At 35.5% G+C, this 61,908-nt stretch overlaps 1 protein-coding gene and 1 long non-coding RNA gene across 2 annotated transcripts; both read left to right on the forward strand.

Annotated features, from left to right (window-relative positions):
* Positions 1–34,294: 34,294 nt before the first annotated feature.
* On the forward strand, positions 34,295–48,821 carry LOC128204924 (lysozyme C, milk isozyme-like). The gene is made up of 5 exons (XM_052906325.1): positions 34,295–34,331; positions 45,339–45,419; positions 46,212–46,376; positions 46,614–46,692; positions 48,725–48,821. The coding sequence occupies exons 1-5, from the start codon at positions 34,295–34,297 to the stop codon at positions 48,819–48,821; spliced, it is 459 nt and encodes a 152-aa protein (XP_052762285.1).
* Positions 48,822–59,304: 10,483 nt separating this feature from the next.
* On the forward strand, positions 59,305–60,416 carry LOC128205570 (uncharacterized). Its single transcript, XR_008256282.1, has 2 exons — positions 59,305–59,413; positions 60,335–60,416. It is a non-coding gene; the product is annotated as an uncharacterized LOC128205570 (long non-coding RNA).
* The last annotated feature ends 1,492 nt before the right edge of the window (positions 60,417–61,908 follow it).

Raw genomic sequence — 61,908 nt, forward strand, 5'->3', positions numbered from 1 at the left:
TAACAAAAAAATAGAGTGAACTATAAATATTAAATAAATATGAGATTTTTTTTCATATTTAATCTTAAAGAGAATAGTATGAACTACAACAGTTAACATATGTGAACTACATTAACTGAAGATTTACCAAGTCAAGGCAAAGAACATACTAGATAGCATAAATAACAACAAAATAGAGTGAACTATAAATATTAAATAAATATGAGGTTTTTTTCATAATTAATCTTAAAGAGAATAGTATGAACTACAACAGTTAACATATGTGAACTACATTTAAACGCGTTATTACGTTAGCTAAGCTTTTCCTTAATCAGTAGCGAATGATAAATAAGTAGCAATATTATTCATTATTTTATCGTTACTACTGGACATCAATTTGTTAAATTTGGTCATATGTCGCCAGTAAATATAATTCTTTGGTATCTATTTTGTACGTAAATCTAAATAATGAGGATACACTAACAAAAAAACGATATTCATTTTCTACAACATTCAAACGACATTTATTTCATTGACTATCTTCTCGGTTGATATTACTAAAGATTCCTTCTCAAATATTGAGGTTGTTTGCTGAACATCCAAATTTAGAAAGAAATATTCTTAACTTATTCACGTCTATTAAAATCAAATAAATAACCCTCAATTTCAAAATAATGTTTAGAGTTTACATAATTCTGTAGTTTGTCTGAATTTCTAATATTTGTATACCATTGTTGTAAGTATCATATAATATTTTAGCAACAGCTTCTATCTGTATATTAGTTACATTATCACATTCAAATAAATAAGCGAATCCAAGCTTATTCAACCACTGTTTCAGATTAATTGTCCAACTGATTATATAATCGCCATTAACATATTTCATTTTAAATACCCAACACGTATGAGACTCAGGATACCGTTTGACCTTAAACCTGTGCTTGATAATTCGTATTTTCCTAAACAAACTTAGTGTGAATCTTGCCAATTCAACATTAATTGTAGCATTACATGTTTGCTGTCTTACACATACAATTTGTATTAGTAAATTTTGGTAATGCTCTCTCAATATCTCAAGTTTTTAAAAAAGCGACTGATACGCTGTTTTACAATACTTACGTCTGAACTAAGTATGTATTCCATACATAGACTTTTACATTAGTTTCTCTAAATTTTCCACTGGATGATGACTTACTTGAATTGAAATATAAAAGTAGTACAAGTAACATATGATATCTTTATAGATTTGATTTATATGTCTTGTATTCATTTTTTTTTTTCAATTGCCATATAAACACGTATAAAAATATCTTTGGGGCAAACTTGCCTCGGTTGTGTATTTACCCCCGGGGTAATTTTCCTCTAGGAGAGAATGTTGGTCATATAAACGGAGTTATAGTCTTATAACTAATATATAACTTTCGACAATAGAGGAGCATTTAATCGAGTTTGCTTCTTCGCAATACTTCAATAAAAATGCTCTTTTACTAAATATGAGATTATTATTCAAATGCCACGAGGGTAGAAGATATGAAACAACAAAAATGACTTTAAATTATTAATATGATGTTTGCATTTTTGTGAGGGCCAATAACAATGAAAGATTTGTCAAATTTTACGTAGATCGATCCTGTCTAATGCACCCACAAATAGATTCATAGAGTATATTTTCGTCAATCTATGTTTTCAATCTACGCTAACTTGTGGAACTAATGTCAGCAGTAAAAGCTAGCATATACTTTGCGTTTACATTTTATGTGGGCCAATGAAAATCGAGGATTTTTCAAATATTATGTTCATAATTTTTACGAAGATCGTTTCTGAAGTATGCACCATGCAAACACAAATAATAAGAGACCAATTTTGACGATCTACACAGACAATATAGCGGTCTAAGATACGCCAACATTGATCTCAAACATATATTTAGAGGGGATAGGTATGTGCTGTTCAGGCTCCGATTTCTCATTTATAATAAGTATTATTCAATTACCTACTCACTCTTCCACTTTACACGCCTAGCATGGTTCAATGTCATTTTGACTTTTCGTTTAACGTTCTTTTAGAGCAAGAACTGTTACTTAAGTAATACCTTAACTTTTATGGTGTACTCGATTGTTCTTGTTTTTCTTGTTTTTTTTTCATATTTAATGGCCAAATAATGGAACTTAAAGCAAATATTAATTAAGTTCAGTATTAAGAAGAACAAAACTATAAAAATAGAAAATAACCAGAATCTATGTCCTTTCTTTTAACAAACTGTACTAGAAACTCCAATTTTTATTATAAAATTTAGATTTCGTTACAAAAATTGAACAAAAACTTGCAAAAGTAGTTCGCCAAAAATCATCTATCATTTGATTTTCAGAAAATGATATGGCTCTTGAGGTAAAATGATAAATAAATATCTTAAGAGAAAAATATGTGAATACGTCATACTTATCAAAGAAATTTATGATTTTTCGGAAAAATAATGTTTATCCTTTGACGTTATCATAATATATCATTCAATGTTGAACTCACCCATATCCTTCATGTTAATCAGCGTTTGTACAACGGATATATACATACATGTCATACATGTTCATAGTTATAAAGGGTCAGACATCGAATGTTATTATTTCTTGTGCGATTTGAACAAAATGTCTGTTTCAATAATAAAACATCTTGAAACGTTTAAAGAATATCTCAAATGTAAATATCTATTTAAAAAAAATACAGAAAAGGCTCTTTTTTTAGCGAAATACGTTAGTAACGCTGATGAAAATTTAACTATGTTCGAAGTGGATAATCTTTTTGAATAAGTATCTGCCAATTGCTGTTTGGTGTTTATTCATAAAAAACACACACAAATCTCAACAAAGTTTTAAAACAATCGTTACCAATTTTAAAAGCGTAAACGAGTCCCTTTAAGTAATGAACTGTTCATTTCAGGGTATAAGCTATAAATGATAAAAGGCATATGCCACGAAATAACTTATTTTTCTTGAGTTAACTGCCAGACTTATCTTCCTTCTACACCTTCAGGCTGGTTATAACAGGGTCCCTCCGCCCTCGTTAATCATTAAGATGTTACATGATAAGTTCTTAATATAAAACTTGTTTAGTTTTATCTTCCATAAATGAGGCACTAGATATTCGTTAAACAAAAAAATAGAGGTTATTTCTTAGAATAATTATATAGCTGAAATCCCACTAAGTTTCTTAAGTGGTGGCAGAGATAACGTATGCTTTTGGAGATCATTACTCAAGCGATCGGGAATTTAATATATGTTGCAAAGTTCTCCTAGTTAAATTGCGTATAACCTTCAAGAATAAACAATACCACGCTCCAATATCACAAAAGACTTAAGCCGTTTCTCAATCTCAACCCAGTTAACCACATTCCAACCACATAACACTATTCAAAGTTTTAAATGTGACTTTTTTAAAAGCGCATTCTCTCATAGATAATGCTGCTACAACTATTTGGTAAATATTGCATCGAAAATAATTTGATTGTCAAATTTTACCTTAGTCCAATTTATTTATGGACTCATACTTAAGTATATTTTTTATTCTAGACGTGAAGAAAGTTTTTCCTGCAAATCGTGTAGAAAAAAATGCCATTGCTATTTCTTTCAAATGTAATAATTGGGTCACTTATACATTTAGTTTATAATGCAATAAAATTACAGGTAGAAACCTATTAGTCGTAAACTCAAAAATAAACATTGTTCAGAGGCACACGGTAATAAAGGGTCCAAACGACAATGACATAAAGACACAACCAAACAAACACCACAACACCAACACCAGACCACAAACACCACACACAGACAACCCACGCACTGAAACCAACTAAAATATAACATGTGAAACTTTATCAGATTGTCTTAAATATAAGTGTTTGATACTTTACCATTCTACATAAACTTTATAAAGGCCGTATATTAACATCGCAATCATTGCCGTTATCCACTATAATGAACTAAAGAAGAGTTATACTCGTGGCCAATATTTTTCATATTCTGTTCATATTTTCAATATATTTTATTTCGTACTCATAACATTACATTACTCTTTGGAAATCAATGCCGAACCTTCCCATTTATAGTATTACATGTACTAACTTTATTAATTATTCATGAGTAAAAACGCATTAATTATGTTACCCAGCCGACCGTTACTATTAAATGAGGTACCTAACATCAGAAAGTGAAAGGTTGTTAAATGTTACAAATTATCTTTAATATAACTATTTTTGACGAATGGTGTGTGAATTATTGTAACGCAGGATATTTAAGCAAATGCAGCAAGTGCTTCATTGTTGCCCCTCAAATAACAATTGTACGGGGAACGTTAGATTTACAGTTTTGAGTCTTAAGTCTAAAGCTTAGACTCAAACCGTTAGTACGTGTTAGCCCAGTAGTCTGGTCGTTAATTACATGAATATAACTTAAAAATATGTATGACTTTTTGATTTGTTTTATACGTCCTTTCCTTTAGGTTGATGATTGTTCCAATGAGTTGTATATCTTCAATTTTGAACGTATTGATGAACTATAATTCGGGCAGGTGTATCGTTGGGTGCTCGTTAAACCAGCATAAACCCCAACGAGTTTTTATCTAGTTTGCTTTGAATGTGCAATCACAGTTACCCAAACATGCACCTATTACGATATTTTTTATGCTTGATGTTAAACATTTAAATCACTCTAGTTTAGAAATGAACATTATATAAATCATACAAATTTAGAGTCACTGTTTATCAATATTGCAAGAATGTCACTATCGAATGTAAACAAAACTTACATTAATGTATGTCATAATCTTGGTCTTCCCAAAAGCAGAACAGCCTTGTAATTCCGTTTATTACATTTTTAGAAATGTAGTTTGCCAGATTATCACTGATTTTTATTCATTTGGAGATATAGTAATGGTAGGCGTGTGTGTGTGGTTGTGTGTGTGTGCATCAGGGCAATCTTTTCCGGAGCTTCAAACTTCACATACAGATATATCTAATTGAGCAGAAGTGCACAAGAACTATAACTATGGTGCAGTATTTTTTATTTGTTATGGCTATTTGTTAATTCTTGTACGGAGCATAACTTGAAGTCTTTAAGGTACAGTTTTCAAACTTTATATACAGATAGATCTCAGTAAGGAGAAGTGCAGTGCACAGGAACCATAACTCGTGAGCTGTATTTTTTGTTATGGCCTTTGGTTATTTTTCGTACTTGTTTGTGACTTTGAAAGTCTTGACGGTATTGCCTATAAACATCAAGATAAAATACAGATGTATTTCATTAAGGAGAAGTGCAGTACGCAGGAACCATAACTCTGTGGCAGTATTTTAGTTATTGCCAGAAATATTACTTTAAAAGCCTTTGATGTATGGACTTGAGACTTCATTTACAGATAGATCTCATTTAGGATAAGTGCAGTTCACTAGAACCATAACTAGCTCTGGATGCAGTATATTTGAGTTATTGCACTCTATTTATTTTTCAATGTTATCCTTTGTCAGGAAATGATACTGATCTTAATTTGAAGGGGGATATGGCTGTCTCTGACTGCTTTTATATACCTATTATTGTATATTAGTCGATGCACACATGATTTTGCTGTGTAACTTCATCACTGAAAAATCATAATGTTACTCACAATTTGTCTTTTTTAAATGGTGACCAATAATGTCTGATTTTGTTCGTATGTTTTATTCAAGCACTGTATAAATTGTCGTGCAATTTGAAAACCATTTAAGAAACAAACTGACACCTGGCAAAAATAGACAGTCATATGCCTTTGTGGTAAGTAAGGCCTTTCACCTGTATTAAACTGTTCCCTTATATGAAAACATAGCGATGTTAGTCTCGGCGTTGCTCTTGCTCATTAAGAGTGTATGTTACAGCATTTTTACAAGTTCTTGATAATATGTAAAGGATTACTGCTTTTAAAACTACCACCATCACGTCCTACAGCACTTTTAGTGCTTTGATTTTATTAAAGATTTTATTAATTGTTATAAATATGTCTGAAGGCCAAAATCGCGCGATGTGATTTATATATAACCTCCTACATAAATGACATTTTCCGATCGGTACAGAGCGGTTACATGCTTAACACGAATGATCCATACACCCCGTGTTAAATTAAATCCCCCCCCCCCAAAAAAAAAGGATGAAAAGACGTTCCATTTTTTCAAGAAAAAAATTCAATACCCTAGAAAATTACTATCAGACAGAAATCCACCACCGAATGGTGAAGACCTGGCACAGTGTGGGGTCGTCTTAGTAATACATTTGGTAGTAAATGCGATATCATCGTTACACAGTTAGTAGCAGAGAAGTTGTGGAGAATTTTGAAGGGCGACCTGAGGTTTTCTAGATTAGAGCCATTTCCTAGGTATTGCCGCAGCCACAAGGGAAACAAATCGTACTGATGATTTGTTTTTCATTAAGGAGTTATTTCTTGTTGATCTTTATTGGAATTGGTGATTCATTGTCTAGTAAACTGTACTATCGATGCGAGCCGGGACCAATCACACATTCGTATACCTAATCGAGCTATTAACGTTACAAGTAATTTCCGAGACTGACTCGCTTGTCTAGTAAAAAAAAACCGTTGAAAGCGAAGACTTCGATCACATATTTTACCATTGTTTTGCTCAAGGTATGTGTTTTTGACAAATGATTCTAGCTTTTTAACCAACAATGTGTTGAGACTTCTTTAAGGAATGTTTTATTTTAAATTAGATTTTTTAATTAAATTCAGATGCTTTTTATGCTAAAATCTGATAAAATCCTCTTCCTTATATTTGCTTTGCTCTCAAAACAACTACACGTGCTAACAAGTACACAAAAGTTTTGCTTGCTTTTATATTCTTAAATCACATTTCCATATCCTTTAAACATACTTTTGCACTGTCAATGTTCCTTATTCTACTAATATTATTTATGTATGCAACCACTGCCCGCATGCAAACCGTATGTCTTACATAGTTGATCATAATAATTACCTTAACGACCGTGCATGTAGGCGTTTTATGTTAGCTTAAACCATCTAGTTTAAGCTCAACAGCTTTGCCGTCCGGTTTATTGGCTATTGTGTAGGCTGTCTACCACAAAGCCTTGTCAACAATTGTTAGTTGCATTGCCTTGTCAAAAAAGGCATTGACATGTTTGTAGATATACCAAGAAAGATTCTTAGAAAAATATTTGATAAAGATAAATATCAGAAAAGCAAATTTGTTCTTCAGGTTATGAAACACGCAAAAAATAACTGTTACGGCCTTTCTTCAAAAGTTGTTTTCTAAATTTCCAAACTAAGTGTTCCTTGTTTGCGTAAGTATGACAGTTTGAATAATCGAAAATATTTTAAGAGCTTGTTCTTATAGTTGTAGTTAGAACGCTTTGTACATTCAATGCTTATTGACAATTTTTACTCACTCAGAAATGGCAGAGAAAGGAGCAAGGTAGCGACGGAATACATCATCCTGAAATTATATTTCTCAGCTGCTCATTGTTTACATCAATACATGATGCAAGAAATTGGCCTAATAACGCTGTACGATTTCAATCCCCGATAATGATATTAATCATGCAGTTTATTCCTTAAATAGTTTTACAATAGAAATCAAACAAGGCGGATATTCTTTCCAAAAAACAGCATGTCCGAATAAGGAACATGTTTCAGGGATTAATCACGTTCAAGCTCAATTTCATAGTGTATGGCTAGAAATGAAAATACCAACTTATTTCAATGTTATATGCAATGATGCAAATCACCTTCTTTTTCAGCCAGAATACTGTATATGTTCCCTTTATTACAACAAAACGGTTTGGTCTTTAAAGAATGCTTCTTTGGTCATTGCATTCTGATTTCTGTTGAGAAAAGCAAACATACCACATGTAATAAATGTATGTATGTTATACTTTCGGGTGATTATTTCGAGTATTAAATCAGCAAACAAATGCCATTTAAAAGATTCAAAAGATGTATTCGACCACCAAGCATTCCCATTACACCTTAAATATCTTACCTACCTACCAATGCTTATTAACGTTTCGCCATGAAACCTTTAATATCTTGCCTACCTACAATGCTGATGAACGTATCTCCATGAAACCTTTAATAACTTGCCTACAAACCAATGCTGATGAACGTACCTCCATGAAACCTTTAATATCCTGCCTACATACCAATGCTGATGAACGTATCTCCATGAAACCTTTAATATCCTGCCCACATACCAATGCTGATGAACGCATCCACATTAAACTTTTAATATCTTACCTACCTACCAAATGTAATTTGCATTAAACCTTTAATATCTTGCCTGCCTAGCAATGCTGATGAACGTTACGAATGAAGTACCATTTGCATCGGTGATTTCTTTAAAGATGATTTATTTTATTTTTATTTGCAGTGCAATTTTAATTTTAATTCAAGACTGAAATCTTAACGTCATTGCACTGTCTTAATAATGACCAGTGTATATGAGATAAACAATTCAAAATAATGATCATTTTTTCACAACTCCATGTGTTACGAACATTAAAATAGTAAACATATCCCATTTTACTAAACAAAATCTAACATATTGGTCAATATTTTATCTACATAAACCTCAATGTACATAAAATTATGACCAAAATGTTTATTTTGTTTTAGTTAATTGGCATATTCAATACTAAAATGGCATATTTAAGTATGGAATATGCCTTGTAACGGAACGTAATGAAGATAGTATACCAAATAAATACGTTGACTAGCCGATCTCATCACCCGAAATTGTCCAATTGACCTACACATGTGTTTATTGTGGGAACCTATGCATGTTATGTACCCAATAGCAACATTTTTGACTCGAATTAGTCTAAGATTTCGTTGGAGAGGACCATTTTGTAGATTTAGTCATATTCTAGAGCAAATGAGGTAGATCTAGATCGCCCGTTTCAAAAGTGCAAAATCAAGGGTGCAAGCACGAAAAAACATTTTTTTATACATATAATTTGTGTTTTACAAAATATATTCAAAGTGAAGTAGTGAGCTTAGCTTCATCCTGTTAATTTTGGGCTATAATTATTGTTATTAATTATAGAACATTACATTATCTTTCATAGCATAAAAAACGTCAAACGTGTTATATATCGCGACGTGTTGTGTTTTAACCGCTGTCAATCATTAAAAATGTATTCGTGACATAAGAAGAATATTACATTCGTGGTCATTCAATATGAGGTTTATTTTACTCTTTCATTTGAATTGATAAAAACTAGACAAGGTTTGTTTCCATCGCTTTTAGAACACTCTTTTAATAAAGTCGGTATTGAATAACCTCTCATGTAATATAATTCATAAGCAGCATGTTAAAGTTATAAATAACATGATTTGCATGTTAAGCAAATCGTTATCCATTTGCAGACGAGCGTGTGGAATGTTCAATTTAAAAGAAAGAAGTAATTAAAGAGAAAGATGATATTTATTTATTTGTACATAGTACATCGTCAATACACAATATAACAATACACGAGTATATAACTGGTACAGCTACAACTGTCTGTAATTCCAAACCAAGATTCTTCGACAGAAATGGGAAAAATATAATGAAACAAACAAGAAAATCATGCTCCATAAATATTTTGATGTTATCCATAATTGCTATCACTCACTGCATTTGTTAAAGCATGGTCTTTTATTCTCAAAGCATCTTACGTACTTACAGGATAAAGAACAGAACAGAACATACATTTTATTAATATGTGTACATCATATTCTTAACAACACATGTTTAAAATAATTGAACACATGGTGAAAAGACATGTAATACAATACTAAGTCAATGAGAATACAGTTTTATTGACATATTTAAATAAGGCAAGGATGAACAAAAAACAAAAACATAAACATCAATCATAGTTTTCATTTCCTTTTACGGCAAAAGAAAAAAAACGAGTAGAAAGACAATTATATTTCGTTTCTTGAGCGTCGCTCGTACTTTTGGGGCTTATTCGGTGAATGTGTTACGATCTTGCTCTGAAACATTCAATTATCCTCTATATAAATACGGCATAACTCGTAATACCTATCAATCTTAAACGTTTATGTTTTTTATAGTATATTCTTTATGGAAAACTATATGTATGTTTTAACGCTGAATATGTATCAACAGTTTCATACATGTGGTGACTCAATCAAATGTATATTTTATCACTGTTGATACATTTATTGGTCGGATGTGTCCAGGTATACACAATATGAAAGTAGGCCTATTGCAAGTGTGCCATAACTCACCCACCTAACCCTCAACCACATTGGATTGTTATTCACTTGTTAGACAGTATGCTATATTAATAACACAGTTCAATTCATACAAGTTGTTTGTTTTACCAGCGAACATTCCAAAAAACAACAACACTCCACTGATTGGCTCCTCTGCCTTATTGCCAGTACAGTTTATAGTTAAACGTTATGTCGAATTATAACAAAACAAGATCAATGCATTATGTCTTAAGTAAATATACATGTAAGCACAAGTTCCACGTCTTATCTTTCTTAAACAATATGTATTATAATGAATTTATATTATCGCTTATTTTGTCCTTATATATGAATACATTTCATTGTATGATTACCATTGCAATGTCTTTCATTCGTCCTCATTTGTAATTGCATGCAAACAGGACGTAAAAATAAACGTGTTTTCAGGTGAGTTGAGCAAATCAAAAATCTTCATCGGCATTAATAATGTTGTTTTTTTTTCATTGTTCGAGTGACGAAAGTAGTTGAACCGTTAGCCTTTTGAATCAATGGTTTGAAAATATCTATACAAAAATCATACATCAAGATCGATTTCAATGGGCGTGTCAAAATAACCACACACACACACACGCACACGCACACGCTCACACACACACACCCTTTAGCAAGTCATGATGGTTTCATCCAACTCTTCGCAACATCATTCTTGATGTTTTCAGTGATTCGAATTTCTTAAAACTGTAAAAAAACATTCCTCCATATCCAAAATTGTACCCGGAATCTGTACCCGGCGAAGCGTAGTGTCCGTTTAGGTTGATGAGCGTACACTCGTCGTACCACCAACCGCCTCTTCTTTTGTTACCGCACGTGCTGCCCTTTGCTGTAAAATTCGTTCCATTTTGAAACCTTGAGAAATAGAGACTGTCATCCCCTGCAATGTTACAATATATAAACAGTGTGAAGAATGTCAGGTCTGATACTGCCTACTTTCCCCCGTTTGGTAAATCATTTTATATTTATTTTTTATATTTTATATAAAGTGGAATATAAACCGATAGTAGGATTTCGTACCAATATACATTCGTTATGATATGACGGTTGGAGAAACACCGAGAATCAACAACCATTTAAAACGACAGAAAAGGACACTAATTGTGCAATATATGATGATGCTTGATCTGTCCTTGTTGATGCATTAATTCTTACAATCAATTGATAGAAATGAACGCCTGCTTTGGTGTTATATGATCTGAAATATATTTAAAGACATTTAACCTAAAAATAATTATTTTTGTATTCAGATTTATCAAAGGGGTCCGGTCCACTGATCAACACTTTGTACTAATGACTGTGTTGATTCCCATTCCGTTAAAATAACCAGTAGTCAGTATCCTTACATGCAATAAATAACGTGCGTATTACTAACATATGTCAATATACACATGCTACATATTGCAGTAAGTGTGGCAAGAATGTACAAACCGTTATAATACTAAAACCAACCCTCGTGATTGCAATCGTACACGTAAATTCATGCCTCGATCTCATTATGTAGAAAAAATAATAAGTCAATTAGTGGTTGCAGTAGCTTTAACTTATTGATACAGTTTACCAGAAAGTAGATCTCTTAACGAACATTTTTAACGTGCGATATATTACTACGGTATTTTGATATACGCATGCTAAATATTGCTCGGTTAGTGTGACAAGATGGTACAAACTGTAATAATACTAAGCCCACCATTGTGATTGGAATCGTTCACATAAACTCATGCTTCAAGCTCATTGTGTATAATATGAATACCCCCAGATGGTCATTAAAGCAGCTTTTACTCATTTTTTACAAATAAGCTAATACAAGATTACACATAAGTTTAACATACCAGCAGTTCCCGTGCCATTCCCTCCTACGTGCAGTTTGTAACCCGGTGCATCTCCTAACCGGAAGTCCGGCCACTCTTCGTAAGCCTCGCTTCCGTCGGCGGCACTCACCTCCATGCGTAGGGTAGAGTTTCCCTGATCCGCAAGCTCTTTAATGTATCGTAACCCTTTAATAGAACCATAACAGTAATAAAAGTTAGAGGAAAAGTGGGAACGATTTAAAGGGAATATGACGAAATGTAAATTAGTCCAAATATTTCTGATTATTTGTATGATTATAATTTATGAGCAAATGGCATTGGATACGAAACTAGTACATGGAATGGTTTTATACACGAAGCGTTTGCTATAATTGCTTAATAGTATTCTAGTGTTTGTTGTTATTTTCGTCATTTACCAAGCCAGAATTCAGCTAATGTATTTCCAAACCCTTCAGTGTAAGCCTTGAGATCTAAGTAAAACTCCTCCGATCCGTCATACCGGTTTTGGAATACCTAGAGATAAATGATGGCTTTTATTACAAAAATATGAATATCGAGTATATTACAGCAATGTCTAATAAATCTACTTTGTGAAAATATTGATATACATTATGCTTTTACGGATTAATATTAGAGAGATATTGTTAGATAGGATTTGGCATTCAGCATGTGCGTGTATCATACACTCCAGAAAAGTTATAAAATATCTTACAAGGTCTATTCGTTAACCGAAATTCTAAAATTATTAAAAGACAAAAGGAACGACTCAAACACAAATAATTATATCAAAATTAATGGAAACAAGAAAATCGCAAAAATACGACATAAAATAGTTCATTTTCCAACCAAAATTCTGTTTCAAACTGTAATATGCCACTTTATTTCATAATGCTAAATTTTCGTCCTCTCGACAATTCATCTCAGCTCCACTCAATGGCACTGTTTCCCAGTTCCATGTATTCAGTGATTACAACATAACATAATTCAAATAGCATTATCGGACGCGATCTGGCCTCACCAAAAATCTCACTCCTCTTTATAAGTCCATTACCAAATCTAAACTCCCTAACACACAAAATGAATGAGTATATATGCATGTGTACTTTGAATATAGGCCAATCGTGGCATCTCAACTACCAAAGCCCACTCTCACTTGTAATTAACATGACAGCTTATTCATAATTGTGCGTTTGTACGCAATCAGCTGTCAACCACATACTCTTCAGATTGTTATTACTACAAATCTATAATGATTATGTGACCCTAAGTATACATAAGTGAACAATAACATATGAATCGAATATACCCTACAATAATTAATAAGTGTTGAGCATGAAAAAATAAATGATAAATCTTTGTTCGTTCATCTATACAAAGTATACATTTAATAACAAGCTAATTATTTCATAAAAGTAGCGTTAACGTTCTCGTTACACTAAATAACTGTTTAAGCTTAATATTCACAAACTATCGTTCCACGTACAAAACCCTATCGGATTGCATAGCACTTAACTAACCGTCCATCCTCCGTTGCTTGACGTCATGTCGCAGTACACACTGATAGCCGTCTGGGATTTCCACAAAGTGACTCGATACACCCCGTCAGGTGAGGATGGGTGTAGCCGTTGAACATCCAGACAGTCTGTCACTGGAATTCAAATAGTCATAAACGCTGATTTGCGTGTCAAAATCCAAGAACAGATTGAGATTAAACGTTGACCAAGCATTTAAACTAAACAAAATCGTGTATCCATAACCGTCGTAAACGTCATAACAATGAATTAACAGTAATTGATTGTTTCCCTTGTTGCAGTATAAGGGGCAATACATGAAACAACTGCAAGAAAAAAGTGTCAAAAATTAACATAAAATTGATATTGTTGTGTACAACGCATTGGACCATTATTACTGATATAACACATCGCTTAGGACACATGTATGTTTCGAAGGTTTTGTGTATTTTTCCAATTTAAGAATTTACTTGGTCTGTCTACGACGTTAATCCCAATCAATTTGAAAATAGCGTCGGTAGTATTATGTATCTGTACTTATCACATGACTTTACATGTTAAATATACACACGGATGTGTATTATCAACGGGTCAACCCAGCTGAGACAGCGACAAAATATAATTTAATCATTTAAAGTGATGTATAAACGGCCCTATACTAGCTCGTTTTGACAACTCTAGGCTTGTTATGTGGAAACAATGTATATACCGATTTGGAAACTATCTGATGTTTAGTCCTTTTAAATTAGGGATGCAAACGAATGGCAAAATTGATATTCGAATATTCGATATTTTTTTCGAACGAATATTCGATTACGAAAATACATCTTTTAAAAGTTGTAGTAAACTATAATAGTATTCGCTAAAGTAATAGCCGGGGCATTTTAGCACTAATTTGTCGTAACCACTACGCGCGGGGCCGATCCTGATTTTCACCAAATGGGCCTTTGAAATTCCTCATTTCAGAAAGACAAAAAGTAATACATTATGAACAAAGAAAAAAAACAAAATATTTTCACTTATATTCATGTGCCTTCATATTTGTAAACAACGTGAACTCTGGTCAAATGGCGTTATACGCCAATGGAGGGTCTTTCCGTAGGACGAGCAGGCTCGTTCTGGGATTGACCTCTACTAAATAAAACTATGGAAAAAACAAACCAACTCGGGAACTAGTTTATTCCTTAACTGGCAAAGGCATTTACCGAAAATAATTGATATTTTGAGTCACTTGTCTTATGGCCAGTTATTGTAAATTAGGGAGACTTTTTATAGTACCCGACGATATGTCCCTAAATGACATAACACGCGTGTTAAGTGTATTGTCATCACATTCACACCTCTGGCAGTATAGGCCAATCGTTGTAAAAACAAGACAAACGACTTTTAAACACAACAACCGGGTTGTAGGCAAAAGGTTTATTGTTATATTTATTCAACAACAAAATATCGAATATTCAAATACCGATTTTGACATTCGAATACTAAACGTTTGATCGAATATTCGAATATTCGAATAATCGTTTGCATCCCTATCTTAAATACATATAAAACATTTCTATACTGCTTTTTTGCCTGACGTCCCTCTAAGTCAATCCAATCAGACTTTTTAAAATGACTTGTAAAAAAGTATTTTCAGTACTGTCGGCAGTTTTCATATCAATATTATTGACCAAGTATTGAAGTCGGTAAATTTGCCCAATAGGCCACGGCAAAAGTCATATTTCAATGTTTCATCTCATTGTACGTTTATACGTTTGGATTGTTGCTCTAAAAGATAAAACACTATTTATTTTGATAGGAATTGACAATGAACACTATTCACACCATTCACTTGAATTGTCGGCATTAAAATTAATATGAAATAAGGCACTGCCTTGGACGGGCTCTAAGTATGTTACCAACTACAGAAGTTGCTAATGCTGTACATTTTGTCCTAGGGAAACAAGTGTAAAAGGCAAAAATGATTTTATAGGACATACCACGACTATGACTATGACCAATTAGAGCATTTAGGCGCATCACAAGTAAGGTAAAGGCAATACAAAAGAAAAACAGGTACTCCGGTTTCCCCCACATCACAAGACCACACTCTCGCGCAACATCGTGCCAACGAGAGTGACTTAGTATAAGTTTTCATAGCTTTCTTCACAATCGTTGTAATATATATAACGTTTAATAAACTAAAAGAAATTGAATATTTTAATGGTTAAGAAAACTCATAAATCCAAACACAATAAATATACTAGTAATTTACCCAATACTGAATATCATACCAGCACGTAATAGTACAAAATAATGATTGCTATTTTAAACATAACAAGATAAATAAAACAGATTGAGTTTACTTAAAATTAAGTATCACAGACTCTACAATTATCTGACAATCAACTTTTAACTATTTTAATATGTAAAACAGCATTGTGTATATTTTAGATTAAAGCTTCTGCAAATTACCCGGAAAAAATGTATTGACCCCCTCAGCAGTTTGAAATGAATATTAATCTCCTGTATTTGACGTTGTTGGCACCATACAATCATTGAATATAACAATGTATGCAAAAAGTGTGAACATATTTAATTATTTAAAGTATGAGACTTTAAACTGAATGATATACATGAACAACAATACATCTATAACATTTGAAAAAATGAGCACATAGATTAATCCATGAAACATTAGGTTTTTTTTATATTAATATATATATATATATATATCCTGTAAAATCCTGTAAAATTGTAATATATTCACTGTTTAGCAGTTTGAAGGGACAATACACTAGATTGTCACCAAAAAGTTTTTTTTCAGTAACGAATCTCAGGACAATTATTTAATAAAATATTTACTCTTTGATATCATCATTGTAATTTACCAAAATCTGAAAGAAAAAAATCAAGTCGGAGACGGGATTTGAACTGGAGTCGCCAAAATTGCAGTCCAGTGTTGTATCCACTGTGCTACGAGGGTTTACGTTATAAGTCTGGAATATTTAAGATATATACCTAACTTGGTAATAACACGTGATAACATCGACAAGCCAATAACGCACAAGAATGACTTCTACTAGGTAGATATACCTAGTAATCTTTTTTAATGGAAAATTACGAAAAAACTGCGAACGATAAATTAGTTGTAAACTATGTGGTACTTCAGTTAGTTGGTTTCAATGCATTGTACACATCGATACCAAGTTAATGTCATTTTTCGACAATTTGTTTTTTCGCTATTTCATCATACGGTGTATGGCCCCTTTAACAGTTGACATCATAATCAGAACAAGAATGCACTATGATTATGATAACATTAGCTCATTCAGTTTAATACTATATCCTTTGAGATAGCAATGCAAGATGAAAGTTTGTGTCCATATACACTTAATTGTTCAGAAATTACTAGGCTAACTCATGTTAGCATTATATACAGCGCTTTCACATTATTTTATACGACTCTCTCAAAAATGAACATTCAATAACTTGATTTTTTTGTCCCAAGATACAAAATTAACATATTTTTATAAAAAATAGAAATATAATGGAATCAGGACCTGGTTTATCAGCTAAAGAAGATATGGTACAAAAACATGACAAGGATATTCTACAATACTGACTTATAACGTTTGTGCCCGATTTTTAAAAACTTGTTTTCAATAATTTATAATGAATAAGCATAACTGCAGACTGAAGATTTGTGAAGTAAAGGAAATAAAGATCTCCTTACAAACACTTTCAATAAAACAACACTAGTGTTTAAATGATTTTTTTTCATAAAATTTAACCAATTTCACTGGTGAATACGGTACTGAAGTGATCAATCCCTGATGCCACTCTAGTATCCTGGATTAAACGTTACTTGTGAATACGGAACTGAAGTGATCAATCCCTGATGCCACTCTAGTATCCTGGATAAAACGTTACTTGTGAATACGGTACTGAAGTGATCAATCCCTGATGCCACTCTAGTATCCTGGATTAAACGTTACTTGTGAATAATGTACTGAAGTGATCAATCCCTGATGCCACTCTGGTATCCTGGATTAAATGTTACTGGTGAATACGGTACTGAAGTGATCAATCCCTGATGCCACTCTAGTATCCTGGATTAAATGTTACTGGTGAATACGGTACTGAAGTGATCAATCCCAGATGCCACTCTGGTATCCTGGATTAAATGTTACTGGTGAATACGGTACTGAAGTGATCAATCCCTGATGCCACTCTGGTATCCTGGATTAAATGTTACTGGTGAATACGGTACTGAAGTGATCAATCCCTGATGCCACTCTGGTATCCTGGATAAAACGTTACTTGTGAAAACGGTACTGAAGTGATCAATCCCTGATGCCACTCTAGTATCCTGGATTAAACGTTACTTGTGAATACGGTACTGAAGTGATCAATCCCTGATGCCACTCTAGTATCCTGGATTAAACGTTACTTGTGAATACGGTACTGAAGTGATCAATCCCTGATGCCACTCTAGTATCCTGGATTAAACGTTACTGGTGAATACGGTACTTAAGTGATCAATCCCTGATGCCACTCTAGTATCCTGGATTAAATGTTACTGGTGAATACGGTACTGAAGTGATCAATCCCTGATGCGACTCTGGTATCCTGGATAAAACGTTACTTGTGAATACGGTACTGAAGTGATCAATCCCAGATGCCTCTCTGGTATCCTGGATTAAACGTTACTTGTGAATACGGTACTGAAGTGATCAATCCCTGATGCCTCTCTGATATCCTAGATAAAACATTACTGGTGAATACGGTACTGAAGTGTTCATTCCCAGATGCCACTCTGGTATCCTGGATAAAACGTTACTTGTGAATACGGTACTGAAGTGATCAATCCCAGATGCCTCTCTGGTATCCTGGATTAAACGTTACTTGTGAATACGGTACTGAAGTGATCAATCCCTGATGCCTCTCTGATATCCTAGATAAAACATTACTGGTGAATACGGTACTGAAGTGTTCATTCCCAGATGCCACTCTGGTATCCTGGATAAAACGTTACTTGTGAATACGGTACTGAAGTGATCAATCCCAGATGCCACTCTGGTATCCTGGATAAAACGTTACTTGTGAATACGGTACTGAAGTGATCAATCCCTGATGCCACTCTGGTATCCTGGATTAAACGTTACTTGTGAATACGGTACTGAAGTCATCAATCCCTGACGCCACTCTGGTATCCTGGATTAAACGTTACTTGTGAAAACGGTACTGAAGTGATCAATCCCAGATGCCACTCTGGTATCCTGGATAAAACGTTACTTGTGAAAACGGTACTGAAGTGATCAATCCCAGATGCCTCTCTGATATCCTAAATAAAACATTACTGGTGAATACGGTACTGAAGTGTTCATTCCCAGATGCCACTCTGGTATCCTGGATAAAACGTTACTGGTGAATACGGTACTGAAGTGATGGATCCCGATCTGAAACAGATTAACACCAAAATGAAGTAATACACAAGGGTCAATTTGTTCACATTGGCACAGATGAAGAGGCTTTCACACTGGTGAATACGGTACTGAAGTGATTAATCCCTGATGCCACTTTGGTATCCTGGATAAAACGTTACTTGTGAATACGGTACTGAAGTGATCAATCCAAGATGCCAATCTGGTATCCTGCATTAAACGTTACTGGTGAATACGGTACTGAAGTGATGGATCCCGATCTGAAACAGATTAACACCAAAATGAAGTAATACACAAGGGTCAATTTGTTCAAATTGAAACAGATGAAGAGGCTTTCACACTAACAATTTAAGTCACCTTTGTTGAAAATATGTAAATATGGCCTAATGCCACAGTTATTTTTACTACATGTTTATTATATACACTAACCTGGCTTTTCACTTCATAACAGTCTTTGCATATACTATTTTTGCAAAAACAGACTTCAGGTTCAATTTCAGGCGATATGAAACACACTGAAAGTTTGGTAATGCTATGTTAAACACTTAAAGAATGAGACAAGTATTAGCCCCTGTGGTATTTTCATAAAAAGCAGGAATAGCCATTTCCATCAAATGGTAAGCCGCAAACCTTTCAAGAGCCATTATTTCCTTATGCATTGAAATAATCTGACCAAGTAAAGTTTTCATTGTAGCTTTCAATGGTATCTATAAAACAGCACCACAAAAATGGCCTGCCTACTCTTTAAGTTTTTTTTCTAAGCAAAATAAGATTTTTCAACTTTTATCACCTTAGTGTTTTATATAAAAAAAAACATAAAGCCAAACTGAAATGCTCCAACTTGTCAAATTTATGCTTATCTGGTCCACTTCTATACATAGGTAACAGAACTGTTCAGTTTAAAAAAATGATTTAGTGTTTATAGACAGTCTTAACACCACTATATGCCAAACTATGCCACAATATGTCATGACAACAGCTAGTGTTTTCATATGTGAGGTGGCTACATGATGTAGAAAATGCAGATATAGCATTATTATGCCCAATTTTAATAAAAAAATACTTTATGTATATGTTTTGAAGGCTAGAATTTAAGAGTACATCACTTTACCATTGTCTATAAGTTGCTTTATTATAACTGATTTGCTATAAATATTACTCTAACTTTTGAATCATTTACATACAAACAAGTACTACAGAACTGACTAACATCTTCATTCTTCTGAAATATTGGATTCAGAGCTGCATCTCTTGGATTCAGATTGCAGGACTACTGTCTGGGGAGAAAAGCAGCAACTTACTGCAGCTTACTCGCATATCATAATCTGCAAGCAAGACACAAAAGCAATGTTTCACACAGAAAAAAACTATCTGCTTCTACTGTTAAAGTATGAAAAATGCCTGTAAACACTCATTCGAGGCATACACAATCTTTTAGGTAGTCGTAAATGGGATAAATATGCAGAAAAGTTTATTAATTAAAAAAAAAACAGGACAAAATGTATGAAATCGATAGTCTTTAGGACATTTTACAATCAGATTTTAACAACTCAAAGGTTAATCTCAAATCATTGAGTACCCAGATGCATTTTGAAAGCGTTGAAACCAGACATGCTTAGAATTCCTTCTTACTTGGAGACGATATTCCTTTCTCGGAAATCCTTGCAGAGAACCGGTATGGAATTTCATCACAAGACCACGTTTTGACCAGCATTGGTTCTTATCCTTGGAAATACCTCCATGGCTTCAGCAACCAGGCTGTCTGGCAGAAAATTGTGGTCTTGAGCCATATATAGAAGATAATTGTTGAATATCAGTGTAAGGTTGAGGATAATCATTAAATGTCCCTGAACGATTGAAACATAAGGCTACTCATTTATTTGTTACGCTTAGTGTTATTTAAAGGGGCTGTACTCCGTATGATAAAATAGCGAAAAAAAAAAGAAAATTGACGAAAACTGACATAAACTTGGCATCGATGTGTACAATGCATTGAAACTTACTTACTGAAGTACCACATAGTTTACAATTTATTGAAGTTTAGCAGTTATTTCGTATTTTTCCATCAAAAAGGTAGAATTTATTCCTTATGCGTGATTGGCAAGTCGGTGTTATCACGTGATATTACAGAGGTAGGTATACAGCTTAATTATGTCACCCATTTAGAGTAAGCCGTCGTAGCTCAGTGGATACGACGCTGAACTGCAATTTTGGCGACACGGGTTCGAACCCGGTCTCCGACACAAATTTGTTTTTACATTTTGGTACTTTTTTACAATTATGATATCAAAGCGTAACACATTCTATTAGATAATTGTCCTGAAAAAAACTTTTTTTGGTGCCAATCTGGTGTACAGTCCCTTTAAGGATTGATCGTTCTTTTGCTTGCGTTTATGCTGTATGAACGCAGTAGGGCACGAATGCAAATTCAATGAAGCGCTCTAGAGCTTCTTGGTAGTTTGCTCGCTTGAAGAACTGCGTTTAAACAGCATTAATGCAAGAATAATTGCGATCAATACTTATTTTTAAAGTTTAAATAATTATTCATTACGATTTCAAAATGGCAGTATCTTCACAATTCAGTATTTGTGGTTAAAGCTGCACTCTCAAAGATATACCATTTTAACAACTTTTTTATAATGACCAATGATATAAGATTGCTGACAAAAGATGAGATCTCAGTTGTTCATATTTCCGTTCGAAAGTTAATGTTCTATTGCTTCAAATGTTACTAACGGTTTAAGGAAAATGCATAAAACATCAATTTTTACACTTAAATATAAAAATCTGCGATCTTATATTTTGTCAGCAGTCTTTTATAACTGGTTTACACGGATTTTCGCAAAAGGTGGCTCGTTCCAAGACAAAAAATAAAAAAGTTGACAAAACGTTCAAATTGTGAGGGTGCAGCTATAAAGAAATGTAACAGATAACTTACATTGGTACAAAAGAATAGCTGATATATGTAACCTCGTACATCGTTGGTTAAATGTTGACACGCTTATCCAATCGGAGCAAAATATTGAAATAAAAAAAAATGATGTCATAACAGGCGAATGTAAATATCAAAGAGCAAGTAACATACTGGCAATTGTCTATGTTAAGAAGCTTCTCTAATTTTATTTCAGGGAAAACTTGACAAATGTCCGGTTTAATTCCAAACTTATTGCCTCCAGTTTAACATAAAATGGCAATACCTGCATTGCTGAACATCAATCCACAGTTGTAATGTCAAAAACCAGGTGGCATGGATACGTTCTAAATACAGAAAAAAGTTTGTAATTTGTGCTAATCTGACAAAATATCCCGTTTACAAGTAATTTACACAAAAATGTTATTGTCCTATAGTAACACAACTTCTTTATGACAAAATATATTGCTAAGCATTAGTATCACTGTATGTACATGTATGTCATGTATCTTTGCCCCAATTTATGGAAATATTTTATAACAGGTTCAAGCTAAGCACACTAGTTTCATTTTGGTGTAAATTATGTAACTTCCTTCATTAATATTTAATACGTTTCTAGACTATACAATGAAATTATGTTCAACACTATCAATATGAAATATTTCTTGTCTTGTAAAATCAAGTTTCAGAATGAAATTTCGTTATTTGAACTAAGACATTTAAACCGGTTACGCTTAAGATTTATACAAAAACTGGGGTCTTATGGCACGCAGATTTGAGTGAATGGCAGAGGGTCTTTACAGTCAACGATGCAAACCTAACCACCCACCTCACTCCCTCCCTGCAATTGCCTAAGTAAACTTTTGTAAGAAAAAAATGCGAAGGATACATCAGATTACATAATTCGATTCAACATTTACATTCTTTCAGTCGGCAATGGTGTCTTAGTCATCTCATTTAGACTTTTAACAAGCAGGAATTTTGACCCTAACGGCTCCATTTTAAAGTTTTAAAAGAAAGGTGCAACTCTATATTTAAAACAGCACGTATGAATATAGAGGTGCACATCTTAATAAGATACAGGTGCACCTGTAAATTAAGCGGAATTTAGTAACATTCTCTCACCAAGCCATGTTGTTTCATGGAAATGCTACAGCCCTTGTGGCCTTCCCATCCATGGTTTTAGTCGCAACTCTCACTCAGCTATGGCGGTGTTTGGCGGGATGGATCGCCTCTCCCACACCCTGGACAGACTATTTAGTTAAAATATATCACACAATCTGTGACCCACAGAAACACCTTTGGCCTGCAACCGCCCATTCATCTTTCAATCACAATTTCGCACTCCACCATAGTTTTACTTGGCAGGAGGGGAGACCCCTCCCGCATCCTCCCCGTCCAACATTTAAGTTACTCTCAGTGACACTGACATGGTGTTGCTTGGCAGGACAACCCTGCCATCCAATCCCAATCAATGTTTTTAATTTTAACCTCTCAGCCCTGCTGTTTGTTGAAAGATGTTGACATCTTCTTGTCCATCGTTATTATCAGAATATTTGAAATTGCCATGATGTTGGTCCGCACCCACCCTATCACTTTTTCAGTCACAATTTCTCCTCAGCCATAGGGTTGCTAAGCAGGAGGGGGCACCCCCCGCACCCTCCCCGTACAACTTTTGAGTTAAACTCTTTACTTTCACACAAATATGGTATTGCATGGAAAAACCCTTCCCATCCATCTTCTTTGTACAATCCCGCACATATCTATGGTGTCAGCCCGCTAACTCCCTATCAGCATATTTAGTCACAATCTCTCATCTGCCATGGTGTTGCTTGGCACGAGGGGTCACCCCTCCCGCACTATTTATTTACAATCGTTCACCCAATCTGTGGATCAAAGCAAAACCAATCATCTTTATAGCCACAATCACCCACAAAGCCATGGTGTCGGACCGTAGCAACAATAGTGCGCGTTTAGGGAACTTTTTTTAACATTTGGATATTCATTTGAGTCGCCAAATCAAAAATCGTCAAATACTCTGAAGCGGCTGTTTATATGGACTAGTCGGACCGCGACCGTCCATTTATCTTTTCACTCATAATCTCGCACTTAGCCACGGTTTCCCACACCCTCCCCGTCCAATTTCTTAATTTAATACCAATCCGTCACACAATATGCATGTATCTTTTTAGTTTAATCTCTCAATCAGCTGTGTTGATAATTGAAAGGTGTTCCAATCCTTTTATCTAAGTCATAATCTCATGGTTGTGGCTCACAGACACCCCATCCATCTTTTTCAGTGACATTATCTCACTCAGCCATGGCGATTTCTGAACTTTTCAACAAATGCCATAAATTTATGAAATTGATACTTTCATTTTCTGACAGTGTTTTTACAAAAAATAATACCTGTCACAAGCTCTGTTATATGTACCGGTGTAGTCCATGATAATAATTAAATCGGTTATCAAACAAGGATAATTTCTTGGCAATTTCTATCCGATCAGCAATTGTCAAACATTTAAATAGTATTGTTAAAATCCATAATGACAACTACTGGATAGTGACCTTCGTTTAGATTGGTAAACATTGCGTATGAATATCTTTAATGAAAAGGTGAATACAAAATATATATCTCCGACAACCTAAAGAAATATGATTTATTTGTCTTTGTTTGTTTACCAAAAGTTTTCATAGTAATTGTTTATAAGCATACTTTGAACTATTTTGATAATTGGGGCGCTATTTGGCATCTCGTAGTTTCAATTAACATACTCACGGAAACGGCCGATTTGGCAATGACGAAAACTACCGAACGCAGTGTCGACACGCTCTGATGAAATTTTGGTGTCCGGCATTTACGCGTTCAATATGATTTATGAACAGAAAAATACTGGTTCAATCACCTGTACGTCTTTTTTTCAGGCTCATAGTGGTTGCACTTTTGAAAGAAAGTAGTGCTAAGTGTATACACGTAGCCGTAATAGAGCTCTGCCGAGCTTCGCTCGGTTTAGAGCCCGTATCAAATCAATGAAAATCATCATTTAAAAAACCTTGCTCCCAAGTGACTTATGAATCTAAATGACCTGATCACGTGACATAGTCGACGGTTAGCTATACGCAAAGCAGTGGATTTACATAAATCATGGTAATATTAAGCCAAATTTGACATTTTCATTATCTTTTGAATATCTAGGTAAAGCAGAATAGAGGGAACATAATCTTCATAAACTATAATATTGGTAAGTCTATCACTAACTATACAGTCATGTTTATTTCCCACTTCTGAGTTCCAGTCACCTTTTATAAAAAAAACCTCTGGAATTGAAAATTATCAATATATTGTTGAAAAAGATTAAAATTAATAAACAATTCAGGCCATACGTAAAAATCTTTAGATATCTGCAAGTACAAAATAGTATCATTTCTATTAAAAACTATATCAACCTTTGTAAATCGATTTTTAAATGTATAATAGGAAACCGGCGCTACAGCGTTCAGCCCGCTTATATTAAACCTAACTTTCTGTAAAAAACAAAACATTTAACAAGCCTCAATAGCATAGCAAGAATTTAAATTGCCCCATAATTCATATAAAAATATTATTATTGTAGTGCCTATTTTATAAAATATTAATCAGTTATAATTCACGTCCCGCTATTCATCGCCACTCCTGAGATTGTCGCCGCTTCTGTCGCTCATCGGTCCCAGCCCCCACCCCGATCCGGATAAACGTTATATTCGGTCGTCCTCCCCTTCGCCACCACGTCTCTGATTAGCTAGCGTTTGTCCTGTTGTCCTCGCGTCCCGCATCTCCGCCCGTTCCTTCACCTCCTCCCGCTTTGCCACGTCACAGGTTACCGTTTTTCACAGTTTCTCCTTCGATTCACATTTCTTGTGTAATAAATACCCGTAATTTGTCTTCTGTTTACGATGGTCTCTCACTTGACAGTTTGGCAATGTTAATAAAAACCAGATTATTTCTCATGGATTGAAATGTAGTGTAATTCATTAAGACTTTTAATTCTAACGCCGACCGTTTCCGAATGTTTCATATGTTTACTGAAAGATAACACCCACTCAGCTGCTACCAGTGCTGGCCTTACAATCCTTACTGTTCTTGACCCCAGGGTCTGGAGTGGGTTCGTCTTCCAGCAATGCTGTTATTCTCTGTGGAATTTGCCGCCTTAATTTGGCCACTCGGTTGACAACAGCTTCTCGGTGCGAACACGGATATATCCAAGCTATCCACTTCCGGCACTGCTTTACTTAAGAGCACTTGGTTCACGACGAAGACTTGCACAACTTTTCACAAACACAAAAATGGCGGATGGATTTTTTTTCAAATTGATTCCAAGTGAAGTGTTTTGTTCTATAAATAATTAAGATTCTTTAAGGTTAAGTCCTAAGGTTTAACTGAAACATTGAAATTACTACGCAAACTACTTGCAGCGTACTTAAATGTAAAGAATTCTGACGTTGTAACCCGTCGATATGCATCCGAGGCGGTTTTTCGAAGGAAAATGATCGAGTAGTTCTGATTGACTCAGTGTAAAGGACTGAGTGAGTTCTAACGCAGACCGTTACCGAGTGTTTTACATTTTACCGAAATATAACACCCAGTTAACCCCCAGTAGGCTCAAGACCACAGTAAACTGCCCCCGTTGACCAAGATCCGAATGTGAATACAGAAAAAAGAGTGCTTGTGTTCAAGTATCAATATTTTATTAAAGTTGAATGAAAGAGAAGAAACAGGTGGCCTTTTTGCATAGAGCTTAACATAATTTGACACTGTATTGCCTGTGGAAGTATGTAAATTGGTTGTTTGTAGCCTTATTCAGTCTTGACCTCAGGGTCATGTATTACTACTCAATTCTGTGAGACAACGCATTGGTCAAACCTATGTTTTCTTGTAATTAAACTTTGTGTCTTTGATTGTTCTACAGCAGCTAGTTACTTGTTTTTCAATTGGGACTGTTTTAAAGTGAAAAGCAAGGTTAGTGTCTATATGAAACATATAGTAAAATAACTGTGGTCTCAGGCCAGTAAATGTAAAAAGCAGTAAAATGAAAGTGTTTTGTTGAAAAGGTTTGTTTAACTTTTTCTGAAGATAAATGTGAATTATTTCTGCCAAATGGTTAGAGTTAGGGTTAGAGTCAAGCAAATATTTTTTATGAAAACGTTTCTAGGCTTGATCGACCCCCGCTGTGCTTGATCAACCGTAGCATATTGAACAGTCACCCGATGTAAACAAGCAATAATTTAAGGGTGGACATATTGACTTCTACGCGTGCGTAATCACGTAAGAAAGGTTTGCTATTTGATTTTATTACTCGTTAGGTTTTAAAAGCTTCTGTCATTCACAACCAATTTGTTTTTTGTTTTTTTCTCATGTTTTACTTTTCAGACTTTCTGCCTATTAAATCTTATATTGTTTGAATAATATGAGTTTTACAAAATCGGGTCAAATCATTGTCAAATGCCAAAACATGTGTATTCTACAGTATAAGATATTGTTAACCATGGCTTTTGGTTTATAATTGCCCTAATGTAAAATAATCACCTCGGGCTTGTTCTTCACACTGGGGTTATAATAAACCACAAGCCATGGTCAAAAATGTATTATTCCATAAATATTAATACGCTTATGAAAACTACAGGGAAAAGCCCTGTAGACTAGAATTTAACCAATGTCCGTTTGAAATGCTCAAACATCAAAGCTAAACAAACGGTCAAAAGTTAAGAGCAACATTTTTTCGTAACTAATACTTAATTAAAACTATTTTTGAGTATTTTTTCAGGAAAATAACTTGATACCCAATAACCTTTTCGAGTCATGTTCCGCAAGAAGACGTTTAATTTCATTCTTGTTCTCTTCCGTGTTATTTATCAGTAATTGTATCAACTGTTTGACATCTTGAACACTGTTGTAGATGTTTTCATTTCTTATTTTATTGTTTCCTTCAGAACTAAATGTCGATTCTTCTTTTATCTCCTCAGAAGCAATGATATAGATAAGATTTGTAACAGCGCAAAAGTTTATAAGAATCTTCATTTTCACAATAAGACTCTCCACATTTAAAGAACAGCGTTACTAAACGAGCTCGTGAGTGTGGCTGGATGTTAAACGAATGGGAACCTTTGCTTAAGCAGTGTTACAGTTAAGTGCCGTAGAATTGTTTCGATATGCATGGCATTAAACTACGCAGTCTACTGATATTAAAAATATTAAAAAATGGACAGAAAATTCTCTTTTTTATAAAATTTGTTAGAATCGGTAATGACAATCTAACTATTTTAGAAATGGATTTGGAAAAATCTGTTAAAATGAGTATCTGCTAATTGTTGTTTGCTGTTTGCTGTTTGTTCATAAAGAAACACTTTAAAATGTCAACACAGTTTTAAAACAAATCGTTGCCAGCCTTAGAAACGTGAACGACGTCCCTGTAAGAACTAAACTATATATTTCAGGTTATATGCGATAATAACAAAAAGGCATACTATTTGAAATACTGTATTTGTCTTGGGTTAACTTTCAGACTTATCTCCCTTCTACACCATCAGTCTGGTGATATGAGGTTCTCTCCACCCTCATTAATCATTAAGATTTTACATACTTCATATAACACATGACTAGTTTTATCTTATATATATGATGCAATCCGAAATTGAGATTTTATCAAATTTATTAGAAAGTGAAAAGCTGAAATGTTTCGAAAGTGTTGGCAGGGATCTTGTCTGCTGGGGGAGATCATTACTTATAAATTCAATATATGTTGGAAAGTTCCCAAGTTAAATTGCTTATAACTTTCAAGTATTAACAAAACATGCTCCAATATCACAAAAGCACATAACCGCTGATTATTAAAAGTTTTATGTTTTACTTTTTTACAGTGCATTCTCTTATATATGATTCTGATACAAACATTTTGTTAATAGTTCATCGAAAATAATTCGAATGTCCAATTTATCTTAGTTTCAAAGACAAGCACGTGGGTTAAACATAAAGATTGGGAAGTCTCCCATGCTACTCAATCCACTAAGAATGGCTTGGAAAAGTATAAAGCTTTGAGAATTGATAAATTATTATTAAAAAAAGTATTGTTAAGGATTAATACAAAACATGTGACAAGGTCTGGCATTCATTGCTAAAAAGCTTTAGTAACCTGACAAAAGATTTTATGTTTAAAGATTGTATACACAAAAAAAGAAATGATCAATTGAGTATCTATCAGTTACTGTTTTGTGGTCGTTATAAAGAAAGACAAATTACGCAAATACATAAAATGTTTAATGCCGAAAAGCTTATTAATCATAAAGCGTTAGTAACGCTTTTAGCCATAAAACATTAAATTCTGAAAACAATATGAAAATTGCGATCTGATCTTTTGTCAGCGTTTTTATATCATTGTTTCTATACATAACGTAAAAATGTCTCATTCCAACGCTTGTGTCCAAATAAATATGATTCACATTTAATATGTGCTTAAGACGTAAAGAAATCATAAGGTATTACGGCTTTTTAAGGTAGAGGGGTTCTCAGATTTGTTAAACTCTGAATGCCAAAGAAGTTTGAGGCGAACATTTTACTTCCTTCCTTGCACTGAAATACAAATAATTAAATTAAGAATTTCTGCAATGAATATTTACTTGATTCTTTATGTAATGGTAAATCACAGGTTTAACACTATGTAGAAGGGCTTTTAGATGTTTGGACATGCTTTTCTTCGATAAAAGTGATATAAACAGGTTTTTCACATTTTGATCATGAAATTTCTGGTAACCACCTATTATTAAAAATACTCTGCTTTCACTTTCGACCAACTTTTAAGGATACCATGTTTACTGTCCGACTTATAACAAAGTGATCTACGCAGTATTATATATGTGAAATAAATAAACATGATTTTAATTAATAATTTTGTTAATGTTTAAATTAGATGTCGTTTTATTGAAAATGAAACGAGCTTTAAAGCTGCACTCTCACAGATTGAGCGTTTTGACAACTTTTTTTTTTATTTTTTGTCTTGAAACGAGCCATTTTTTGCGAAAATCCATGTAAACCAGTTAACCAAGACAGCTGACTAAACATTAGATCGCAGATTTTAATATCAAAGTTAAATAAATGATGTTTTATGCATTTATTTTAAACCGTAAGTAACGGTTTAAGCCATAAAACATACATTTTCGAACGGAAATATGAAATTCTGCGATCTGATTTTTTGTCAGCAATCTTTTATCATTGGTTTGCAGATATTTACGCAAAACTTTGCTCTTTCCAAGACAAAAAATAAGAAAGTTGTTAAATGGTATATCTGTCAGAGTGCAGCGTTAAATGCTTTGGCTGGGTTTTATTCGTATTTCAATATAGCCTAACAGATGACAATTATGTTGGAGCACATGTCTGTTTATATGTACCTCTCATTCAAATCCGACGTTAGAAAGTTCAAATCAGAATTTTAAAAATGCTAGAGGTCGGTTTTCTGATGCAATTGTGCAACGTGACTGTTCCACATCTGTCCACGAAAACAACACATGATAGTAAACATTTAGTTATGGTGAGTTGACAAATTGTTTTGGAACTTTGGAGACTAAGGCCTAAACAAAAATATCTTGGTAAAGGGCAACGGTCTCAACAGTGCTAGGGTAAGGATTGTTTTTATTGTTAAGTCCAGCCAAAACAGCAACACAAGACTTTTTATTTTAAATGGAAATAGATAATCGTAGAACACGTTTTTAAAGCAACTATTTGACGTCAACTTTGATCTAAAATTACCTGGCGTCATGACACAGTAAACAGAGTCGCAAGCGGATTTTGATTAAAAAGTGTTTTTACGTCATGTTTTAGACAATCGCTTTGATATAGAGAACAATTTAAGGCCGTTTGCCTGCCAGGCCTCCAAATTCACACCGCTAGACCACCTGGTCCTTTGGCCACTAACTTCATGCCGCTAAGCCGCAAACATCACCCCGCAAGGTCGCTAAGCCGCTTACTTCACGCCGCATGGCCGCTAGGCCGCTAACTTCACACCACAAGGCCGCAACCTGCTAACTTCACGCCGCTAGGCGACTAGGTTCACGCCGCAAGGGCACTGGGCCGCTTTCTTCATGCCGCGTTACCGCTAGGCCGCTTCATTCACGCCACAAGTCAGCTTGACAGCTAATTTTACGCCGCATAAAGGCCGATAACTTCACGCCGCAAGGCCGCTAACTTCACGCTACATGGATGCTAGGCCGCTAACTTCATCCCGCTAGCCACTAGGCCGAAGGCCGCTAATTTCATGCCACAAGGCCGCTAATCCGTTAACGTCGTGCAGCAAGACCGCTAACTTTACGCCGCAATGCCGCTTACTTCACGCCGCAGGCCACGTGGCAGCTAACTTCACGCCGCAGATGCCACTAGCCACACATTGAAAGTTTCCATAACCAGTATATTTGCCTTAACGTATTAGTTTTTATGTCTTTGGGTTATGTTTACTATGTTCACTATGTGCACATTTTTGTCTTAATATATCAAACATAATTATAGACTTGTATTTTATTTTTAAAAGATAGATAGATTTATTTCGGCAATGAATGCATAACATAGACAATCAAAACAACTAGTGCAGTAAAAATATAAAACTATTACATACATACAAATATAATTAGTCCATGCCCTGCACACAAGCACCAAGGATAACAAAAAAGGGTCACAGAGAACCTTTATTTTCATTGAGGTCCTTAAGTAATAAACTGATAATAAATTGTGGATTAACTAGTTAAGATACCAAGTGATATGTAAGGCTAATAATTTCAATGCAGTTATCCCAGGATTTTTTGCTACCAGTATGTAAGTTGTTTTTGCTACCAGTCTGTGTGTTGTTGTGCTACCAGTCTGTGTGTTGTTTTTGCCACCAGTCTGTGTGTTGTTGTGCTACCAGTCTTTATGTTGTTTTTGCTACCAGTCTGTATGTTGTTTTTGCTACCAGTCTGTGTGTTGTTTTTGCTACCAGTCTGTATGCTGTTTTTGCTACCAGTCTGTGTGTTGTTGTGCTACCAGTTTGTGTGTTGTTTTTGCTACCAGTCTGTGTGTTGTTTTTGCTACCAGTCTGTATGCTGTTTTTGCTACCAGTCTGTGTGTTGTTGTGCTACCAGTCTGTGTGTTGTTTTTTGCTACCAGTTTGTGTGTTGTTTTTGCTACCAGTCTGTGTGTTGTTTTTGCTTTTTGGTATCTAGTTCAATGTCTCATTGGCAATGAACTTGTGCTTTCTTTGAATACTTGAGTTGACATTATTGTTTTATTTTTTTATTGTATTTTTTGGATAGTTAATTTTCAAACAATAAGAATAGTTGATAAGACAAATATACTATGCCAAAACCTCAACTCGTTTTCTTCAAACAAAAACAAGGAAATTCAGATTAACCTTTATAACATCATCTTAGAAAATAAACCCATAATCAATGAAATAAAATTGTATCTGTAAAATCACATGTAACGTTAAATTCAACTTTATCTTAATTAATTGATTATTCTAAAGTGGAAAACTGCATTTACATTTGCTCAAACTTACAATTGAAATCTCATAATGCAATAAAATTTGATATAACATGCTTTTACTGTAGTTAAAAAATAAAGATAATAAAAATAGGTTGCGGTTAGCAATGCTCACCACTTCTATTAAACATTCTGACTAATAGCAAAACATGTCAATACAAATGGTAAAATTATTTTTAAGTAGGCGAACAATTCAGCTAATGCCAAATTATTTAAGCAGGATTGCAATGTCTTCTGAAATCTTATAAAATCACTCTCGAGTATGTATCCTTGGTAGAAACCAGTTCTCATGTCCCTTTTCTGATGCCATGAGGAAGTACCCTGGGGGTGCTTAAACCCACCGCCTTGAAATAGAGGCGGATACCGTATCCAAAAGACCAATTACACCTTTTCACATTTCAAAGATCCCGATTCACAAAATGGCATTTCTAAGTATGTGCCCTATGAAGGAATTTCTGTAGGCGTAAAAATTGAATTGAACAAAATGATTTCTATTTTATTCGGTCCATCAATGCCAAGTTGGTATCTCAGTTACACGTAACATGCGAAAGGCAAGTCAATCATCAATAAAATGGCATTATTGAAAACATGCCAGTGCCTGAAATAGAAAACATAATATACAACAGAAAAAACTAGGAATGAAAGTTCACATCAACCATTTCAAACGCCTGTACAAAAACATTTAAAGGTATTCACAAAACATTACATGCCACTACAATTTAAAGCTGCACTGTCACAGATTGGCTGTTCTGACATCTTTGCTATTTTTTTGTTTTCGGATGAGCCAATTATTGTGCAAATGTCTGGAACCCAGTGGCATGAGAATGCTGACAAAAGATTATATCACAGTCTTCCATATTCAAGTTCAAAATGGATGTGGTATGGCTTAAAGTGATACTTACGCTTGAAGAAAACTTACAGTTTCAATTCAGATCTGTTCTATTATGAGTCATCTTATATTACTTAAATGACTGCATTTAAGCCAAAATCATCCAATTTGGCTGATTCTTTAAAAATGATAAAACTGTCAATCTATGAGTCTGTAGCTTTAAGATAAAAAATCATCTCTCTCACTTCTTTGATATCAATTCAACGGCTTTAGGGAAGTGTCAGATATATATTGTCATTTGAAAAAAAAATCTATCAATCTGTGAGAGTGCATATTTAATGCATATTGACTGACCTTTTTATCCATTTTGCAATACGTCTTGAACATCCAGTGGACCAAACTGGACCTAAACTCTACTACTTGATTGATTTTTATATACAGCATTTCTTTATTGATTAATCATACAAACATATAAATATTTTGACTTATACTTGTACTTGTTTGTTGCATTATTGTCCGAATTTAGAAAGGCACAACCATATAACTCATCTGCCATTTTTCATTAGAATAAGCAAGTAATTCAGAGCTGGAAGCCTCTTGGTAAGCGATACTGCCCACTGAAAATAACTATAAGATTAAATTTAAATGTCTGCCATTTATGGACACAGCAATAAATGTCATTTTTCTCTGATTCTGCACCATCACAAGTTATTATTATTATAGAATTTAACCTTAAAAGACATGTCTGCCTTTCCAGTAGCATGGTGCTCTATATGTTAGTGTTAACCGACATCCAATTGTGCTAGTCCATACAAACAGCTGCTTCAGAGTCTTTGACGATTCTTATTTTGGCGACTTTACGGGGAACATAACGAATGTCAAAATGTTAAATTCCCATAACGCAAGTTATTGTTGCTACCAATTGAGCCAACATCGTAGTTGATTGACACTCACACTACACTATTGATGTAGTAAAATATATTAACTAACAATGCCACCGACAGTCAAAGACTATATTAAGGGAAGAGGTATGTCACACAAATATTTGAATTGTGCACTGAATAGATGTCAATACAATTTAATAGCTGGTTACACATCTAATTTTAATTTGCTCGAATTAATAAACTTTTACATATGATGCAGCAGGCATAGGTTGAAACTTTTCATGCGTTCGCCATTTTCCCAGTTCTACCTTTCTGACCGCTAGCACATTAAAGTGTGGGTTTCAGACCTCGGTTGCTGATCTATCCCCTGTTGAACTCCTGGTATGTGTAATTTGTTCTCCGTACGCAATGTATTTGCCTTATTTGTTTGGTGTAATGTGTCCTCTCATTCAGTAGTGTGTGTTCTCATTTAGCGGTATGTGTTCTTATTTAGTGGTGTGTTTTCATTAAAATTCTAGATGTTCTCGTGTGTTGTGTGTTCTTATTTAGTGTTGTGTGTTCACATTAAAAGTTATGTGTTCTTATCCAATGTTCTGTGTTTTCATTTAGCGTTGAGTGTTCTTATTTAATGTTCTGTGTTCTCATTTAGTTGTTTCTGTTCTCATTTAGTGTTGTCTGTTCTCATTTAGTGGTGAATGTGTTCTCCTTTTGTTTTGTCTGTTCTCATTTAATGTTGTCTGTTCTCATTTAGTGCTGTGTGTTTTCCTTTTGTATTGTCTGTTCTCATTAAGTGTTCTGTGTTCTAATTTAGTGTTATCTGTTCTAATTTAAGTGTTCTGTGTTCTCATTTAGTGTTTTCTGTTCTTATTTATAATAATAATAATAATAATAATAATAAGAATAATAATAATAATAATAATAATAATAATAACTTTATTTAAAGAATTCATGTTATTTCAAAAGGGTACGTATTAAAATGTTATACGAAAACATAAAGAAACATGAATATAATACATTAATTATAACATCAATGCCGAACAATACATCAATTTGTACCTAAAGGTTAACAAATCGTATCATTAAAATTTATTAACTGAGTAAATAGGACCGTCACACATGTATTTAACACCTTACTCGAGATATATATAATGTAAAAACAATAGTCATGGAATTATGCGTACCATTCTTACAACTGTTTTTGCAATTGATGATGTAAAAAGAACTTCTTGCAGCAGGCTTTAAATGTCTTTTCCGTGTTCGATTTACGTATTCGTTCTGGTAAAGAGTTCCAAACTGTCCCGCTGTAGCATGCAAATGAGTTTTTCTTGTATTGAGTTTTATGTCGAATGTGGGCAATGTCTTGTCGCGTAGAAGATCGTAATCCATATCTTGTATTGTTTGATAACTTTATAATGTTTCTTATATAACTTGGTGTAAGATTGTTAATAGATTTATATACCATAACAGCCGTTTGATATTTGCAACGGTATTCAAATTGAAGCCATTCTAATTGTTCAAATAATTCATGCGATGGCGTTCTAATAGGCTTAAAGAGAATAATTTTAGCAGCTCTTTTTTGAAGCATGGTTATTCGTTTCGTATGCGTTTGCTTGCTTTTCCCCCAAACACTACAACAATAGTCAAACATAGGAAGTATATACGATTTATAAAACAAATGTCTCATTTGATCTGTTAAAAAATAATTAAGTCTTTTTAAAAGAGCTATCTTTGCAGTTACGTTCTTGCAGACAAAGTCAACTTGCAGGTTCCATGACAATGATGAATCAATAACAATTCCAAGCAATTTCTTCGAAGTTACATTTTCAATAAGTACATTGTCTACGAATAATTTGAGTGCACATGCATTTCTTAACTTTGCATTTGAGCCCAGCAACATGCAATTCGTTTTCAATGGATGTATTGCCATGTTGTTTATTTTGCACCACTCCGATATTATATCTAAATTTATTTGCAACGTACGTTCAATTTCCTGCGTATTTGAACTTTTTTGCATATAGTGTATTATCATCAGCATATAAGTCAATCAAGGAATTTTCTAGTTCAAAGGTAATTTTATTAATATATATAAGAAAAAGAATAGGTTTAAGAATGGATCCTTGAGGAACTCCAGACCTTATACATCTTCGTGAAGATTGGGAACCCCCAAACTTTACAATTTGGTGTCTATCTTTCAAATACGAAGTTATCAGTTGAACGGTATTATCACTGAAATTGTATAATTTCAATTTATGTAAAAGTAGTTGGTGATCTACTAGATCAAAAACCTTTTGTAAATCAAGGAAGAGAGCACCTACATAGTTTCCATTGTCAATTCCATCAATCCAATCATCAATTATTCTTATCAACGCTGTGTGACAAGAATGATTTTCTCGAAACCCAGATTGAAATTCATGTATGATATTCGTATTTTTTAAAAATCTTTTGATTTGATCTGCCATGTGCCGTTCAAACACCTTTGACAGTGTTGGAAGGATAGAAATTGGTCTATAATTATTTGGATCATTGCGACCAGAAGATTTATATATAGGCAAAACCTTAGCCTCTTTAAATGAGTCTGGGAATATTCCTAGCCGTATGCTATTATTTATAATGGACGTTAGTGGTATAACAATACAATCACCACATTGTTTTAGGATATTAGGCCCTATTCCATCTAATCCTGTAGCTTTCGCCGTATTAAGCTTATCAATATACATTTTTACCTCTAATGGGGTGATGTAAGATATATCAAAGTACTGACCCTTTAGCAAACTATATAATTTAGTACCAAGTTTTGAAAAATGTGTTTCGTCGAACTCTGATTTACTGATACAATCGGATACGTCAGTAAAATGCTTATTGAACACGTCTAATATTTATGCATCGCCAACAATATTTAATCCGTTTGAATGAAGGTATTGTGGTAATATTATACTATTATTGTTTGTAGTGTCATTATTATCATTAAACTCTCTGAGGTTCTTCCATAACACCCTAGAATCTTTACAGTTTTTAACAGCTTTATTGTAATAATTTTTCTTGGTTTGCCGTACTAATCGAGTAACTTTATTTCTTGAAAGTCTATATTCCGACCAATGTTGACGCTTTTTGAATCGATTTCTTTCTTTTATAGCCAACCTTATTTTGTCAGTAAACCAGGCTGGTTGTGTTTCAAATTTTATTCGTTTTTCTTTCAGTGGCGCATGGTGCGACAACACCTCATTCAGTCGCTTATATAAAACTTCCATGGCTTCATTAGGGTCTTGAATTTGTTCAACCTCATTTATATTTACCTTGTTAAGATCAATGCAGAAGGAACTTACATTAAAGTTTCTGAACGACCTATATTTTAATGTATGATGTCGATGCGTGTTTTCTGAAATCTTTTGTAAACGGGCAGCTCTAGTGAAAGTGGTCACTTATACTTAAATTTGATACGAATGCTTCATATACTCGATCCACTGAGTTCGTATATACATGATCTATAATAGAAGATGTTTTCTCTGATACTCTTGTAGGAACATCTATAAGCTGATTTAATCCGTATTTCATAATACAATCCTGCCATGCAGTAATTTTAAATGTCTTACATTCGGCATTATAATTTATATTAATGTCTCCGACGATATGATACTCTAAATTTAAGTCCTCAACATTCTTTAACTGATTATTGAACATATTAATCCATTCTGACTTACTATCAGGTGGTCGATAAATGAAACACATTAGAAATGGTTTGGTATTGCAAAAAAGATACTTCAATCCACATTTCTTCAATGTGTTCAGACTCAAGTTCTTTTCTGCGAATAAATGGTATATTTTCTCTAATGTACACCAATATTCCACCGCCCTTTTTAGTTTTTCTATCTTTACGTTCAAACATATAACCAGGAACGTTTGTTATTTTGTCTGATATTCTGTCAGTCAAAAATGTTTCACTGAACCCAAAAATATCAAAAGTTTTGCGCGATGACATCAAATAATATTTGATTTCATCAAACTTTGGCAAGAAATGTTGGATATTCAAGCACGCAACGTGTAACGCAATGTTGTGAGTTCTCATTTTGAGATGTCCGTTCCCATTAAGTGTCTCTCAGACCTTATCCTTGTGACAATAATCAGGGTATTTGTAAATGTTTAGGTACTGGGCTTCCCTTTGTAGTTTATATTGAGTTATTAAAATAAAACACTTCTTTCAGTTTGAAAATCGTTCTGAGCTACTTTTTTTATTTCACCTTGTTTCACTTTGGTAAAATGTTACTTTTTACGTGGTTGATATTTTGAAAAAAACAACATAAGTAGCAAATGTTATGCTCGCACAGGACTACGTGTGTTTACATGTTTTGATCGAAATACTTAGAGCTGCAAAGTTGCAAATCTACAAGGCGACGAGCATTCAGTTGTAATTAAATCTTTCCAGTTCTACTAAGTTACTCATTGAGTAGCTTTAAAATAGCCAAATACTATCAGCAGAATTCACGAACCTATAAACCACAGTCATATAAATGTGGTGTATATGTCCTTGGTTTATAGGTTCGTGGCAGAACTAAGTATATGTTAGAGTTCATCTTGGCGCTCTACAGAAAAATGAGCGAGCGCAGCGAGACAACTATGAAAAGAAAATCTGTACACCGCCAAACTGAACTCTATCATATATGGTATTTGCACTAAGTTGATCAACTAGCTCCGCCCTCTGTGTAGTCCCGTCTTTCTTGGCGCGAAAGTTAAAACGTCCAGGCGTTAGTTTCATTGAATGAGTGTCGGGCAATGGTAAATTGTCGCAGCTTTGTGAATATTTTATAAAAGCAAATCTAATGGATTGATGTTTGAACAAAGACCGAAAAGCACCGAAACATGAACGTTTATAATACTTTTCGTTTAAAATATCAACAAAATGTTGATATTACGGTTATTAGAATTACATAGGTATGCTTGCTTAGAACAGATCTTAACTGGAATGATCTCGCATTGATAATGATCACCAATACATTGCACATTTTGGTACTGAAATTGCTTGATTGGCTGTATATTAAAAAGAGCATATAAAAGCAAGAAACGTACATGAGATTTGTATTTGAATATTGTCACAAAAATATTTCAATTGTTCACTGAATAGATTAAACATCTATTTCAAATTTGGGTGCATGACGTAAGCTTCAACTGCCTCTAGACAGCGGCACATTTTTTTTGCATTTTAGCTATTGAATACACGGTTACAATCTTGTTATCAGTAATTAATAGTTTCCGTAAATGCATTATTTAGTAAGCAGTTCAAGGTTTATCACTCAAATGTTATGTTTGTCATACTGTATGTATTGATTTTGAATAAGAATATTTCTTTAAACAACGTTAGAACAAAAGTTTCGCTTTTTAGAAAAAAAACACAAATGTTGAATGTAAATGTGCCACCAAAGTTGCCAAAATTCGGTGTAGGTATACAAACAATGCGGCGAAAATGTAAACAAAATAGTAGATGAAGTAGATCCAGCATTTTCAGCATGTTTTTGAAATCAAACATCATTCAGCTTCAAACACATACAGCTGGTAAGTAGCCAATGCTCGTACACTGTAAAGCCATGTTTGATTCACTGTCATGAGTAAATGTATTCGGACCTCCTCGGCCATTTTTGTCGAAAACAACCTCGGATGTATGCTGGTACATCGGTAGAAGTAGTTCGTAAATTTTAGAATTAGATTACTATTAAAATGTAATGTTTTAGCTTGTATTTGTTGATCTAAGTTTTAATTGATTGCCAGTAAAGTGTATTATTGCAAACATAATTAAGATTCCAAAGAGTTAAGTCATTAAGTTTAACTGCTAAATTAAATTACTACGCGATCTACTTGCAGCGGACTTAAACAGTACCGATTTCTGGCTTTGTTTACTTCCATATACATCCGAGGTTGCTTTCGATAAAAATGGCCGAGGAGTTCCGAATGGTAGCAATGAGAAGGCACTGTCGAGTTTGTGTAAATTGCACTGTAAGGGTTGTTTGCAACTGAACGGAATCACTCCGTTTAAACATTTAACCTACAGCTTCACGAGTATTCGTTAGCATTTATATTTCTTGTGTACTTCTATTTTGTCGCGTACAATGATACTGTCTATATGAGACTGTTTGGTCAATTAATAGTTCTTAGAGGAGCTATATCGGATATCTTTCTTTGCATGACTGTATCGTACATTCGGAGCTTCTCGGCCACTTTTATCGAAAACAACCTCGGATGTATATGGACGGTTTACATACTTAAAAATTGGTATGTTTAAGTCCGCTGCAAGTGAATTGCGTAGTAATGTTATTTAGCAGTTAAACTTAATGACTTAAAACTCTTGGGGATCTTAATTGTTTGCAATAATACACTTAGCTGGCAATCAATTTAAAATAAGATCAATAAATACAAGCTAAAACACTCAATTTAATTAATTATAAAATTAAATATGCGAACTACTTCTACGGATGTTCCGGCATACATCCCAGGTTGTTTATGATAAAAATGGCCGAAGAGCTCCGAAATTGTATCGTATTGTTGAGGAGTCGGCACCGTTGATCCGGCTCGAGTGTTGCGTTCGCAGATACAGTGCATTAACTGCATGTTGTTTAACCAGGGCTAGGGGTAGATACAAACTATCTTTCCGAGGGATCCAAAAATGCCATTGTAGTATGTGTTAGTATGGGCTTTAAAAGCCTGTTTACAAAGATTTTTACATGACGTATAGTGAAGAAAGTCTGTTTAGTACTTTATATCGGTGTATACTTAAGCAGTTTTAAGCATGATGTAATTTACAAAACACTTAGAATCGTATGAAATGCTATGAATACGAATAATGTGTAATATGCACATTCAGTACCTCACTAAGGTTTTAATAAATTTCACTATTGTTTTGTATTCTCTGAAGCGGAAAATAAAACACAAATCAAAATCGTTTATTTCAGAAAATTATTTACGTTATCGAGTAGGTCTATTAAGCGCCATGATATTTGAGTTCATCGCCAGCGGCCTCGTACATTTATATATCTTGTAGCCTTTTTACGAGGTAAATCCCGAACAGTTCCTGAGATTGCCGAGTCGTTAAGTTATTTAGTGTACATAAGGCCTTAGCCCTGTGACTCTTAACAGGGTCGTCCTTTTGGATTTTACATGTTTTTAATATTGGGTATATATGCTTACTTGTCAGATCATAGCACCAATCCAATCAGAAATTTAGAAGATTTTTCAGTTACCCAACATGTGTTAACTCAAACACACTAACTATAAACATATATGAGGAACGTTAATTGATTATTTTTTTATGTTTAGAAACATGTGACCAAACTAGTGTCCCGAACAAGAGAGAGGTGTATTTCTGAATGTCGGGAATAATAACAATTTGTTTACCACGTATAAAAGCATGAACAGGTTTTTGGAATAACCATTAACATTAAAACTCCTCAAAATCCTAATATAAAGTTTATTCAAAACATTTCCTTATATGGAAAATAATGCCTTACGAAAATGTAACAGATATAAATACGAAACTGTATCTTCAGTTGACATAAAAGTGCTGGTCCTTGCCTGGATAACACGTCTGAAGCTACTTGTATCAGGTAAACTTTTTTATTATTACTTATATAATGTTTGTTTTGTGGTTTGTAAATATGAGCGATGCCTTCGATCATACTTACAACAAATTAAGTATCAAAATCAAAATTTAATTTCACAAAATTTTGCCACTGTGATATAAGTTTGCAAGGTCTCTACGAGTATGTGGGTGGACATCGAACTCTTGAATATTTAGGACATAAGTAAACGCGTCCAGTCATAATATCCACTACATATTATCATGTTGTTAACATCAATATGATATCAACATTCAGTTTTTTTATGATTAATTGGCCAAAAAAAGTGTAAAAACAAAAACAAAAAACGATTATGGTATGACTATTGATATTTCTTTTGTACTTAAAGTCTATTAATGTTTACAAAATAACCTCAAACAGTCAGATTGATGTTTTTTGCAGCTATGGCTTAGCTTTACACATAATACTCTTGGTATTTAGATAAGGCCAGACAAAACGCTAAAATTCATTGCCAACAAGTTTGACCCGTTCTGTGACATCGGAATTGCTGTAAAAGTAGTAACTGAGTTGGATTATTTCAGAATAATGTACTTCGTTGCTGCCTTGCTTGTTTGCCTGCCATTGATTGGTAAGTTAAAATTGTCAGTAAGCGTTATGTATATAATGACTTTTACTATTATAAAGGCTTATGCAAAAGTTTAGATTATGCAAACGGGCGCAAATAAGCAATAAAATAGAACACAAATTGCAATTCAAAAACAAGAATCTGTAGAAACCGAAACCCCGTTGTCAATTTCTGTTTCATACACTTAAGAATCAATCTGAAACGGCCTTATAAGTGTGTGTATACCACGTGATAAATTGCGTCATAAATGCTTCTTTTTAAGGCAATATTTTGCTTCGAATTAAGACTAAAAACAAAGATTACTTCACCAATTCTTCGCCTTTTACTTACAGAGCCTTTTATATATATTACTAGAGTTCAAGTTTCTTAACCGTCGCCTTAGGGAGCAGTGTCAACACATTATTTTGAAAAAATAGTTTGTCGAAGTGTTTGAGAAAATAATCATCTTATTAAACTTCGGTAATTAAACGAAGGCGGGGCTCTTTAAGGGGCATAGATTGCCCTTTGTTTCTTTTAAAAATGGCCAGGAAAAGGAAAACTTATCTTTGTTTTAAGTCTTCGTTCGAAGCTAAATGCTGCCTTCGGACGTAGCTTTTATGACGTAATTATTCACGTGGTATACACACACTGTTATATCTTAATACATTTTCTAAGAACCATGTTTGGTAGGAATATTAATATACCGGGTACATTACAAGGCAATGTAACTTTCCATTGTTGACTAGGCAATGGGAATTCGTAGGATCACGGTCTAGTAAAGTCTGTTAATAGCAATAGAAAAAGGGTATGAGAATGAAGTAAGTAGATAAAGGAAATTCCCCAATGCAAAAAATGGCAAATGTGTAATTCCAGAGCAAACGTGTGTTGTTGTTGTTGTAGTTGTTGTAGTTGTTGTTGTTGTTTTAAATTTCATTTTTTTATGTCGTTTTAGTATGTAGAGTATTGAGCAAGCATTCTATGAAAGAATATTTATGCCCCCCTTCGAAGAAGAGGGGTATATTGCTTTGCACAGGCATGTCGGTATGTCGGTCGGTCGGTCGGTTGGTCGGTCGGTCCGTCGGTAGACCAAAGCTTGTCCGAGTGATAACTGAACAATTCCTGGACGTATGGTCATCAAACTTCACATGAAGGTTGGGCCTGACCAGTAGATGACCCCTATTGATTTGGGGATCATCAGGTCAAAGGTCAAGGTCACAGTGACCTTTAATGGTAAAATAATTTTAAAGCTTGTCCGAGTGATAACTCAACAGTGCCTGCACCCATGGCCCTCAAACTTGACATGGAGGTTAAGCCTGACCAGTAAATGACCCCTATTGTTTTTGGGGGTCATCAGGCCAAAGGTCAAGGTCACAGTGACCTTGAATGGTAAAAGGTTGTCCGAGTGATAACTTGAAAATGCCTGCACCCATGGCCCTCAAACTTGACTTGAAGGTTGGGCCTGACCAGTAGCTGACCCCTATTTTTTGAGGGGGGGGCTCAATGGGTCAAAGGTCAAGGTCACAGTGACCTTGAATGGTAAAAGGTTGTTCGAGTGATAACTCAACAATGCCTGCACTCATGGCCCTCAATCTTGACTTGGAGGTTGGGCCTGACAAGTAGATGACCCCTATTGTTTTGGGGGGTCATTGGACCAAAGGTCAAGGTCACAGTGACCTTGAATGGTAAAAGGTTGACCGATTGATAACTCAAAAATGCCTGCACCCATGGCCCTCAAACTTGACTTGGAGAATTGGCCTGACCAGGAGATGACCCCTATGGTTTTTGGGGGTCATCTGGCCAAAGGTCAAGGTCACAGTGACCTGGAATGGTAAAAGGTTGACCGATTGATAACTCAAAAATGCCTGCACCCATGGCCCTCAAACTTGACTTGGAGGTTGGGCCTGGCCAGAAGATGGTCCCTATTGATTTAAGGGGTCATTGGGCCAAAGGTCAAGGTCACAGTGACCTGGAATGGTAAAAGGTTGTCCAAGTGATAACTCAACAATGCCTGCATCCATGGCCCTCAAACTTGATATGGAGGTTGGGCCTGACCAGTAGATGACCCCTATTGATTTTAGGGGTCAAAGGTCAAGGTCACAGTGACCTTGAAAGCAAACTCGACAATTCTTGGACCTATGGTCATCAAACTTGACATGGAGGTTGGGCCTGACCAGTAGATGACCCCTATTGATTTTAGGGGTCAAAGGTCAAGGTCACAGTGACCTTGAAAGCAAACTTGACAATTCTTGACCCTTATCGACTTTGGGGGTCATCAGGCCAAGGTCAATGTCACAGTAACCTTTAACACAAAAAGGTTAACAAATCTTCCCCCACTGATATCTCAACAATGCCTGAACCTATGATCATTAAACTTGACATGGATGTTAAGCCTGACCAGTAGATCACCCTTATTGATTTTAGGATTCATAGAGCCAAAGGTCAAGGTCACAGTGATCTTGAATGGTAAAAGGTTGTCCGAGTGATAACTCAACAATGCCTGAACCCATGGCCTTCAAACTTGACTTGGAGTTGCATCTGACTTGTAGATGACCCCTTATGATTTAAGGGGTCATCGGGTCAAAGGTCAAGGTCACAGTGACCTTGAACGGAAAAAACTTGTCTTGTGATAACTTGACAATGCCTGCACCCATGGCCCTCAAACTTGACATTTAGGTTTCTGGTGACCAGCTGATGACTCTGGATTTTGAGTTCATAGAGTCAAAGGTCATGACGGTCATAACACACTTTATCCTCACTCTTTAATGGTCATAATCTTAAAACAGCAACAAATCAGCTGTCATTTCGGTCCATGCATATTTCATTCAATTGTCCATATAATCCTGACAACATGGCGCTCAGGGGGGCATAATGTTTGACAAACATCTCTTGTTTATCAGAGTTTGAGTCATTTTAACACAAAAGTTTAATAAGTTTAGAGATGATTACAGCTGCTAAAACGATTGACAATAATCAGTTTGTACATTTAAGCACATGGTAAAATATATGGAAAGTGTGAACTGGCGCGTGCTCTACTAAACGAAAATGTTTCTGATTACGAATTGGAAAAATGTGAGTACCTTTGTTTCTTTTATTGTAAGGTTAGTAGTATAGTTGTCTTTCAATCTTTCTGTAATAGCATTTCTTACCAGGGTCGGATCCAGGATTTTACGTTAGAGGGGGAGTAAATTAGGGGCGTAGCCTTTTGAATTGCGCCTCTCCCTCATGACAAAAATTTATTTGGCTTAAATTGTTGACAGGGGGTAGGGGGTCCCCCAAGACCAATTAAAAAAGTTCTAGTCTGAAATGATGCATTTTGGGCGTATTTTGTTACCTTTTTTCTCCTTTATTGAAATGAAAAGATAACATGGATTTAAGGGTGGCCACAGGTGCCCCCAGCTGGATCCGATAGTGCTTACTAAGGTAAACCGGTTTAAAAGCGCCCTCACTATATATTCTTACTTTAAGGCAGTAACCGCATTTACCAATGTGTTTACTTGATAGTTCTGTAATGATTCTTGTGACGTAGCGTTAAAGGTGTCTTGGTTGAACCTTGATGCAGGTACCTTTAAAATGACATTGGTAAGATTAAGATTTACTGGGCGCGTCAATGTAGTTTCCATTGTTAAAATTTGTATTTATTAATTATTGATGAATTCTGGACCAACTATGAGGCCCAAACACCGGGCCCCAATTTTTTCGAAACTTATTAAGTCTCTTTCATTTATCTAAATCAAATTTTAATATGGATATTAAGTACCCCCCCCCCCCCTCAAGTAGTTAACAATAGTTTTGTGGACCACATACAAATGTTGTGTCGTATCTTAGGACTGTTGATTGTCTTTCCCTTATATAATCATATAGGGGTGTGTATGGCAGAATATGAATCAAGCTTCAACACGCGTGCCCGTCATGAGAATAGGGGAGGGAGCTCGACGGACTATGGACTATTTCAGATTAACAGCAAATGGAACTGCGACCCCCGTGATGGTAGAATTACATATAACAATTGTGGACATCCCTGCTCAGGTAAGATTCTGATGATTGCTTACTATTGATTCGTGAACTACCATCCTATTGAAAACACAGGTCTGAATTAAATTAATACATGTATTAATAATTATAAGGCTTGCCTGCTTCGAAAGAAAGCAAATCCTGTTTGGTATTACTCTCTAAAAACAGTCGAAAATTCTGAAAACGCATGTTCCTAAAATAAAATGATAATTGAATCTTTCAAAGTATATTTTATCACTTTTTAAAATCCAGACTTTCGAGACACTAATTTGAGTGACGACGTGGAGTGCATTAACCGACTCAGGAGAGAACACGGCGGATGGGGTTTCTCGTAAGTTTTTTTTTTCATTTTTAATTTAATGGAGAAAACTCTATCAAATGAGGAGATACTACGATCTTTAAATGCGATGCTACGGTACAAAGTGGAAATTATAAGTATCGTTCATGGCCGAGTGTATAAGAAAGGTTCATCCCGACCCGAGCGTAGGATGAAACGATGTTTGCCGAATTTACGCAAAACACCCTGCGCGATTGTTAGGATGAACCTATGCTACTGGAACTAAATTGTGCGTAGTGAAAATAAATGCTTTTAAAATCACTTACACGCTTATTCTGATTCTGCAACACACAAAATCTGCATAATGCATCCTTGCCCAACATAAAAGCTGTTTAAACATAGAAACCTCGGCGGCATAGTTCTCATGTAAGTGCACTTACCGTCGAAAATAAAACAATATGCAAAAATTCACCGAAAAATAGCTAAAATAGGTACACGAAAAGTGAACTTTGACTAAAAACACAATTTCAAGTCACGCAATTTTATATTTTATTTCATTTTGAAAACAACTAATTGCTCAGCTTATACATTTAATAACTTTTTGGTAATGCCTCTAGAAACATAGGTTTAAAACCTGAGAGAAGCTTACAGGTGTGGCCACCGGGTAGGCGTATTTATATTGCGAGAAAAGTGATAAAACTTACTTAACAGGTGAAAATATCTTCCCAAAACACCAAAATCTCTTTGGACTCCGCTTTTTTTATTCCGAATCACACAATTTTCTCACTTAAATTTCGGCCAACACAAAACACGTTGGACCCCCTGCATACGGGTACTTGTTTTATCTTTGCCCGTGGGCAATATAGGAATTTTAAGCATGGTTAAATTTTTTAGTTATCTGAATTATAACAAAGTGGTCAACATTGTTTCATATATGTGAAATAAATTAATATGATTTTATTTAAAGATGTTGTGTATGTTTAAAGTGACTTTCTTATCTAAAACTACTTACTAAATTATGTACTATGGAAAATGTTAATTACCGATAAAAATATTATAATCGTGTATTTAGTAGCTGAAAACGCAAAAGTATTAAATGATTAGTGAGTGCTAAAGGATTAACATTGATCTCCTTTTGTCTTACAAGTTATAAACACCGTGTTTTCTGCACCTTTCTTTCAAATTAAACTCGGTATCCTTCATCAGAACCATTGTTTTAGACATTTTTTCATCATCTTAAGTACATTTAAACAAGTGTATCAATTGTGGTAAATCTTAATTGGGAGTAAGAGTAATTAGATGTCGTTTATTGAAAAAAGAATTGTGCTTTAAATGCATCGGCTGGGTTATATTCGTATTTCAATACAGCTTAACAGAAGACAATAATGCTGAAGTGCACGACTGTTGATATGCTTCTCATTCAAATCAGACTTTAGAAAGTTCAAAAGCAAAATCTCTAAATGTTAGACGTCGGTTGTCTGATACAACGTGGTACATCTGTCCACGTAAACAACACATGATAGTTGACATTTAGTTATGGTGAGTTGACAGATTGTTTTGGAAATTTGGAGACATAAGGGCCTAAAAAACAATCTGAGTAAAGGGCAACGTCCGCAACAATGCTAGAGAAACGGGCACCTTTTTGTAACTATAACGTGTACTTATAAACAATAAGTTATTATAAGTTAGTGGTCATTTAAACCTTTTGAGTAATGTACGTAGTAGCCTAAATATTCAATATTTAAATAGACTTTGTGTTTATAGCATGATGTTGTCAAATATTAAAGTAGGTTGTCCGATTAGGGCGCTCTTTTCTCACAAATGCCATCCGGGATCGATTCCCTCTCTGTGTGTTAAAGAGTTTGGTCACCAAGCCGGACAAGTGGGTTTTCTCGGGATACTAGAGTATCCCTTAGAAACATAACATACTCTCGCGCAACATCGTACCAACGAGAGTGACAAAGCATAAGTTAATATAACTATATATACGGCCATTGTAAAAATAAAAAAAAGTTTAAACTGATTATAAATGTACAGTTATGCCCAAAGAGTAAACTGAATAAAACTATCAATATCAATGTTTCAGGTATGGTTACAGGGCGCATTGCCAGGATATCCCAATTGATTACCTATGGGGTTGCGACCTTGGTCGGGGATGGGCGCACCAAGCCTTTTTGTCGTAATTTGATGTTTGGGTGAAATAAATTCTAACGATATCAAAATGATGTCATTTATTGTTGACTCTCTGTAATAACAGATTCAGAGAAAACTTCTATATGATATGGTATGATATTATAAGAGAGTAATTGAATTTGTATTAAAGTGTAATATCAGCTAATAATTTTTATGTTTTTTTTTCATATATAAGCTGTTGTCTGGTATTATGCGTTATATTGCGATATTATATGTTTCATTTCAACTTTAACGACATAGTCAGATATATCAATTGTGTTTGCTGCGGTAAGAAAAAATTGGTTTGGTTAGTATAACATTATTTTCAGTAAAAGGTAGGGTAGGTAGGCTTTGTTATTCGGCTTTATGTAAGAACCTTATAGACAGCAGTGTTTATTGGTGTTAATGTAATATTTTATGTTAAGCTTTAAAAGTATTAAAATACATATCAAAGCCCTCACTAAAAAAAAATGAATACCAACTGACTTTTTAGGTTGGGTCTGCACCTATTTAGAAGGTAGAATCGGATTACCCGAACCAAATGTATTTTTAGGCTGGGATTACTGAGTCAGTGGTCTGGCATGGGTGTGACTGATTCACAGAAGGTAGGGATTGACCTTGTCAATGGAACAATCAAATCGATGAGCATTACTGCTTTCAATAACTTCAGCAAACACTATAATTTAGTTATTTCAATCAAAAGAAAGGAAAATAATGATATTCTTAAAACGCTTTTCTTTTTTTACCGGTTAGTTTAGTGCCGCAACAAGTAAAATTCAAGATTAGATGTTAGCCTTGTATTTTAGCATATACGTGTTAACCTTTTAATACAAATCATGTGTAACAAGTCCGGGTCGAAATATTTGACCCTATGGCTAACCGGTAAACTGGTAACGAAGTTTGCCGTGTTACTTGCCACGCAGCGTCCTCAGGGATTTTTTTATCCGAACCGGAAACACATGATTGGTATCTGTATTGCACTCTTACATTGATTTGTAAAAAAAACAACATTGTTTTTTAACATTTCACCAAAAGGCGTTAGCTACGTTGTTTACTGAGTCATGAAACAGAGTAATTTTATGTTAATGTTGACGTAAATAGTTTCTCTAAAATCTCTTTTTTGACGATCATTTTCTTTTGCTGTTTTCATTAAAAGGTTTTGCATAATTATAATATGATAGCGAGTTTTTTATAAAGACATAATTGTATGTGTATAATAAGACAATTGAAAATATGGGGACAAGCCCAAGAGTCGAAAATAATCCATGTTGAGGGGCATAAATCAAGGGCCCAAAAGATGATGTTCTACAGACACACAAACACACACACACACACACATAATATTATTAACATCACATGCACAAACACAAACACTAACAACAAACTTACACCACCTACACAAATACATACACCACACATAAACTTTGCCCTTACCAAAATTGCTTGACCTTATATTATGGGATAACTGTATTGGAACAGTCAGTGAAAAAAGAGTTTATTTAAACTCGAGTCCAATGGTGGCTTAAACTAGTAAGTATTGTAATAACCTCGCGCTTGTAAACCATAAGAGTAAATTAAAAAAAAGAAAGTAACTTGTTGTGGCGCGTGACTTGTCTAGCATGAGTTGAGCCATATGGAATTTTCCAGCACGGCTTAATGCACCTTCCGGTTTGCAAAAAAAACAATGACATAATTAAAGGATTGCTTGCATTGTACAGAGTACCTCTCGTATGTTTGTGTTGTTGTATATAGTTGGACGATTGTTCAGAACTTTAGTAAAGGTAACAACGTGTTAACTGCATCGTTGTTAACTTTGAATGCTGAACTGATGTTTAACATGCTGATATATTTAAATACAACATGTTCAGTTAAAACAAGTATCTCGAATCATTTTTAAAATACTGCAGATCACAATGGGATCCATTTTATTCCCAGAGCATCAAAGCTGCACTCTCACAGATTGAACGTTTAGACATTATTTTTTTTTTGTCTTGAAACGGGTCAATTTTTGCAAATATCCATGGAAACCAGTTATATTAGACTGTTGTCAAAAAATCAGGTCGCAGATTTTTATATTTAAGTTCAAAAATTGATGTTTTATGTGCTTTTCCTAAACCGTTAGTAACGGTTTAAGCCATAAAACATTAATTTTCGAACGGAAATATGAAATCTACGGTCTGATTTTTTGTCAGCAATCTTATATTATTCGTTTGCAGATATTTACCCAAAAAAATGCTCTTTCCAAGAAAAAAAATAAAAAAGTCGTTAAAGTGGTCAATCTGTGAGATTGCAGCTTTAAGGATTTGAAAGTTGAAAACGATGACACCAACGTGTTTAACGGAACAAACTTCTGATCAATCGGCCCCTTGTTTAAGATCGTTTCACATGTTTGACGTTTATATTACTCTAGTGTCGAAATATATATAATGCAAGTTATTGTATTGTCATTGTTTATTTATATTGCAAGAACGTCATTATCAAAGCCAACGGTGTATGCCAATCGGAACACCTCGGACATCTCCGTCATACGACGGGGCAGAAAAGGAAAAGTAATTCGTTAAATTAAAATATCGGCCATGTCTTCAATGTTGGCTGTACTAAATGTTTTATGTCAGACAGGGGTCCATTTTACTAAAAATATAACGGAACAATAAAGAGTCAAGTATATTATATAATTGCATTTCTGGTTTTATTCTAAAACAACTTCGCGATCTACTTGAGGTGTAGTTGAGTGTTAATAGTCCTGACATAGTTTAACATCCGAGGTTGTTTCGAATGAAAATGACCGAGGTGCTCCGACTGCGGTATATTTCATACCGTACGATCACTTTTTCAAAGTAATATTCCTGAGCAATTCTAATATTTACTTCGCCAAATTTGATTTTGCAAGTAAAAATTTGTTTTGTAGGACTCGCTAGACATTTAACTGAAACTCGTGAACTTACGGTATTTTGTCGCTCGTTGTTATGATGGCCCCATCGTCAGTGTGCGTATGCCACGTGATAATTGCGTCATAAATGCTACGTCGGAAGACAATGTAGAGCTTTAAATGACTCGCCAAACACGGACCACAGTCGGATAATTCTGCCGTTGTGTGTGGCTGTCGAAACCCGCCCAAATACGAGAATGCTGTTAATTATTTAATTCGACATCAATCAGGTTTGTTTCTCGTTTTACCGAATGTTTTAAAAACTGTGTGCCTTGTTTAAAACATATTTGTAATTACTAGTAACTAAATAATTTAACAACTTTATACAGTTTGTCATTAAAATTAATTTTCCCTTTTAGTGGATTTTATGACAATTATATTTTTGGAAACCGACAAAATGGACGACATTGAATAAACTGTTGGCAAACGATTTATGAAATAATCGCGAAAAGAATTTCAATAGTAAAGCCTTGCTTGTGCATCTTCCTAAGAATGTACCTTACATTCGGCTTTATTCATAAGTTTGTGTAATGTCCCTATAAGGGATACATGTCAAAGTTGAGGAAAGTCCAGCCGAGAGAGCAGAATCAAGAAATAAAAAGGGAAAAGAGCTTCTAAAGTAAGGAAAGGTAATCTGCAGTAGCAATCTGTTACATTATTAATTTGTTTTCATAACAAGATTAAATGCATGCAAATTGGTAAGCAGAATCAAATTGCACATGCTTTATTGCGTTTAAAGCTCCCGCGGCTACACACTCTATTGCCCCATAGATCATTTTGATTAAATAATTCGTTAATCTCGACAAAGATGTGTTTTTGTGCCTTAAGCGCTGTTCATATTTCGTATATATATATATTTATATAAGAGGGATCTTCAGATATCATCCTTTATTTTCCCCGTTTATTCTACCTATAACATCATTATGAAACTTTTGTTCCTCAACTGGGATCGATATATACGTCCAACGTTTGTGTAGATGTCGAGTTAAAACGAGATTGATAAAAGTATCCATAAATAACTATTTGCGGTAACAACACCAACACTAAATCGTCCTAGATTTACAAAGTGCACGCTCAATCCTTTTTCGGTTTATCTTTGTATATCTATTAGCCGCAGTAGATGTCTGCCTACGACGATAAGGGCATGAATATGGGACATCCATTTCACGTCGTATTAATTGTCAAGGATTTTGTCAGTCGCAAAAATTACAGATTCTGACAGCCATGAAGGTGCTCATCACTCTGTTTGTTTGCATAGGTAAGCTCTTATTTGTAATAAACTAAACTTACAAAGTTAGAAATATTTCATTATTATCGATTTCTCATGACAGACCCATTCAGATGTTTAATCGTCAATGAATGAATGAATTAATGGAGTTAACGGATTGAGTCAGTTGTGGGTCTCAAACGATGGTATTTCAATTGAACTTGATAGTATTGACGCATTACCGCACTTATTTAGTCGTAATGAAATTTCTAAAATTGAAAATAAAAAATAGCATATTTGCATGCAAAATATTTCCAGCTTTTTAGTATAGAGTAGTGTGTATTTTTAACGTCCAACAAATACTTAAAGAGCCATAGATAGGTTGAAGGTGCCTGTTATCTCTTAAGTGTGATGTCTGATATCTGCTATTTCCTTAAATACGAAAACACCCTAAATGGCGGGCCAAAGAAAATGCGTCTTATGGCTGGGCGAAAATACGTCATGTGGCGTGGCGAATTACGCGAGGCGAATATGCAAAATAATAATGCGGCGTACTGTTGCCACACCACTAGGTACATTCTAGTAATTTCGCCCCTTTGCATTGCGTATTGTGGTATTATCTTATTTTTGCCTCAATGCTTGACAATTGTTTTTGTTCTAGCCCCGCCATATTTAGGCATTGCTTGTGCACCTTTACGAAATTACTGTTTTCGCTTGGCCGGGTTAAGACCTTACTCGTTCACTGTTTTCGTCCCGCCATAGTTAGGCCTTGCTTATGCACCTTTACCAAGTGACAGTTCTCGACCCGCCCTAGTTAGGCCTTGCTTGTGCACCTTTACCAAGTGACTGTTCTCGACCTGCCCTAGTTAGGCCTTGTTTCTGCACCTTTACCAAGTGACAGTTCTCGACCCGCCCTAGTTAGGCCTTGCTTGTGCACCTTTACCAAGTGACAGTTCTCGACCTGCCCTAGTTAGGCCTTGTTTCTGCACCTTTACCAAGTGACAGTTCTCGACCCGCCCTAGTTAGGCCTTGCTTGTGCACCTTTACCAAGTGACAGTTCCCGACCCGCCCTAGTTAGGCCTTGCTTGTGCACCTTTACCAAGTGACAGTTCTCGACCTGCCCTAGTTAGGCCTAGCTTGTGCACTTTTACCAAGTGACTGTTCTCGACCCGCCCTAGTTAGGCCTTGCTTGTGCACCTTTACCAAGTGACAGTTCTCGACCTGCCCTAGTTAGGCCTTGCTTGTGCACCTTTACCAAGGGACAGTTTCCGACCCGCCCTAGTTAGCCCTTGCTTTTGCACCTTTACCAAGGAACAGTTCCCGGCCTGCCCTAGTTAGGCCTTGCTTGTGCACCTTTAACAAGTGACAGTTCCCGACCCGCCCTAGTTAGGCCTTGCTTGTGCACATTTACGAAGGGACAGTTCTCGACCCACCGTTGTTAGGCCAAGCTGGTGCACCTTTACCAAGTGACAGTTCCCGTCCCGCCCTAGTTAGCCCTTGCTTTTGCACCTTTGCCAAGGGACAGTTCTCGACCTGCCCTAGTTAGGCCTAGCTTGTGCACCTTTACCAAGTGACAGTTCCCGACCCGCCATAGTTAGGCCTTGCCTGTGCACCTATTCCAAGGGACAGTTCCCGATCCGCCCTAGTTAGGCCTTGCTTATGCACCTTTACCAGGTGACAGTTCTCGACCCGCCCTAGTTAGGCCTTGCTTGTGCACCTTTACCAAGTGACAGTTCTCGACCCGCCCTAGTTAGGCCTTGCTTGTGCACCTTTACCAAGTGACTGTTCTCGACCGGTCCTAGTTAGGCCTAGCTTGTGCACCTTTACCAAGTGACTGTTCTCGACCCGCCCTAGTTAGGCCTTGCTTGTGCACCTTTACCAAGTGACAGTTCTCGACCCGCCCTAGTTAGGCCTTGCTTATGCACGTTTACCAGGTGACAGTTCTCGACCCGCCCTAGTTAGGCCTTGCTTGTGCACCTTTACCAAGTGACAGTTCTCGACCCGCCATAGTTAGGCCTTGCTTGTGCACCTATTCCAAGGGACAGTTCCCGATCCGCCATAGTTAGCCCTTGATTGTGCACCTTTACCAAGTGACAGTTCTCGACCCGCCCTAGTTAGGCCTTGCTTGTGCACCTTTACCAAGTGACAGTTCTCGACCCGCCCTAGTTAGGCCTTGCTTGTGCACCTTTACCAAGTGACAGTTCTCGACCCGCCCTAGTTAGGCCTAGCTTGTGCACCTTTACCAAGTGACTGTTCTCGACCCGCCCTAGTAAGGCCTTGCTTATGCACTTTTACCAAGTGACAGTTTACGACCTGCCCTAGTTAGGCCTAGCTTGTGCACCTTTACAAAGTGACAGTTCTCGATCCCCCCTAGTTAGGCCTTGCTTGGGAATCTTAACAAAGTTACAGTTCCTGTCCCTTTGTAGTTAGGCATTACATGTGTATCTACACAAAGAAACATTTTTCGCACCGCTATAGTTAGGTCTTGCTTGGTAACCTGTAAAAGGTATAGTTCCCGCTCAGCCATACCTTCACCTTGCTTGATTATAATTACAATGCAACGGTTTTCGCACCGCCATAGTTAGGCCTTGCTTGTTAAACTTTAAAAGGTACAGTTCCTGCTCAGCCATACCTTCACCTTGCTTGATCATAATTACAATGCAACAGTTTTCGCCCCGCCATATTTAGGCCTTGCTTGTGTGTTTTTTTACAAAAAAAGAGTTTTCGCCCCGACGTAGATATGCCTTGCGTGTTTATTTTGACAAAGTTATAATTCTCGCCATTGATCTTTACAAAATCACAGTTCTCGCCCGAATTAGTAAGACCCTGCTTGTTCACCTTTACGAAGTGACATATTTCTCCCCCACCGTACTTAGGCGTTGCTTGTGAATCTTTACAAAGTTACAGTTTGGCTGCCAGGTGACCCATGTAGTTTCCACTGCATACTATTTGGATAATTACGTATTCCTTTTGACAAATCATTCATGATTTTCTATATTATTATTGCAGTTGTAGCTACAGCTTTTGATTGTTTCGGTCAGAACAACTCGTGCGCAATGTCGCACATGAAATGTGACACAGGATATGCGCCATTTTGCGAGCACATGCCAGGTCCAAGGGGGAAGCGTCTAGGATTCTGCACGTGCGACAAAGGTGAGGCTTATAAGTTATATGATTTGATTAATTTAAATATTACTACATTTAGTTTTGAAAGCGCTGATTCCGCTGTGTCAATCTTTAGAGTGTACGCAGTGCTTCCGGGAACCTGTCTTTTAAATCGTATAAGTAATCATTACTAATATAATTTCGAAAATGCAATCCTCGGAAGCACACTAACAACATTAGCATCCAATTGATTACGATTGATCATTAATAGCAATGGAAAGTGCAACACCATCAAAGCCCCTTTATATTTATAAATACAAATGGTCAAATTTGGCTTTGATATTTCTGATATTATATAAGATCGAAGTTAGGACTTGGCTGCTGGGTAGAAGGTTCATGTGTCACTATACAAGTTCGCAGTTAGGACTTGGCTGCTGTGTTTAGGTTCATGTGTCGCTATAAAAGATCGCAGTCAGGACTTGACTGCTGGGTAAAAGGTTCATGTGTCACTATACAAGATCGCAGTTAGGACTTGGCTGCTGGGTTTAGGTTCATGTGTCACTATACAAGATCGCAGTCAGGACTTGGCTGCTGGGTGTAGGTTCATGTGTCACTATACAAGATCGCAGTTAGGACTTGGCTGCTGTGTTTAGGTTCATGTGTCACTATACAAGATCGCAGTTAGGACTTGGCTGCTGGGTTTAGGTTCATGTGTCGCTATACAAGATCGCAGTTAGGACTTGGCTGCTGGGTTTAGGTTCATGTGTCACTATACAAGATCGCAGTCAGGACTTGGCTGCTGGGTTTAGGTTCATGTGTCGCTATACAAGATCGCAGTTAGGACTTGGCTGCTGGGTTAAGGTTCATGTGTCACTATACAAGATCGCAGTTAGGACTTGGCTGCTGGGTTTAGGTTCATGTGTCGCTATACAAGATCGCAGTCAGGACTTGGCTGCTGGGTTTAGGTTCATGTGTCACTATACAAGATCGCAGTCAGGACTTGGCTGCTGGGTTTAGGTTCATGTGTCGCTATACAAGATCGCAGTTAGGACTTGGCTGCTGGGTTACGGTACATGTGTCGCTATACAAGATCGCAGTTAGGACTTGGCTGCTGTGTTTAGGTTCATGTGTCACAATACAAAATTGCAGTTCGGACTTGGCTACTGTGTTTAGATTTATAGGTCACTAAACAAGATCACAGTCAGGACTTGGCTGCTGTGTTTAGGTTCATGTGTCGCAATACAAGATCGCAGTTAGGACTTGGCTGCTGGGTGTAGGTTCATGGGTCACTATACAAGATCGTAGTTAGGACTTTGCTGCTGGGTTTAGGTTCATGTGTCGCTATACAAGATCGCAGTTAGGACTTGGCTGCTGTGTTTAGGTTCATGGGTCACTATACAAGATCGTAGTTAGGACTTTGCTGCTGGGTTTAGGTTCATGTGTCACTATACAAGATCGTAGTTAGGACTTTGCTGCTGGGTTTAGGTTCATGTGTCACTATACAAGATCGCAGTTAGGACTTGGCTGCTGTGTTTAGGTTCATGGGTCACTATACAAGATCGCAGTTAGGACTTGGCTGCTGGGTGTGGGTTCATGTGTCGCTATACAAGTTCGCAGTTAGGAATTGGCTGCTGTTGTTTAGGTTCATGGGTCACTATACAAGATCGCAGTTAGGACTTGGCTGCTGTTGTTTAGGTTCATATGTCACTTTACAAGATCTCAGTAAGAACTCTGCTGCTGGCTTTAGTATCTTGTGCCATTAAATAAGATCGCATTTAGAACTTGGCTTCTGGACTTAGGTTGTTAGGTCATTAAACAAGATCGCATTTAGAACTTGGCTTCTGGGCTTAGGTTTTTACGTTATTGAACAAGATCGCGTTTAGAACTTGGCTACTGGACTTGGGTTGTTAGGTCATTGAACAAGATCGCATTTAGAACTTGGCTACTTGGCTTAGGTTCTTCTAACATTAAACACGACCGCATTTAGAACTTAGCCACTGGGCTTAGGTTCTTCTAACATTAAACACGACCGCATTTAGAACTTGGCCACTGGGCTTAGGTTCTTCTAACATTAAACACGACCGCATTTAGAACTTGGCCACTGGGCTTAGGTTCTTCTAACATTAAACACGACCGCATTTAGAACTTGGCCACTGGGCTTAGGTTCTTCTAACATTAAACACGACCGCATTTAGAACTTGGCCACTGGGCTTAGGTTCTTCTAATATTAAACACGACCGCATTTAGAACTTGGCCACTTGGCTTAGGTTCTTCTAATATTAAACACGACCGCATTTAGAACTTGGCCACTGGGCTTAGGTTTTTCTAACATTAAACACGACCGCATTTAGAACTTGGCTACTGGGCTTGGGTTGTTAGGTCATTGAACAAGATCGCATTTAGAACTTGGCTACTGGGCTTGGGTTGTTAGGTCATTGAACAAGATCGCATTTAGAACTTGGCTACTTGGCTTAGGTTCTTCTAACATTAAACACGACCGCATTTAGAACTTGGCCACTTGGCTTAGGTTCTTCTAATATTAAACACGACCGCATTTAGAACTTGGCCACTGGGCTTAGGTTCTTCTAACATTAAACACGACCGCATTTAGAACTTGGCTACTGGGCTTAGGTTTTTCTAACATTAAATACGACCGCATTTAGAACTTGGCTACTGGGCTTGGGTTGTTAGGTCATTGAACAAGATCACATTTAGAACTTTGCTACTGGACATAGGTTCTCCTGCCATTTAACAAGACTGTAGTAAGACATTGGCTGCTCGGCTTAAGTTATTGTGCGATTAAAAAAGATCGCCGTTAGGTCTTGGCTGCCTGGCTTACGTGAATATGCAATTAAACAACATTGCAGTACTGGCTGTTTTGCTTACCTCTCATAGTACGATTACATATTGTAATTGGGATCCAATTTCAAGATGTATTCTTGATTGTGAAACTGGTATCTACTGCACATTATCAAACGTTAAAAAATACAATGTGTTAACAGTTACTTCTGAAACTGTATTTGAGAGTCTTGAAATCATAATATAAATATAAAAAGCATGAGCTCATTGAGTTATCTAACATAAAAGGTGAAAAGATGTACTTGGAAAATAGCATTGCCCCCAAAGAGTTGGTGATAATGATAAAAAAAAACGAAAAATAAATTCGTTCTCCAAAGAATCCTTCGCAGTGTTTAATACAAATTGATGTTATAAATCATGCTTAATTTATAGCCGAAAACTCCTCCTTCTCGACAGATTGTCAGGCAGCCTCCGATTGCACAAACATAGCAGCAGACGGCTGTCCCCCGGACGCCCACGCCATGTGCGACCTGATGAACCACGTGTGCCACTGTGGACCACCGGTACAGAACACTGTCATTGTTGATTAACTTTGTGTTTAACATACTGTGTCCGTGTCCTACTGGCTAGAGTTGGACGGGAACGATTCGAGTCTCACGGGGCGGGGGGTACTACTTTTACCGGTTGTTAACTGAGCAGCTAGTTAATTAAAGGGTTCTAATAGTTTTTCTGCTAGGCGTACGGAATAATGGATATGCATCGAGGTTAAGATGTTCGTATTCAAAATGTCTCATACGGGCTGGGTTTTTCACAAGAGGGTAACGTTTTTACTACTGTAGAACCTGAGCTTCTTTCTAAATGAGTTTGAAATAAGATAGAAAATAATCAACAAAGTACATAAGATATTGTCAAATACTTTGATCAGCAAGTTTTAAAGACATTTAGATTTGCAGGTAAGTAACTATATCTTATACATTAATTGATTCGTAAATTGTTTCAACCACATGATGCAGGATTATATTATACATGTTTCAGCCAATTATGATTAATGAAAACAAAATGTATTTATGTGAAAATCTTTGTTGTACAGTATGCGAAACACACATTAATTCAATATTATCAGTGCTTAAAGATCGATGTATTAAGGGTGTGCTGCTTGTTTGCTCGTTTGACCACTGTACAATATACAGACAAACGTACAGCAAGACAGACAAACAGACACACAGAAAAACGAACAACACCCGAACAAATTGATTAGCAGACAACGTAGGTCGTGTAATATTAAAAATAAAATGCTCGTTTTATTCCCTTTTCTCTCTGTTTAAATGTTGATTTATCATATTGTGTCTTATTGCTATTGTTTTAAACTGATTTATAGTGTATTTTTCTAAAAGGTCAACTGAATTTTTTTTTTGAATTAGTACACGTTTACAAATTTGCATTTCGTTTGAGGTTTGAAATGATTATATGTATTGAATTTTCAGCACACAAACCAGTACCGCATCAACGACTCTCATTAACTGCGATTTTTTTGTCATGAAAAAATAAATGAAAATGAAAATATCATACCTTGTTTTCTGTCACAGTTCTTCGAATTTAGTTAAGTAGTGAGGCGTTACAAAAAAAACCCATCTGTTCCCGGTTTCACGACTAACTCTAATTATTGCACCCGACACTAATGGGTTTTTTTATTGCCAGCGACAATTTTTGCGACCCTTGTACAACAGGGAGTCCATTGGGGGAGGGGGTAAAACAGCGTATAAGTAAACAGATTATAAGTACTCCATCACACTCTTTTACAGCAGGAGTTCATTGGGGTTAAAAACAAGGTGAGGGGTGGTAAACATCCTATTAGTACTCAACCACACACTTGTACAAACAACAGGAGTTCAATGAGGTTTAAGTCAACGTATTAGTACTGAATTACATCTTGAATACAATGACGAATAAAGCCAATTTTATCATGATTTTTGCGGGTTCAACTTTTTCGTAGATGAAATCGATCAGCATTCGATTCATTTATAATGAATGATTTATATGTGTGATAAAATATGCACTGGACTGTATACCTTAATTTTTTACCTCTTAGGAATACAAAACAATGAAAATTCAAAACATGCTAAACCTTGGTTGCGTACTGAATGTGTATATTACTCATACATGTAACTCGTATTCATAGCATTTCGTCCGATTCTTAGCGTTTTGTAAATTGAATAATGCTAAAAACAGCTTTAAGTATTGTATACACCGATTTAAATTATTAAACATGCTTTGTACACCCTTCGTCATGTAAAATTATTTGTAAACATGCATTTAAAAGCTCATGCTTACACATAGAACAAAGACAATTTTTCGGGATCCCTATGACCCTTAAGCCCTGGATAAACAAAGTGTACTATACCTGCAAACAAAACATCAAGCCGGAGGATCAGTACCACCTCCTAACAATACGATACACATGTACGATCACCGTACACCAGATATAGTAGCCAAAGTGAGACATAAACAATGGCATTTTCACAGGGACGGTAAGGATTTAACCAGTTTCAGTTTCAGTTTTATTCAAATACTAGGCTCATATGGGCATCAATTTCACAAACAATAAGTAATATAAAACATACACCTGTTTTTGTTATAAATAACCTAGGTTTGACACAATGAAGTATCAGTGTATCGAGTATAGACATGTCTAGGTCTACAGATATCAACACAACTGTGGTGCTTGGCTTTAAAACACAGCTCTCGGACAAAGGCACGGTTTTAACAAAACTATTTTAATAATTTGGCTTGTAAACGTCAATTAACAAAACTCTGAATCGAGAAGTTGCTTTATTTGCTAGTCAAGTTTTTCTGCTTCAAAGCATTTTAAGAATTTCGTAGTAGTATCTGAGAATTTCTCGTTCCATTTCTTAGTCGTGATGTTCTGAGTATTTTAACGCAGATACTGTATGGAGTATAGCCTTTCTATGTATTTGGGATAGGTGTGGCTTGAAATACTCTCTATAACTTTTCTAATCATAGAGTTGATATTTGGCATTCTTTAGTAAAATATTACAAG

The sequence above is a fragment of the Mya arenaria genome, chromosome 10 (assembly GCF_026914265.1).
Source record: "Mya arenaria isolate MELC-2E11 chromosome 10, ASM2691426v1".
In the NCBI taxonomy this organism is placed as follows: domain Eukaryota; kingdom Metazoa; phylum Mollusca; class Bivalvia; order Myida; family Myidae; genus Mya; species Mya arenaria.

What these genes read in the sequence shown, in the direction of transcription:
- LOC128204924 (XM_052906325.1), top strand. Translation starts at nt 34,295, where the DNA reads ATGCCACCGACAGTCAAAGACTATATTAAGGGAAGAG. An exon ending in TTGTGGACATCCCTGCTCAG is followed by an intron (nt 46,377 to 46,613) that starts GTAAGATTCTGA and finishes TTTAAAATCCAG; the next exon opens with ACTTTCGAGACACTAATTTG. An exon ending in CACGGCGGATGGGGTTTCTC is followed by an intron (nt 46,693 to 48,724) that starts GTAAGTTTTTTT and finishes TCAATGTTTCAG; the next exon opens with GTATGGTTACAGGGCGCATT.